The sequence below is a fragment of the Tenrec ecaudatus genome, chromosome 4 (genome assembly GCF_050624435.1).
Source record: "Tenrec ecaudatus isolate mTenEca1 chromosome 4, mTenEca1.hap1, whole genome shotgun sequence".
NCBI lineage: Eukaryota > Metazoa > Chordata > Mammalia > Afrosoricida > Tenrecidae > Tenrec > Tenrec ecaudatus.
Window position 1 is genome coordinate 16,359,591 of NC_134533.1, and position 72,089 is coordinate 16,431,679.

General features: G+C 39.1%; 2 protein-coding genes and 3 pseudogenes across 2 annotated transcripts; all 5 read left to right on the top strand.

The window, feature by feature from the left end:
• Positions 1-7,441: 7,441 nt before the first annotated feature.
• LOC142446339 (ferritin light chain-like) lies at positions 7,442-8,157 on the top strand (annotated as a pseudogene).
• A 10,255-nt stretch (positions 8,158-18,412) lies between these two features.
• On the top strand, positions 18,413-19,282 carry LOC142446341 (olfactory receptor 5B2-like). The gene has a single exon (XM_075548100.1). The coding sequence runs from the start codon at positions 18,413-18,415 to the stop codon at positions 19,280-19,282; it is 870 nt and encodes a 289-aa protein (XP_075404215.1).
• Positions 19,283-38,038: 18,756 nt separating this feature from the next.
• On the top strand, positions 38,039-39,004 carry LOC142446342 (olfactory receptor 5B2-like). Its single transcript, XM_075548101.1, has one exon. It carries the CDS (start codon positions 38,060-38,062, stop codon positions 39,002-39,004), a length of 945 nt encoding a protein of 314 aa, XP_075404216.1. The 5' UTR covers positions 38,039-38,059.
• A 14,874-nt stretch (positions 39,005-53,878) lies between these two features.
• Positions 53,879-54,809, top strand: LOC142445653 (olfactory receptor 5B3-like; annotated as a pseudogene).
• Positions 54,810-71,664: 16,855 nt separating this feature from the next.
• The window catches only part of LOC142445654 (olfactory receptor 5B12-like), a 1,004-nt pseudogene continuing 579 nt past the window's right edge, over positions 71,665-72,089 (top strand).

Below are 72,089 nucleotides of genomic sequence, written 5' to 3' on the forward strand. Positions count from 1 at the left end.
TACATTTTGATACCAGGAGTGCTTCTAGTGAAATAAAATCATAAATATGGATTTCTTAAATTGGCTCTCCAGACTGATTATTCTTAATAATGGTAAAGCTACTTCAACACCCCTAAGCATGGATAATTCTGCTTACTAATCCATGGTGTGAAATAGCAAAGATAATAACCATAGTAGCACCACCGATAGATGGGGTGCTGGTTAAAGGAGAGGCTCTGAGTGTTTGATATTTTCCAGGAGTTCTGTAGGAATGGGAATTATAGGGAAACTGGTTAGCTGATCCGTCTTAAAATGGAAAATGTGATTAAGGAGAGGGATGGTCTCAAAGCCTCGAAACCATGCCTCGGGTATAGACTAGCAGATTTGAGATGATTACCCAAGAAGAAGCACGCTATACTCATAAAGATCTACTTGAGTTTTCAAATATGTGAAAGTGGAAGCCTGGGGAATATCCCTGGGATGGTTACTAAGCCTGTGGGATACTGGTGCACGGAATGTAATATTAGACTGGTCTGAGTTTCTGGATATGGGACCCATAAGTACAGACTCTTCTTTCAATGTCTCTGCCAGAGAGGCTAAGAGAGGTTCTAATTCTTTATTTGGTTGGTTCAATGAACCATGGACTGCAAGATGACCTAAATTTGACCAACTTGAAGTACCTGACCTACCTTGGTACACTGTTAAAGAAGGCATCCAAAAGCTTAGAGAAATGGTATGTTGGAATGGATGTATCAGGATATTCCCATAGACCCAAAACGGGGGTGTCCTGAGGACATACCCTTTACCACAACCACAATGAACAAGTTTGTAAAGTGGGCCCAAGCATCTCTTAAGACTACTGTAATTGCTATTTTATGTGCAACAAGATTAACAGTGGGCAGTGCCCTAAGCGAACTCTGACATTTGCCCACTTTGGGACTGATAGGGCATCGTCATAATAGACAACAAGGTTTCTGTAGTGATTACAACATGTCTTGTATGGAATTATGGCATTGACTACTTGGCCACGGTGTGCCTAGGAATGAAATAGCTGGGAAACCTATTAAATATTTACATGATCTATACAAGCGGAAGCATGGTAGATCAGGTGAACAGCAGAATAGACAGTCATGATCGCTCAATCAGTTCCCAGACCTGAGCCAGTTTACAGACCTACAACCCCTTGAATGAGGGGGAGGTCAGGTCCTTTTGAAAGAGGATCCTGATACATCACCGAAAAGTCTATACTGTTAGTCTTTCTTCTACCCTTCCCCTAAGGAACCTGCGGCCTTTCACAAGAATGACTGTTCTTTGGGGGAAAGGAAATAATCAAACTTTTCAGGGATTACTGGGCACTGGCTCAGAAATGACACTAGTTCCATGAGACCCAAAGTGTTTCATAGGCCCACCAGTCAGAGTGGGGGCTTATGGAGGTCAATTTATCTTTGGAGTTGTAGCTCAGGTATGCCTCACTATGAGTCTAGTGGGCTCCCTGACCCATCCTGTGGTTATTTCCCCAGGTCCAGAATGCATTTCTAGGGGTCAAGTGGTGTCGGGCATGTCAAGATACACCTACTAAGTGAAGGATAAGCTATTTCATTTGGCGCCCACATCGACTAAAAAGGAGGCACAATGCCTAGTGGGCCTCTTCGGATTTTGGAGGCAACATATCCCTCACTTGGGTGTTCTACTTCGACCTATTTATCAAGTGACATGAAAAGCCTCCAGTGTTGAGTGGGGTCCAGAACAAGAAAAGGTTCTTCAACAAGTTCAGGCTGTTGTGCAAGCTGTTTGCCCCTGGAACCATATGATCCAGCTGACTCAATGATGCTAGAGGTGTCAGTTGTAGATAAAGATACAGTGTGGAGTCTTTGGCAGACCCCTATTGGTGAATCAATGTGTAGACCGTTGGGATTTTGGAGTAAAGTCCTGCCATTCTCTGCAGATAACTACTCCCACTTTGAAAAACAGCTGTTGGCCTGTTACTGGGCCTTGGTGGACACTGAACGCCTCACCATGGGCCTCCAAGTCAGGCCTGAACTACCTATCACGAACTGGGTATTGACTGACGCACGGAATCATAAAGTTGGATGTGCGCAGCAACACTCCATTGTTAAATTAAAGTGGTATATACGAGATTGGGCCAAAGCAGGACATGAAGGGACAAGTAAGCTGCATGAAGGAGTAGCCCAAATGCCCACAGTCTCCACTCCTGTCACATTACCTTCTTTCTCCCAGTCTGTACCTATAGCCTCCTGGGGAATTCCTTGCCATACTTTAACTGAAGACCAAAAAACGGCATGCTTGGTTTATAGATGTCTCTGAATGATATGCAGGTGCCACTCATAAGTGGACAGCAGCAGCACTACAGCCCCTTTCTGGGATCTCCCTGATGGACAGCGGAGAAGGGAAATCTTCCCAATGGGCAGAACTTTGAGCAGTGCACCTGGCCGTTCAGTTTGCATATAAGGAAAAATGGCCAGATGTGAGACTGTATACTGATTCATAGGCTGTGTCTAATGGCTTGACTGGATGGTTAGGGAATTGGAAGGACCATGATTGGAAAATTGGTGACAAGGAGATGTGGGGAAGAGGTATGTGGATAGACCTCTCTGAATGGGCCAAGAAAGTAAAGGTAATTGCATTTCACACGAACGCTCACCAATGGATTACCTCTGCAGAGGAGGACTTTAATATTCAAGTGGATAAGATGACACGTGCTGTGGAAACTGGTCCTCTCTTTGCTCTGCTACTCCTGTTATCGCCCAATGGGCACATAAACAAAGTGGACATGGTGGCAGGGATGGAGGTTATGCATGGGCACAGCAACATGGACTTCCACTCACCAAGGCTGACTTGTCAACTGCCACTGCTGAGTGTCCCATTTCCAGCAACAGAAACCAACATTAAGTTCACGATATGGGACCATTCCTTGGGGAGATCAACCAGCAACTTGGTGGCAGGTTGATTACATAGGACCACTTCCATCATGGAGGGAACAGCATTTTGTTCTTACTGGAATAGACACCTACTCTGGATATGGATTTGCCTTCCCTGCACGTGATGCTTCTGCCAAAACTACTATTCGTGGACTTACAGAATGCCTCACCCACCGGCATGGCATCCCACATAGCATTGCTTCAGATCAAGGAACTCACTTTACAGCAAATACAGTGCGGCAATGGGCCCATTCCCATGGAATCCACTGGTCATATCATGTTCCTCATCATCCTGAAGCTGCCGGCTTGATAGAGCAATGGAATGGGCTCCCAAAGACACAATTATTGTGCCAATTAGGTGGCAACAACTTGCAGGGCTGTGGCAATGTTCTTCAGAAAGCTGTATATGCTCTCAATCAGTGGCCAATATACGGTGCTGTGTCTCGAATAGCCAGAATTAATGGGTCCAGGAACCGAGGGGTGGAAGCTGGAGTGGCACCACTCACTATTACTCCTAGTGATCCCCTTGCAGCATTTTTGCTTCCTGTCCCAGAAACCCTGTGTTCCTCAGGCCTGGAAGTCCTGGTCCCAAAGGAAGAACTCTCCCACCTGGAAACACAGCACGGATTCCACTGAACTGGCAGCTGAGAATGCCCCCTGGCTACTTTGGGCTTCTCATGCCTTTGGATCAACAGGTCAGGAAGAGTGTCACTGTACTAAGTGGTGTGACTGATCCTGATTACCAAGGAGAAATTGGACTGGTGTTACATAATGGAGGTAAAGAAGAATATGTCTGGAATCCAGGAGATCCCAAGGGCCGACTCTTAGTGCTACCATGCCCTGTGATGGTAAATGGTAAATGGTAAATTACAGTAACCCAATCCTGACAGGACTTATAATGGCCCAGACCCCTCAGGAATGAAGGTCTGGGTCACCCCACCATGCAAAAATCCACAGACAGCTGAGTTTCTTGCTGAGGGCAAAGGTAATTCAGAATGGATAGTAGAAGAAGGTACGTCTATCTATCAATTACGACCATGTGATCAATTGCAAAAGTGAGGTTTGTAATTGTCAATGTATTTTCTTTTTATGTGCTTATTGCATATCTTTCCTTTGTTCAAGTATGATATATCAGATACAATTGGACTCGGTGCATTTTCATTTATATGTATGATAAATGATTGATGATACAGATAAGTGTGATTTCATCAATGTCTGGAAATCATATAATTATATATGGCTAAATAATTGTTTACAGGTGCCAGGTTGGCAAGGGGTGGATTGAGATAATTTATTGTGCAGCCTGGCTGATAAACACATGTAGGATTAATTGAAGGGTTGGAGAGATAAGTGGCTTGGCGAACCTCACCTTCTTGTCTCTCACTCTTTAATCATTGGACCAGTGTGCGGCTCCTTGCTTGTTCTTTGCCTCAATTTGCAACCTACACTGCCTGTGGGACACCTAACCTGTGGACTGTGTCACTGTACTTTGAGGTTCCTTTAAGACCTGCTTCGCCACACAATTTGAATTTACATCTCTTGAGCTAGGGACTGACTGTTGGTGACCTGGCTGACTGTTGATCACCCGCCTTGCTGTTAGCTGCCTGTAATCGGATAGCTGGAATTCTCTACAGAGGACTATCTGGCGGCTCTCAAGACTTCAGGGACTTCCAGTATCTCACAACTGTCTAACACATTTGAATTGTACTGAGCCATTTGTACTGATTTATTATTTAACTGTTGATTTCTTGTGTTTTTTATCTATCTATACAACTGCTTTATAATTTAACTGTTGATTTCTTGTGTTTTATATCTATATAAATATATATATATAATTATTGATATAATTACTAGCAATCTGGTTTTGTCTCTCTAGAGAACCCTGTCTTACATAGTGTTGTTGTTGTTGAGATTGTTCCTGTATGCTGCTGCTACTGTGGCAATTTTATAGAGATGGGGGCCACGTTTCTGGGAGCCCAAGGGGCCTTGAGCTCCTTCTTGGTGTTACTGTTTTCCAGGGTTGCCTGTGGTCTACTATGGTGTTGGGTCCTACTGCTGTCTAGGCAGGGTTCCACAGTGACTCAGTGGCCAAGGGCGGTGAAGATCCTCAGTGACAAGAGTGAGGCTGGATGCTCTATATGACCCTGGGCTGAGTTGGTCTGGACTCTCAGGCTACGATTTGCAGCCTTTTCTTTTTCTTTTAAGGCACCTAATGGAAGACAACTGTTGGGGAGGCCTCACTGCCATGGGAGTGGTGCTAAGCTAAGGCAGAAACAACCTCACTGCCCCTGGTACAAGTGCCAGAGGAAAGCCTCCACAGTGTCGAGGTGCCGGACACTGGTGGGAGCAGCTGCCGCTGCTGCAGGTGGGCGCGCTGTGCTGATGTGAGACAGACCACTGCTCCTGTGGGAGGCAGTAGGGGTGGAGCTCTGGGTGCAGGCTGAGGGGGCCAATCAGTGGGTTGTGGCCTTGTTGGGGTCTGAGGTGATTTGGCTGGCATGGGCCAGGGACACCCAGGGTCTGACTCTCTTATGCCCTGTGTTCTGGAGCTAGGCTAGATGTGGGGGAGAGATGCTTCTGGCACATTGATCTACTCTCTGATGCTCCTTGCAGACTGGGAAGGCTGGGGAAATGTTGAGATGTGCTGTCGGCGGCCTCTACACCCGGTGGACACTATAGACATGGCTGTTGTAGGGGTCTCACTCAATAGTGTGGAAGGCCTCCGCAGGCGCTGTGGACCCAACTTGATGCAGGTGGACTGTAGGTCAGTTCCTGGTGCCCTGGGTGGATGGAGGAGGGACCAGAGCTTGGCAGTGGGACTTCCACCACATGGAGAGAGGGGAACCACGGGAGAAGCGAGTAGTTCCCTTAGGGGAGTGCTGTGGGTGAACAGCTGCTATTTGGGGGTCCAGACATAGCTGTGGGGGTTCTCGGCAGGGCAGCTGTCCAACTCTTTTGTGGTTACCAGGCTGTGCAGTGTTAGTGGAGGGGTCAGTGGGTGGCGACCATGGCAGTAGAAGCAGTATGGTGGCTCAGGCTGGAAAATCCCAGGGATCAGGTAGCAGATCTCTGGGGGCCCTGGAGAAAGGCAGACATGGAGGAGGAATCCCTCCTGCAAGCGCTCTGGGCTGTCGTGGAGGTCTTTTCACTTACCAGATTCCTCCCACTAGTCCTCCTGGACACCAGACTCACTGTTCACCATAGAGCTTCCAGTATGGGCTGCTTACCTGAGCGCCAACTTTCCTCTCCTCTGAATATTTCTCAGAACCCTGATATTTTTAGAGTGAGCAATTTAGTTTGTCTCTTGGTGTTTATTAATTTAAATTGATCATCATATCCCTGATGCTTTTGAGTCACCAGTCACCATTTTAAACCTACTTCAGCTTGTCCGTAGATTAAAGGCTATCAAATGGATGTGTAAAGAAGGCAAAACATGCACTGGCATAAATGGCACTGAACAGTGTCCAATTGGAACCTCAACATAATCTGCATTGACATATAATCATAGCCATCTACAAACCCTAGATGTTAATTAGAGTAATAAACAAAACAAAGCTGCAGTAAGATTATTCTTGGCTCAAAAGTTGAAAGGCAAACATATTATCAGTTCATCTGTGTGAAAACAATTAAGCCATGGTACATCTGCTTGCTTCATAATTTAATTGTAATTTATTAGCAAAAATCTCTTTGATCAATGATCATGAAGCATTTTAGTCCTGTAATTCTGAGTATATAAAATTAGCCTCTGCTCTTGAATACCTCATATTGTAATTTTGCAATCTCTTTAGAGTTACCACATATATTGGGCATGTTTTCAGCTTACAAAACAAAACCGTAGAACTCTTTAGAATCATGTCAGGAATTAAACACAATTTCTACCATTTCAAATTGCAAGGCATTGCTAGGGCTATACACACTAGTAACAGGAAGGCACTGAGAAAATCCAGGCTGGAAAGTTGTCCATTTATGACTAGAGAAGGGGAAAAGGGAGATGAGGAAATGAATCTGACACTGTGTACATCGTGATCCAAAGCGAAATGATCAGATTTGGAAAACGACTTCAACAAAATGAGTATTTTGCTGAAGTGGGAGGAAAAATAATCAAGCTCTCTCCACAGTGTCAATGAAATCAAACAAATCTTCTGGCAAAGAAAAGAGGAATCCCAGATTTCAAATTGTGCTTCACCTGGATTTCTAAAATTATGAAAAATAAAGACCTTTTCTAAGAATGAGAGTTACATTGACCAGCAATTTCCAGATGGCTGCAAACAAAAACACTGTGAAATTCCACAACTTCATCATTGAAGACGTTTATGAACTTGATATATCTGCAATGGATGTAATTTACATAACAAGGTTATGCGGCTCTTTGATACTCTGGACACAAGGGCTGTAGCTCTTTAGGTATAAACATTGTAGCCATTACCACCACTGAGCATACGGTTTGCTTCACAGTTGCCTTTGGTTACACTGTGAGTGTTGTGAAATTAAAGACAATGGGCTAAGCTCGCCCCGTGGTCCCGTGGATCTGTGTCTTGCTTCAACAGTGTTTGAACGGAACAGATCCGGGGACTCCCTGCCGCCAACCCTCCGCCACGCAACAGGTTTCTTTCCGGAAGTAACTTGGGGACCATCTTCTCGGCCAGCCCCTCCTCTTGGGACCAGCGGACACTTTTATTTGGCGTGTGGTGACCTCCATACCGACGCATCATGAGCTCTCAGGTCCGTCAGAATTATTCCGCCGACGCGGAGGCCAGCGTCCACCGTCTGGTCAACCTGCACCTGCAGGCCTCTTACACCTACCTTTCTCTGGGCTTCTTTTTGGACCGCGACGACGTGGCCTTGGAAGGCGGGGGGGCACGTCTTCCGCAAGCTGGCGAAGGAGAAGCGGGAAGGGGCCGAGCGTCTCTGGAAGCTGCAGAACCAGCGCGGTGGCCGCGCCCTCTTCCAGGATGTGCAGAAGCCTTCTCAAGATGAGTGGGGTCGAACCCTGGACGCCATGGAAGCTGCCCTAGCCCTGGAGAAAAAACTCAACCAGGCTCTTCTGGACCTGCATGCCGTGGGGTCCACTCACGCCGACCCTCATCTCTGTGACTTTCTGGAGAACCACTTCCTGGACAAGGAGGTGAAACTCCTCAAGAAGTTGGGCGACCACCTGACCAACCTCCGCAGGGTGGCCAGCCCCCAGGCCGGCCTGGGCGAGTATCTCTTCCAGAGGCTCACTCGCAAAGACGACTAGGAACCTGCGGCGCCGAGCCACCTGCCAGGGGCCCTCTGCCTCCCAACGGCCGGCCTAAGCCCCTCTGCCTGAACCCGTCCTCAGCGCCCCTGTCCTGGAGCCCTTCCCCCCAGCTGGGGACCAAATGGAAACAATAAAGCTTCCTTTTGCAGCAAAAAAAAGAAAAATTAAAGACAATGTTGATTGTCAAAAGAGTGCCCATGCCCATTTAAAAGTACACATTGTGGTTGTTCATTTTAATAAGAAGGGATAGATGTGCTGTGATGTTTTGAAAATATGGGTAAATATACGATATGCTATACAGCTAGGCAAGATTTTTTTTCAGGGAATTTTTTTACTAATTTTATAGTCAGAACTTCTCCCTCTTATGGATTGCTATCTCCCCCTTCACTCAGTTTCATGTCTATCAATCCCTTCTAGTCTCCTGCCTCAGCTTTTCTCCCTTACCCACCTAAGAGTAGTAACCTCCAAAGTCTGTTTCCTTTCATATGAAAGACTTTTCTTCTTCTTTATAGCAGGGAAATCATACAATATTTTGCTTTTTGATTGACTTATTTCATTCATTCTAAATGTTCTCCAGGATGATTTATGCCACAAGAGACTTCTTGGTTTAATCTTTTCTTCTTTTTTCTTTGTTTCTTCCTTCTTCTACTGCTACATCTGCTTCTTCTTCTTCTGCTTCTGCTTCTTCTTTTGAGATGCATAAAAACCTGTATACTATTCTGTGTTTGCACCATTCCTCTACCGACAGACATTTAGGTTGCTTCCATCTTCTTGCTTTGTGAACAGTGCTGTGGGGAACATGGGTGCATTTATGTGTTTTTGTTCTGTGGATCTTACATGTACAGGTCACATACCCAGCAGTTGGATTGCTAGGTCATAAAGAATTTCTGTTCCAACCTATGTAAGATAGTAGCTAAAATGGCCTGTTTTGAGATGAAAGCATCATTTCTTCCAGTGACTTTTATTTGTCCATTTCAAAGATATTGCTTATTAAACTTATGCCTAATTTTTAAGATTTATGAAGGCAATAAAACTAAAAACAACATCTTATTCTTGTAGGTTCCTGCCTAGGGTCATTTCATACTCACAAACTTCAAAGTTTACACGCATTCACACTCTGGTGGTGACGCGACATTCCGTTACCATCATTAGTCCATGCAGTTCACCCTTGGTGGTCCTTGGTTTAGGAATTTACTTACCTTAAAAGAAATTTCCATGAGATCAGTTTATCCTAGTAACATTACTTCCTATGAACAGTAAAATAAATTGAAGTTGGCAACATGTAACAATATGGGTATGACATGCTTATTAAATCAACATGTGAGGGATTCACAGATAGCCAAATTGCCTGACACGTGTTATTTGCTTTAAAAGTATTTTTGATGGAACATAATAAAGGAAGTAATATTTGTACCTTCACTACATCTTTTGATAGAAGCTGTATGGTCACATGATGATTTTATAAAGAAAAAGGTTGAGGTACAATAAAATGAAATGTATAACAAGAGCATTTTTTAACTTACCCATGCTTCACTACTAACTCTTCACATATCATTTAAAAAACAAAAATATTGAGACTAGTGATAAAAGTAACCATATTCATTATATGAAATGATGTAAACCAGCTAGTGTCACCCATTGATGGAGACTGTAGTTCTGGGTGAGATATACCTGTATCATGCCTCCTCACTCTGTTGCTCATTCATCTCATTCAATTCACACTCATTCTCTTGTTTTTCCTGGACAATTTTAAAATGTTACTATCTCAGAGATTTTCCCTGCTGATTCTTCTGCTCATAAATTTCCCTCACACCCTTAAGTTTTCTGCTTAATTGTTTCACCCAATAAAAACCCTCAAAAATATTCATCAAACGTTTATAGAGTTGCCAAAAGAAAAAGATAATACTACAATAATACAAGGAGACATCAAAAGCCACTCTGAAGGCAGGACTATATATTGGGAAGAAATGCATTACAGAAAGAAAAGATATCCTGCAAAAGTAACCTACTTAATTCTTAAACATGCACAAAACACTCCACCTAACACTATAATATACATTCTCTTCCAGTGTTCATGGAACATTGTCTAGAATATAGCACATCTTAGATCACAAAAGAAGTTTTCAAAAATTCCAAAACATCATGATATCGTATATCGATTTATCCTACGACAGCCCTGCAAAATTATAAATCAACATTGAAAGATCAAGGCACGGAAACCAAATCCATGAAAACTGGACAACACTTTCCTTCAAAACTACTGATTAATTGAAGAAATATGGAATGAAACAAACAAGAATGAAAATACAACATACTCAAGTCAATGGGAAATAGAAAAAGCAATACTTAAAGGGCAAAAAAAAATGCATACATCCAAAAAGGGGAAAGCAAATCAACACCTTAATCCAACATCTTCAGTAACTAGAAAAATAAATATATAAAATCAACCTTCAGCCACCAGCATAAAATAAATGATTCTGAAAAAAAGTTGAGACAAGAATGTGGCTCTTTAAAAGGATTAACAAAATTCATAAAGCACTTGAAAATTTAACAAGAAAATGAAGAATCTGCAGATATGAAAAATAAAAGATGAAAGGGGTGCTATCACAACAAAACCAAGCTAAATTTAAAAGATAAAAGCCATACTTTGAACAATTGTATGACAGCAAATATATAAACTTAGATGAAATGAATGAAACCTTAGAAAAACACTACCTATCTAAATTAATACCAACTGATGTAGAAAATGTGAAAAGACTCATAACTAAAGAGTAAATAGACCAGGCCAACAAAACCCCCGAGGAGCCCCCAAAGTAGACTTCAGGCTAGGAGGGGCACCTCCCGGAATGCCCCCCCAAACCAGTGAGAAGACAGTCATCAAGGTAAGCCGACAGATGTAGAATTTTGTATGCCTCTTGTTTATTTGGTTGTTTTTTTTTTGCTAGTTCTTATTATCTCTTTTTTTTCCTTTTCTCTTTTTATTCAATCTTTTGTTTCTTGTTTGTTTGGTCTGTGCTACTTTTAGTTCGCCTTCTTATATAAGCTAAACTTGGGAAACAAACTCAAGAAGAAAGCCACTGGAACGATGGTAATGGAGGGACTTGGGAGGAGAAGAAGGTAAGGGAAGGGAGTGGTGAGCAAACAACACCATAGACAGGGTAAATACCTAGGCAATGAAAATCATCAATCATGAGGACATAGAGATACTGGAAGTGTTGGAGCAACAACAATCTAGCTGAGAGAAATTGCTAAGAGAAGGAAGAGGGCAAGCTTGATGGTGGGGTAGGAGGAACGTAAAAGGAAACAGAGGAAAGATCTAGGAAGCAAAGCTATGGATAGAGGCATGAGCATAGGTGTGTACATATGTAAATTCATTCATTCATAAAAGTAGAGGTATTGGCGTATCTCCATATACTTATATGACAGTACACAGAGGTAGTGGATGGGCTTCGAGCTTCTGCTCATACCCTCCCTCAATTCAAGAATATTTTGTTCTAAGAACCTGGAATTCTGAGAAACTCACCCTCCCAGCACAGTCGCTGAATACAAAATGGGTGCATGTGCAAATGTGGTTGAAAAGCTGATGGTGGCCTGCTATCCAAAAATATATCTCTGGGGCTTTAAAGACTTGATGTTGAACAAGTGGCCAACTAGCCGAGAAACAACAAGCCCTCATGGAAGAAGCACACCAGCATGAGTGTTGAAACGATTGGGTGACAGACATAAGAAGGTCCCAAACAAACAAACAAAAACATTGTTGAGAATGAGGAGGGTTGAAGCAGAGACCCAAAACTCATCTGTAAACAATGGGACATACCCCCACAGAAGTGTCCCAAGGAAGGGATAAGCCAACCAGGGCGCAGTAAAGCATCGGTGATGCACATAATATTCCTCTGGTTTCTTGAGGCTTCCTCATCTGACAGTGTTATGACCCCTACCTTGCCTTTCACTGTGGGCTAGCCCAGAGCATGTGCACAGGTACAGATAAGAGATAAGAGCTCAGGACACATGGAATGGGAGTAGCAATACCAAGAGGGTAGGAGGAAAGTGGGAAGAGTAGAGGAGGGTGAAGAGGGGAGAAGAGAAAACCAATTGCAATGATCGATCGTAATCACCATCACACCACCCCCCACGAGAATGAACAACAGAAACCATGGGGGAAGGGAGGCAGTGGTCAGTGTAAGATATGAAAATAATAATCATCTATAATTTATCAAGGGGTCATGAGGAGGGGGAGGGAAGAAAGTGGAGCTGATACCAAGGGCACAATAGAAAGTAAATTTTAGAAAATAATGATGGCAACATATGTACAAATATGCTTGATACAATTGATGTATGGATTGTTATAAGAGCTGTAAGAGCCCCCCATGAAATTGTCTTTTAAATAAGAAGTTAATTATTTAAATGAAATAAATAAATAGACCAGGTCATTAAAAACCACACAGGAAAAACAAACAAATAAACAAGTCCTGTACCAGATAGCTTCACCAGAGAATCCCACCAAGCATGCAGAGAAAATCTGACACCAATCCCACACAAACTATTCCCCTAAATTGCAAAGGACACCAAACTTTTGAACTTGTTTCATGAAGATGTAGTAATTTCTTCTAAATATTTTATTCAACAACAAAATTTAAAAATTTTAATTATTTGTTTTTTCGAATTGTCCAGCTTTAAAATGGAACGAGGCAAACAAAAAACCATAGCTTGAGTCAGGCTTAGCCCTCAAAGTGATGTCTTTGCTCCTTAATATTTTAAAGAGGTCTTTTGCAGCAAATTTTCCCTATCAAGTACATTGACTTAAGAATTGCTCCTTCCATGAGCATTGGTTGTGGACACAACTAAATTAAAACTTTAACAACTTCAATACTTTCTCAATCATGCTGTTGCTTATTATAATCATTAAATTTAATGAAACACAATAAACCAGCTTGGGAGTGTGTGCTCAGTTACAATGGTGCAGGTAAATAAGTGGATGGCTCCCTTCTAGTAAAATCTATTAAAATGCCATATATTTTGTGCTAAGGCAAATGGCTTTGTTTGGTTTGTTTGAGTTTTTTGCAAGGGGATTTATTGAAACATTTTAGAGAAAGAACAAAAATAATAATAATTTAAAAATCATATTAAAATACTATAACAAATGTTAGCAAGAATATGGTATAATTTAAATAAATTCTTGTCTAAAATAAAAATAATAGAGCCACTTAAAAAAAAGTTTAGTAAATACATCTTCAATTAAACATATGACCAAGCATCCCAAATCCAAGTCTTTTACACAAAGGTCAATGAATGTTTAACAACTTTATTTATATTGAAATTTACAAAACTGTCCTTCAATTGGTGATTTAATAAACAAAATGTGGTGTTCAAAATGAAATCTAACGCAGAAATTCAAAAGATCCCATTACCAATAAGGGTAACAATATGGATAAACATCAAATGTGCTAAGCCAACTCAAAGAAACTAGCCTCAAAGTTTTTGCACTGTAAGATTCTATTTACGTGACATTCTTATGAAGGAAATCCTATGTAGACACAATATAGCTTAAGGGTTGCTAGAAAAAGTGATTGAGAAAGAAGTCCATCACAAAAAAATGAAGGGAATCTGTAAAGATGATGAAAGTGTATTACATTGTGATTATGAAAGTATTGTATGACTATAGACATTTGACTAACATCTTATATTGCATATTTTGGATATTACCATATGTAAATTACATTTTGAGTAGAAAGTGAAAAACAGTTACAATAAAAGAAATGCACAAACGTGCGCACACACATCATATTCCCTTATTTCCCAGGGGAAGCATAATTGCTTCTTCTCTGGGTGAGTGAAATGTAGAGTTGCAGATAGCCTCAAAGGGGACAGCCCCTGAGAGCTGCAGGTTTTGATTACTCCATATTTGTTCCCATATATTATCCTTTGAAATATAAACATGACTTCACATGACATCATTTTTGTGGGACCAGACAATATACAGAGATCTTCAGGTGACCATATATTCAAATCAATGCTGAGAGTTGCTGGCACACATGCCAACTTTCCCCAAAACTGATTATTAGCATAAGTGTTGGACCACACCAGGGAAAATAGCAAGAAAAATATTATGCTGACTAACTTGAAAATATGACTGCTTCATGAGTTTCTTTATAGACATTCCTCATTTGTTCTTTACAGCCACAATTCCGTGACTTATGTGGATGGCATGTATTTGTTATGTTTATGTAGCACATAAAGAGGAGGGTAAATGGCCTATCGAAGGGCAGAGGAAAGGCATGGTACACACCGGGCTTCGATCTAGATTCCCGACTGGCTGCTATTGTCCTCATCTTTTCCACTCTTAGAGACTGGAGCCTTTTGACCTGCCTTTGAGAAAGAACTTTAGTAACATTATTCCATGACTGCATTTCTGAATTTAAACTCATGATTTACAGTTGCCTTTCCCTTTTAATATATGACTAAGGTAAGTGTTTCATTTCATGTATAATTTTAGTAATGTAATCCATGTGAAATTATATATATTATAAGTTATTTGAGCCCAGGATTACATATTATAAACATTTTTCTAAAACTATGAGGTAAGACAATAGAAATGTTAACATTTCCATCAGTATGTGCTTTAAAGATCAGAAACATCATATTGCTTGGAGAAAAAAAAAAGCACTATGTCATATTCTAACTGAGTAGGTCAGAACTTCATCCTGTGCACTATTTGTTAGTCTCTAATTGAAAATGAAACTTCAAAAGAAAGGATTGAAGGATATGTTTTTAGCTATTGAGTGGTCTTAATTGATCTACTCTGATTGGTCTTTTCAGTAGTCATACTCTATTTTGGAGCCCTGGTGTCAGAGAGGGTTAGGTCAACAGTTCCAACCCACTAGCACCTTGGGAGAAATATCTACAACCTTGGGAACACATAGAGACAGTTCTTCCCGAGGTCTCTATGAGTGGACGGCAGTGAGTGAGTGAGTGAGTGAGTGAGTGAGTGAGTGAGTGAGTGAGTGAGTGAGTGAGTGAGTCTCTATTTTAAGGATCCCTACTGCTGTCTGAGATAAGTGCTAGACTTTCAACAATAGGAGGATCCCTGGTAGTGTAGTGATCACGCACTAGGCACAGGTTGGAAACCATCAGCAGCTCTGTGGGAGAACGACTGGGCCTTCCACTCCCGTGAACAATTTAGTCTCAGAAACCCACAGGGAGTCACTATGAGTCAGCATTGACTTGATGGCAGTAAGTTTGATTTTGGGTTTGTAGGCAGTCCAACCCCATCATCTACTTTGTGAGAGAGTTGAGGCTCTCTATCTTCTTAAATATTTACCTCAAAGAAAAACTATGAGTCAGAACTGATTCAATGACACCTAACAACACCAAGCTCTACAGAGGGTCACTGTATCTCAGAATTGACCCATGACATGGTTTTTGAATTATAGTCTCTATTGACCATTCTACATAATTGCACACTTCCTGCTGCTCGTGAATCTCCAACACTGACAGTGCTGAAAGTACAGGACTTTTCATTTGTCAGACCTGGGTTTAAGCCTTGTATCTTAAAACTTCTTCATACTATATATGTAATTATAGAGTACCATACAAACTTATGAATCTTTGGTAGTAAACAGAACTTAATAATGTTATATAACTTTCAAGAGTATTCTAAGATTTCATTGAAAAGGTGAGGCTATAAATACTAATATTATCATTGCCTGGTGGGCATAGCATAGGCTCCAAATGCTCATGTGTCTCTACCAAAGTTGGGAAAATCTAAGACCTTAATAATCCAGTCTGATAAAATGAAGTTTGAGGAGAATTATTGATGAATAATGGTTAGTAGAGAATCAATGTCCTGCCAAAGATTTTACATTCAAATAGAAGGTGTAAAGTGTTGTATTTGAACACTAGCTGATTCAAAGATGAAAAATATAAAACACGGAACTTTTCCTAATATAGGTCTCATAAAAAATGTCCCCTTGGTCTATGAAATTAAAACCTTGATCTCTGCAAATCAGCTATGGGATAACAAGAAAGAGAGACAAAAAGGAGTTTAAATATATGTATTCTTTCAACCCAAGTTGAATATGGACTTCAAAGAATAAAGGAAGCATAAGAAGGCCTCATATGAACCTGGTTGGGATAGCTTCTCATATGGGATGGGGATGCTGAGAAAGAAAGGGACGAAGAATGTTTCAATGAAGCAAGTCTGTAATGAAAACCAAGAATGAGGATAACAGATGTAAATACTCATATTCAGCCACACTTTAAATCACTACCTACCTTCCTCAACACCAAAGTAAGGTCACTTTTTTCCCTAATATCATCCCTAATGTTATACCTAACACTAATTTATCCTAATGTCATACCTTATACGAATCAGTTATTGTAGACCCATTTCCTCTCAGTTTGATTCTATTGTCTTATTTAATTTTCATACCAATACCTTGAAGCGGGTCTTATGACCACCTTTATTTTGGGGATGGAGAAAACAAGGCTCAGATGAGTTAGGTTTGGATCAATCACTCCTATGTAATAAATAATAGAGCTGAAATTTGTATCCATTTCAACCTAATGCATATGAGGGGGTACCCACTAAAAAAAACAAGCAATATTTTGCTTGGCTCAGTGGAGCATTCGTAGTATGCATTTTTTCCCACTATGTGAGCATCATGCACCTTGATCTGAGTTAGTGAACCCAGTGGTGCTACCTTGGAAGGTTCTCTCTGGTCACAGTGAATTTTTTTGTAAAAGCATTTTCTATCAAACCTCGTTTTTTGTATAAAGGCCAATTTAAAAGAATAGCTTTGGCTGTGAAATTTTGTTCCCTATTCACGGAAAAAAGTTTGCAGAAACTGTTGTGATTTTGAACACAGCTTACAAAAACAGTATTATGGGGGGGGTGTACAAGTGGTTTTCTCATTTCAAAAAAGTGAAAATTCGATTATTGACAAACCTCAATTTGAACATCTGCCAACTTCCCAAACAGACACAAATGTCGACTGGTAGTGCATTTAGACTTCATGCCACCAGGTCAGACTGTCAATGATGCTTTCGATTTAGGGATTCTGAAAAGATAGCTCTCAGTGTGCAACAAAAAAGACCTGCTTTGTTGCAGACAGGAGACTGGTTTTGTTACAATGCACCTGCTCACACAGCCATCTCAGTGCACCAGTTTTTGGCAAAAACCAGCATGCCTCTTACCCCATGCACTTTACTTACCTGACCTCGCTCTGTGCAACTTCCTTTTGTTTCCACAAATGAGGAGGCGCCTGAAAGGACAGTGATTAGATGACATAGAAGAGAAAAACCGAGGGAGGTGCTATCGGGCATCCACACAGATGAGTTTGAAAAATGTTATCAGGAATAGAATCGCAGATTTGGCACCAAAAAAAGTATTAAGTGTAATGGAGAGTATTTTGAAGATGATAAGGTTGTTTTGTAAAGAAATTGAAATACATAGTTTTGAAAAAGAAACTCCGTTATTGTTTTTACGGGGATACGTTTCAGTTACCTTTGTTAGTTGTGCATGTCCTTACTGCTGAAGTTGTACCATCACATCTATTATACGTATAATTTTTTAATTACTTTGATGTTTATCTCCAAATACTGAGTTTAGAACTATGGAGATAATGAATAATTTTAAATTGAGTTAGATTTTACTTTATTTTAATTCCAATTAAGATCATTGGACTTGGGTGCCTGGATTTGCCTGGATTCTAAGCTTGGTTTGTCAGTGAATACTTCTGCAAACCTGAATAAATTCCTGTTCCTTATACATCATAAAACAAATAGAGATGTGAAATAATCCACCTCATATTGTTTCTGTGAAGAACAAATATACATATAAAATGTCCATAGCAGCATCTGACTCATAAGCAGTACATGTAAAATAGTGATACTTTTCATTGGACCCAGGAAAAATGATTTGACAATTCATGTCAATTTTGTTCTGTCATGTTGACCAAGAAATCCCTGTTCCAAATTATTTATAAAATTTAAACATTGGATAGATAATCCAAGAAGTTCCATCATTCATATTCAGTTGTTAAAAATAGTACAGATAATTTGTGCACTCAGTTTTATTTTCAAGGCCATGCTTTATGTATGGAGAGTCTTGAAGTACAATTAAGTTATTTCTTTAGTGAAGTCATGCATGCAATATTTATATAATTCCATTTCTCCTGAAGATCTATTCTCTGCAACAATCTCTTCTGTTATTCTTCATTGACACAGGACATTTCTTGATTCCCAAATAATATCTATGGAGAACAGCACTGAAGTCACTCAGTTCATCCTTCTAGGACTAACCAATGTCCCTGAGCTGCAGGTCCCCTTCTTTATAATGTTCACTCTAGTTTACCTAAGCAATCTGTTTGGGAACCTGGGAATGATTGTGCTGATTGTATTGGAATCTCGTCTCCACATGCCCATGTACTTTTTCCTCAGTCACTTGTCTCTGGAGGACCTTTGTTACTCCTCGGCTGTCACTCCCACATTGTTGGCTGGGCTTCTTAGAGGAGACAATATCATCTCCTACAACGCATGTGCTGCTCAGATGTTCTTTTTTGCAGCATTTGCAACTGTGGAAAATTTCCTTTTGGCATCCATGGCCTATGATCGTTATGCAGCAGTATGCAAACCCCTACATTACACCACCACCATGATAGCAAATGTGAGTGCTTGTTTGGCCATGTGTTCCTACACCTGTGGCTTCATAAATGCCTCCATCCACACTTGGGGTGCCTTCAGCTTGTCTTTCTGCATGTCCAATGTGGTCCATCATTTTTTCTGTGATGTTCCAGCAGTCATGGTTCTCTCTTGCTCTGATAGACGTGTTTCTGAGTTGGTTCTTATTTTTGTGCCTTCCTTTATTATAATTTTTGCTCTACTAGTTATCTTGGTTTCCTACCTATTCATATTTGCCACTATCCTAAAAATATGCTCAGCAGCAGGTTATCAGAAGGCTTTATCCACCTGTGCTTCTCACTTCACTGCAGTCTCCATCTTCTATGGGACAGTCATCTTCATGTACCTATGGCCCAGCTCCAGTCATTCCATGGATACAGATAGAATGGCATCTGTGTTCTACACGACAGTCAACCGCATGCTGAATCCCCCCGTTTATAGTTGAGGAACAAGGAAGTCAAGAATGCATTCAAAGAAGTAGTCGAAAAGGCGAAATTGCCTGCTGGTGTAAGTTCTTAATATTATAGATTCCCTGGAGTGGCAAGGTCCCCAGGGAATGCTGAAAGTGGACTTCAGGGCCAGGGCGTGTTGCCCCAACAGACTGGACTGGAAAACGCTCCTAAGGGCCAGCAAACGATCCCTGAACTAACTACAAGCTTTTCTCTTGTGAACTGTTTTATTCTGTTCTTTGTCAGTGGTTTGTTTTTGTTGTTTTGTTGTCTGGTTGTATACTGTTGCTTTGTTTTCCTCTGTCTAGTTTTCGTGCATGTTAATGACTCCACAGGTCTGTCTGAATAGGACAGGCTGGATGAACTATCTGGAGGAAAAACAACGGGACCGACAGTTTTGGGGGGACTTGGGGTGGGGGGGTAGGGGGGTAAGGAAGTGGTGTTAACAAACCCAGGGACAAGGGAAAAACATGGGACCCCAAATGGTAGAGAAGTGGGAGTGGCAGGCCTGGTGGGAAATGATCAAGGGTAAGGTTGCTTAGAGAAGAGGTATACTCTAGCCCAGGTGGCGATGAAGCATGGTAGTAGGGCAGGAGGAAAGTCAAGGGAGATGGAGGAAAGAGCTAGGAATCAAAGGGCATTCATGGAGGTCTAGACAAAGACATGTGCATGCAAATATATATAGGAGGATGGGGAAATAGATCTATGTGTCTATATTTATAGGTCAAGTATTAAGGTGGCGGAAGGACCTTGGGCCTCTACTCAAACACACCCTCAATGCATGAATACCTTCTTTTATTAAATTGGAACTCTATGATGCTCACTCTCCCGACACAACGACTGGAGCCAAAGTGTGTGAACAAGTAAATGTGGTGAAGAAAGCTGATGGTGCCCGGCTATCAAAAGAGATAGTGACTGGGGTCTTAAAGGCTTGAAGATAAACAAGCGGCCATCTAGCTCAGAAGCAACAAAGTCCACATGGAAGAACACCAGCCTGAGTGAGCGAGTGGTCCCAAAGGGATCAGTTACCAGGCATCAAAGAACAAAAAATCATATCATTGACTGCACACCTCCATGATAGGATCTCTGAAGACAAATGGGTGCATAAGCAAATGTGGTGAAGAAAGCTGATGGTGCCCGGCTATCAAAAGAGATAGTGTCTGGGGTCTTAAAGGCTTGAAGGTGAACAAGCGGCCATCTAGCTCAGAAGCAAAAAAGCCCACATGGAAGAAGCACACCGGCCAGTGCGATCACGAGGTGCCCAAGGGACCAGGTATAAGGCATCATGCAAAAAAAAAAAAAAAGATGTAAGTGTGTGTATGTATGTGTATATATGTGTATATGTATATATGTATGTATATATATGTATATATATATCATATTAAATGAAGGGGGAAGTGCAGAGTGGAGACCCAAGGCCCAAGTGTGGGCCAATGGAGATCCCCTCATAGAGGGGTTTAGGAGAGGAGATGGGTTAATTAGGGTGTGAGGTAGTATCGATGAAGAACACAGCTTTCCCCCGGATCCTGGATGCTTCCTCCCCCCAACTACCATGATCCGTATTCTACCTTGCAGGGCTGGATAGGACAGAGGCTGTACACTGGTGCATAAGAGGGTTGGAGGTACAGGGAATCCAGGGTGGATGATACCTTCAGAACCAAGGGTGTGAGGGACGATGCTGGGAGAGTGGAGGGTGAGTGGGTTGGAAAGGGGGAACTGATTACAAGGATCCACATGTGACCTCTTCCCTGGGAGAGGGACAGCAGAGAAGGGGGGAAGGGAGACTCCGGATAGGGCAAGATATGACAAAACAACGATGTATAAATTACCAAGGGCATATGAGGGAGGGGGGAATGGGGAGGGAGGAGGGGAAAAAAAAGAGGACCTGATGCAAGGGGCTTAAGTGGAGAGCAAATGCCTTGAGAATGATTGGGGCAGGGAATGTATGGATGTGCTTTATACAATTGATGTATGTATATGTATGGATTGTGGTAAGAGTTGTATGAGTCCCTAATAAAATGTAAAAGAAGAAAAGAGAAAAAAAAATTATAGATTCCCAGCAATCAAGTTTGTTTCTTTTCAAGTTTCATCTTTTCTGTGCAGTGGTTTCCATTTCAAAGCCCATGCTTCACTTAATTCCTAGGGTGGTCTTCTTACTTTCTCAAGTCTGCTCTCCAGAAAAAAAGAAAGCATCATACTCTGAAGTGTAAAACATACATGAGACTCGCTCAGTAGACACTTAAGAATTTTCAGATTTTGATTTCCCAAAACCCTTTTCATAGCTTTGTCTATTCATATATTTTCTAAATATGGTAATGTAAGCATATATGTTAATCCAGGTACATAAACTCCAGGAAAGAAGCATATTCAACGACCCTATGTGTACACATATGCACTGTAGTGGAAATTTGTTAAATAATGTGAGTAGAATGCAAGATTTTAATAAAAGAATAGCAAATATATGCCTCAGAATACAAAAGAAAATCTATTCTTTTTTCTTGGCTAGTCAAAATAACTGTCTTGAATCTAAAACTAAAAAGGTATGAATTGTCAAATGAAAGTATTTTCTTTCTGTTACTATGTTTTATTTAGAAATATGTAAGTATAGTGTTTTAAGAGAATTCATTTTTGTCCTCAAGAAATTAGTGATTAACACAGTATGGTCATGTGATAATTTTCCGAAAGAAATGATAGATTACTAAAACCAAGGGATAAAATAATAGTTTTTTTCTTGGTTTATCGATATAAGTCCACCAACTCTTCCCCTTTTGTTTAGTTTTCATTTTAATGCTGAGACTAACAATTATGAAAAATAATACTAACCATTTTTCTTACTGGAAATGCTGCTAAGTGACTAATCACTAATTCATCAATACCTTAGTTCTGGTTGACCTAGGGCATCTCTCATCATTCTCATGCTTATTGATCTCTCTGCATTCATACTGATTTCCTTCTTATTTCTAAACAAGTCTTTGGCATGCCTCTTATCTTATGGCTCTTGACCTACTATTCCTGCTGTTTGAAATTACTCTCTTCCTTCAAGTCTCTCCTTCCAAGTAACCATATTTTAGTCACTTCACCTCTTAGAAGATATCATTACCCTTTCTGATTGATTCCTTATAGTCCTGATGATTACTAAACTATTAATAGTTTACTCTTTGATCACCTGTAGTCTATCTTACAGGTCCACAAACTAATTTGGCCAACCAACCCTGTTTCAGAAAAACAAAACAACAAACTACTCAAGGTTGTTGGTTTTTTAACCATTGATCAAAGTGCAGGGTAAAGCAGAGATATCTGCACTTGGATGCCCCTGGGTCATCCTTGAGCTCCGCAGGGGGTTGTATCATCCATTTTGGGAAACACTGATCAAACTCCTCTCCCCAAGATCAAGGGCTTTGCCTGTTTTATCAACAATTTTTCCTAATAATTGATTCGAGTCACTACATGCTGCCTCTAATTTTTACACTTCCATTGGAAAATTTATTCCAAAGCATTTGACTCTATTTGATGTTATTTTAAACACAGTTGTTTATTTCATTTTGGATTATTCTTTGTTAGTGGATGAAGTCAAAGGATTTTCTCACCTGCAGTCCTTTGTTTAAATTTTTTATTGTGGTTAACTTTTACATCTTTCTATTCAACCAATTTATACTCATAGTGCTTTCTGACATTAGTTAGTTACATTCTTAGTACTTTTTTTTTTTACTGTTTCTGGTTTCATAAGTCTTCCTTGCCTGCCCTTTGTCACTTCTGAAATTCGTTTTTGACTGTTTAGTCTTTCTGATTTATTTGGTGACGTAATAGCTTATTCACCAGTGTTATTGTTCACTTTATAAACCTATTTATTATTTAGCTGAAAGGCAATTCCCTGAGTGGGTTCAGCCCCAGGCAAAAGGTATCCAAGTTGACAATATCCAGGGTTCCACCAGTCTCTAACAGACTAGTTTATCTGCTCATTGTAATTGTTGTTTTGAATTCTGTTCTACATGTTTCTCCCATTCTGTCCAAGACCTTTGGTTGTACATTGATCAGACAGTCAGGCACCATTCATGTTTCTGAGTAATGGAGGTTATGGTTTCTGACAAGGACAGAACAAGGGCTTCTTCCCAGCCTGTTAAGAGAACGAACAAAGAAACCTGTAAAATAAATTATGAACAGAGGACTCTGTGAGGACTGACTTGGAAGACACCTGAACCTTGAAGCCAGGCCCTAGTGAAAATCCCGATGCAGGACTGTACTCTGAGATAGCCCTGAAACATTCTGAGACAGGCTGACCCAGAGCAGCAGTCCAGATAAAACAGGGAAAAAGGAGTCATGAGATCCAAGGACAGACGGACTAACTAATTAGACGGTTGCAGAGGGCAGCCCCCTCCCATTTGAAAGTGACATGTAAAAACTAGACGTCTTCCCCTAGACATCCTTCCTTCTCGCCTCTCCAGGGGAACCGTCTTTGCCTCAGAGTGAAGTGTATTTTATCTAGGCTTAAGGGGGTCCTTCTCAATTCCCCAGAGGGACTGACTCATATCTTTTGAAGTGACTCAATGCTTTAATAAAATGGTCACTCAACTCTTCACTGCTGTGTGCATGGGAAGTAGGGAGGGGAGCGGCAGGAGGGTGGCTTATTTCTGGACCCCAGTAAACCACATCCATTTGGAGCTGGCTAGTTCTCTTGTTGGCGACAACCCAGGAACTGAACTTCACAGTTTCCGTGGTCCATTCGTCATTTGGTCTCAATATTTCCTTGATTCTTTGATTTTCCTCACTCTTTTGCTCCAGAAGGAGAGAGACCAACAGTTGCCTCTTAGATGGCTGCTTGCAAGTTTTTAAAACATTTTATTTTGAATTGGCTGAAGGCTGACAAAGAAGATCATGTGCCTGGAGTTTCCCTGAGACAAATATTTTTATTGTTCTTACAACAGTTCACAACGTATTAAATAGTCTTCTCTAACACTATAATTCAAATGGATTCATTGAATACTAAGAGTATTGGGCCTTGATAGAAGGAGGGCAAACTTTCAAAACATTATGATAAGAAGCTACTCACAATGAGCAGATATGGCATAAATAGTCTAGTCATACGGAATGCCCACACTACAAGACAACTGATCGAGGTAAAGGGTAAATTAGACTTCCAGGAAGATGACAGACTAAGAAGACCTGTTACACAGACCGACAACTAAGACATAGAGGTCAAATGAAATCAGTATGATGATTGCCTTGGAAATCTGAGCTTCAGATGAAATAACAAAGAAGTGGATTAAATACTGACTAGGAGAAGATGAACAATAGCGTTGACACAGGACATAAATAGCTGGGGCAAATTTTCAGCTGTCCAGACATATTTAGAACTTGGGCAAGCAGCGTTTGATTGGGGCAGCAAACTGATCATCTCATCCACTCAACTCTACACAACAGAAGTGAAAACACCAGAAGCTGGCCATCAAAAGGATATGATCCTCACCTTGTTCTCCTGGTAACCAGAAGCTTGACAGTCCCCCCAACCTCATACACCCAGCTGCCAATGACATACCCTCAGGTGCATACCTCCACCTCCACTGGAAGCGTGGGAACTCTACTTCTACACTCTAGAAGATGCAAAGTGCCTGAATGGGCAGACGGTCCATCCATAAACTGTCACCGTGCCCCCAGCTTCCCTCTGGACCAGGAGAAAACTACTTCCAGATCAGGCACCATGGCCTCGGGCACCTTCTAGACCTCAGGGGTTCTCTAAGCCACATCCTCACACCTGTCCTAGTCCTCCACCTCATACTGAGCTCACGTCCTACTACTTCTCCTCTCTGGAGACTGTCACCCTCAACCCCCGTTTCCTATTTTCTTTGTGTTTTTTTTTCCTTTTATATTTTGGTTGCTCTTTCTCTCTTACTTCTATTTTTTCGGCTTCTGCTTTACTATTCCATTGTCACCACCACTCTCTTTATGCTCTTTGCTTTTTCTCCTCCCATTTAAACATTTTCTTCCTTTTCCTTCTCACTGATTAAAGTATTTTCACTCTCTTCTGCTTCCTGTTATTTACTTGCTTTCTCCACTTGTAGATTTTCTTCATTTATTACTATGTTCTTTTGGCTGTGCTTTGTCTCTATTCTTTTTTTCCAAGTCCCACCAGCAAGAGACAGCAATCTTGCGCACAGCTCTGCCACACTCACACTACCCACAGCCTCATCCAGTGGGCAAGAGCCACCACCCACACCTATTATCAATGAAACCCAAAGGCCAGAATGAGCCAAACTCACCCGCAACTGTGCAACATGAACAAATAACTATGTGTGCCTTCATTCTCTATTATATTCTTATGGAAACAGGTGGTGATTGACTAAGAAACACAAATATAAGTACAAATACAACACCACAGTGGCTTATTAACAACAGAATATTTCTTTTTTCCCTTTTTAAAATCATTTTATTGGGGGCTCTTACAACTCTTATCACAATCCATACATACCTCCATTGTGTCAAGCATATTTGTACACTTTTCATCATTATTCTCAAAACATTTTCTTTTTACGTGAGCCCTTGGTATCAGCTCCTCATTTTTCCCCTCCCTCCATGCACCCCCTTCTTCATGAACCTTTGATAGTTTATAAATTATTATTGTTTTGACATGTCTTCCACTGGACAACATCTCCCTTCACCCACTTTTCTGTTGTCCATACCCCAGGGAAGGGGTTATATTCTTGTGATCGGTTCCCCCTTTCCAACCCACCTTCTCCTTACCCTCCTGGTATCACTACTCTCATTATTGGTCCTGAGGGGTTTATCTGTCCTGGGTTTGCTGTGTCTCCAACTCTGATCTGTACCAGTGTACATCCCCCGGTCTAGCCAGATTTGTAGACTTGGGATCATAACAATGGGGGGTGGGGTGGGGAGGAAGCATTAAAGAACTAGAGGAAAGTTGTATGTTCCATTGTTCCTATACTGAACTCTGGCTGGCTCATCTCCTCCCCGCGATCCTTCAGTAAGGGGATGTCCAGTTGCCAAAGATGGACTTTGGGTCTCCACTCTGTACTCCCCTCATTCACAATGATATGATTTTTTGTTCTTTGATCCCTGATACCTGATCCTATCGACACCTCGTGATCACACAGGCTGGGATGCTTCTTCCATGTGAACTTTGTTGCTTCTAAACTAGATGGCTGCTTGTTTATCTTCAAGCCTTTAAGAGCACCATCAGTTTTTTTCACTGCATTTGCTTATGCATCTGCTCTGTCTTCAGCAATTGTGTTGGGGAGGTGAGTATCATGGAATGCCAGTTTAATAGAACAACGTGTTCTTGCATTGAAGAAGTACTTGAGTAGAGGCCCAATGTCCATCTGCTACATTAATACTGTACCTAGGTCTATTTCCCCATCATCGTATATAAATATTTTACATATGCATATCCATGTATTTAGACCTCTATAAATGCCTTTTGCTTCCTAGTTCTTTCCTCTATTTCCTTTTACTTTCCCCTTGTCCCACTATCATGCTCAGGCTTCATTAGGGTTTCAGTAATTCTTCTTGGTTACATTGCCCTTGATCACGTCCTACCAGGCCTCCTACACCCTCCTCACCATCGATTTTGGATCACTTGTTGTTCCCTTGTCCCTGAGGTTGTTAACACCTACTTCCTTTCCCTCATCTCCCCCTCACCTATGTCCCCCTAGAACCATTGGTCCATTGTTTTCTCTTCCAGATTGTTTATCCTGCCCATGTTATCTAGATGGACCTGCAGAGACAATAATATGCACAAAAACAAGACAGAGCAAAGCAAAGCAACAAATAAAGCAAACAACAACATAAAACAATGACAAAAAAAGAGAAAAGCCTGTGAATACTGAAAGGTCTGTTTGTTGGCCTTTAGGAGTGTTTTCGGTTGAATCTGATGGGGTGCCACGCCCTGGCCCCAAAGTCTATTTTTGGTATTCCCTTGGGACTTCCTTGCTCTGTTCCCCTTGTTGTTCTGTTGCACACACTTTGTGTTTTGCCTTGATGTGGTGGGGTCAGATTGGGTGCAATTCCCACAGTGTCTCCAGTGACCAACAGAATATTTCATTCCACACAAGGAAACATTATATTGTTACTCAAACAACTTACTAAAATACAGTGTTACCAACCCTTTATGAAAAAGAATTAGCACTGGAACTATCTGACAAGGAATTCGAAAGATCGATATTTATGTTCTTTTAACAGCTTGAAAGAGAATGAAGAAGATGTAGACAAAAGAAAAACACAAACAAAAGTTTAACATAATCAGGAACACAGTAGATGAACAAACTGAAAAATGAATGAAAAATTAGAATACATGCAAAAATCAGCAAATAGAAACCGAGATAATTAGTACTAAGCTTTCAGAAATAGGTAAAGTATTGAGAGGAAAAAGAGATAGAATGAAGTTAGTAGAAGATTGAGACAATTTTCTTAACATTAATCTGGTAGTGGAAAAATCATAAAAAAAAGAATGATAAAATCTGAATAAAACCAAAACCCACTGACATCCATTTGCTCATTTAATTGGCACTATATAATAGGTAAATATTTACTAGCACACACAGCCTCATCTTTCTCCCTTGGAGTGGCTGGTGGGTTTGAACCATCAACCTTTCAATTAGCTGCCCAACATCTAGTCCATGTTGATACCAGGGCTCCTTAATGATTATGATGATGATGGTATGAGTTCTGAAGACAGAGAAAAGTGTCTACCCATAGCTCTGAAATATTTCCATGCTTTTCGGGACAATTTTAAACTTTGAAGGTTTCCAGAACTTATATGAAGAGGAGGTTGGCTGGGAAAATGGGGAGCTAATAACAATGAGTACAAGAATGAAGGAAATGTTCTAAAACTGATTTTGGTGATGATTGTACAATTATTTTTATGATTTGTATGATGTGTGAATTATACATTGTGTGAATTTTATGCCAATAAACCTATTTAAAATTGAACAAGGGAAAATAAAAGGAGTATGAGGGTAACGAATATTTAAAGTACCATGGGGGGTCAACGAACAAATCTGTCTTGGAAAAAATGCAGCAAGAATGCTTTATGGACTTGAAAATGAAGAGATTTTGTCTCAAATGCTTTGGATAGGTTATCAGAAGAGGCTAGTCCCTGGGAATAGACGTTATGCTTATTAAAGTCAGCAAAAAAGTGGGAGGCCTTTCCAGAAAACAATGACGGAGTGACTGCCACAATGGACACAAACATCACGATTGAAAGGATGGCAAAGCACTAGGCAGTGTCTCTGTCTGCTGTCCCTAGGATCACTCGGAGTCAAAATTGACCACCAACAACAGCATGATGATGATAAGGTATTCCCACAATAGAATGGCCTGTTTTAATACAAATGACATTTCATCTAGGAAATAAACTTGATGATATCAAAGTATTGCTTATCAAAAATATGTTTCAGCTTAAGAATTATGAAAGTAATAAATTAATGACATCTTATTCTTATAGGGTTAGGCCTAAGATCACTTCTTGGTTGATAATTTTGAACTCTTCATGAATCCATACACCCATTGAGAAATAGCCCTGGGTTTCTAGCACATGCCAACTCACTTCACTGCTGGTTACACTTGGTTTAGGAAAATACCTACTTTAAGTGAACTTTCTCTCTCTCTCTCTCTCTCTCTCTCTCTCTCTCTCTCTCTCTCTCTCTCTTTCTCTCTCTTAGATTTTTCTTTTTTATTTTTACATGGGAGCTCTTACATTTCTTGTTCCAATCCAATATTCATCCATGTGTCAAGCACATTTGTTCATATGTTGCCACCATCATTTTCAAAGCATTTTCTTTTTACTTGAGCCCTTGATATCAGCTCCTCATTTTTTCCCTCCCTCCCCTGACTGCCCTCCCTCATAAAACCTTGGTAAATTATAATTATGTTCATATCTTACATCATCCTCTGTCACCCTGCAGCCAATTTTCTGTTTGTTCCTCTGGGATGGGGTTATATGTTGATCCTTGTGATTGATTCCCCTTTTCTCCCCACATCTTCACCTTACCCTCCTGGTATTTTTATTTTCATTGTTGACCCTGAGGGACTTATCTATCCTGAGTTCCCTGTCTTGTGGGCTCTCATCTGTAACAGTGTGCATGTTCTAGTCTAACGCGTTTTGTAAGGTAGAATTTAGGTCATAATGGGGGTGAGGGGTAGGAAACACTAAAGAAATAGAGGAAAGCTGCATGTATCATCGGTGCTATACTGCACCCTGACTAGCTCATCTGTTCCTTGTGACTCTTCTTTAAGCAGATGTCCAATTGTCTACAAATGGGTTTTGGTCTCCACTCCACGCCTCTCCTCACCTCCGCCATTCACATTGATATAACATCGACACTGCATGATCACACAGACTGGGAGTGCTTCTTCCATGTGACCTTTGTTGCTTCTCAGCTAAATGGCTGCTTGTTTATCTTTAAGCCTTTACGACCCCAGACTCTTTATCTTTTAATAGTTGGGTACCATCAGCTTTCTTCACCGCCTTTGCTTATGCACTGGCTTTGTCTTCAATGATCTTGTCAGGAAGGCGAGCATCACAGAATGCTGGATTATTAGAACAAAGAGTTCTTGTGTTGAGGGCGTACTTGAGTAGAGGCCCAATGTTCATCTGCTACCTCAATTCTTAATGAAATATATAAGTACATAGATCTATTTCCCTATTGTTATATATAAATATACTTAAATTAATTTTCTATGAGATCAACTTTATCCTTGTAGCATTAAATCCTTTGGTCAGAGAAAAAATTAAAATATTGGCATAAGATTATGAAAATAGCACATGGGGGATACACAATCTGCAAAAATGTAAGCATGCAAGCAAATGTGGTGAAGAAAGCTGATGGTGCCCGGCTATCAAAAGAGATAGCGTCTGGGGTCTTAAAGGCTTGAAGGTGAACAAGCGGCCATCTAGCTCAGAAGCAAATAAGCCCACATGGAAGAAGCACACCGGCCAGTGCGATCACGAGGTGCCCAAGGGACCAGGTATAAGGCATCATGCAAAAAAAAAGATATAAGTGTGTGTATGTATGTGTATATATGTGTATATGTATATATGTATGTGTATATATGTATATATATATATATACCATATTAAATGAAGGGGGAAGTGCAGAGTGGAGACCCAAGGCCCAAGTGTCGGCCAATGAATATCCCCTCATAGAGGGGTTTAGGAGAGGAGATGGGTTAATTAGGGTGTGAGGTAGTATCGATGAAGAACACAGCTTTCCCCCAGATCCTGGATGCTTCCTCCCCCCAACTACCATCATCCGAATTCTACCTTGCAGGGCTGGATAGGACAGAGGCTGTACACTGGTGCATATGAGGGTTGGAGGTACAGGGAATCCAGGGTGGATGATACCTTCAGGACCAAGGGTGTGAGGGACGATGCTGGGAGAGTGGAGGGTGAGTGGGTTGGAAAGGGGGAACTGATTACAAGGATCCACATGTGACCTCTTCCTTGGGAGAGGGACAGCAGAGAAGGGGGGAAGGGAGACTCCGGATAGGGCAAGATATGACAAAATAACAATGTATAAATTACCAAGGGCATATGAGGGAGGGGGGAATGGGGAGGGAGGAGGGGAAAAAAAAAGAGGACCTGATGCAAGGGGCTTAAGTGGAGAGCAAATGCCTTGAGAATGATTGGGGCAGGGAATGTATGGATGTGCTTTATACAATTGATGTATGTATATGTATGGATTGTGGTAAGAGTTGTATGAATCCCTAATAAAATGTGAAAGAAGAAAAGAGAAAAAAATGATTAGGGCAAAGACTGTACAGATGTGCTTTATACAATTGATGTATGTATATGTATGAACTGTGAAAAGAATTGTATGAGCCCCAATAAATTGTTTAAAAAAAAAAGAAAATATGATTTTTTTAACACTTCTAGCATCAGTGCTGGGAATTCTTGTTGCTTCTAAATTATTTGAGTGAAATAATAAATAAAAAGGTATTGTTTTATAAATAAATAAATAAATAATGTAAGCATGTATGATACATTAAAATGCAGTAAATATAGTATGTTAAAGGATGAATTTTTCCATCTTCACTAAAACTTTTGACAGCAACATTATGGTCACATGATTATTTTGTAAAGGAAAAAAGTTCACAGTAAAAAGAAAGGAAATTCAGAATAAGAGCAATTTATAGCTTACTTCTATCTGACTAACAACTCTACATTTTGAAAAAATATTGATAATAATATAAGATTGATAATAATAGTAACCAGGAAAACAGTACTGAAAATCATGTGGAATGGCTAATGCCAATTGTTCATAGATAATTCTGGTCTTGCTGAGCTATTTCATCTGTAACACACTCTTGCTTATTAAGTTCACTTAGTTCGAGTGATTCCTTTACTATTATTGGAGTTCTACACATGCTCCTGCCTCAGGGATTGTTACTCTGCTCAGAATGTTCTCTCATTCTTTTCAGGTCTCCATTTAAATGTCATATTACATCCACCCCCACTCCCTTATGGACACTGTCCCCTTACCAGTTTAAACATTCACAGTTGTGATTATGCCTCAATTATTATAACATATGTATTCATCTGTTCCCTTTAAGCCTAAAATACAATGTACACTTCACAAGAGCTGTGACTTTGTCTGCTTTACTAACAACTTCACCTTCAAAACCTTAAGTATAACCAGGTTCGTGCTAACATTTTGTGTTAGTCTGGGTAGACTAGAGAAGCAAATTCATAGGCACTAATATGTATACAAGAAAGAGGTTTATATACAATAGCAATTTAATATTGAGAAAATGTCCCAGCCAAGTCCAGATCAACTCCATAAGTCCAATATTAGTCCTTATGTCCAATACCAATCTGTAAAGTCCTCTTCACACACATGAAATATATGCAATGATGCCAAATACAGGAAGATCACAGGCCAGTGGGTAGGAAGTCCTGTGGATCCAGTGGTGTTGTAAGCATCTCAGCACTATGTGGGGTCTCCATGTGGCTTATCCAACACCCAGGGCTGCTTCAGCGTTGGTCCATTAGGCCTCTCCTGCAGGGATGTCTCTGAGAATGTATGTCTCCCGCCTCCAAAGGGGAAATCCAGTCGTTCCTAGAATTCCCAGGAGAAGGCCATGCCCACACAGAGGCCTCAATGGTTATATCTTGATGGCAGGACAGACTCCACACCGTCACGTGTAATCCTTTCAAACTGACTCTAGATTATGCAATTATCACACATTTCAATATACATGTCAGATTAGTAAATCAATGAATTAAGCTTTGAGTCTGTCAAGTCTGTCAATCCAAGTAATCCACTGATACTTATAGTTCAATATTCATAATATAGTTCTTTAGAAAGAACTTTAGAGCATTTCATAAAACAATGCTGTTTAATTTTCATTTTGTTTTCATCTAAGGTCCACTCAGTTCTTGCAGTTTCCACTTTGGGGGCATTGAAGCTTTTGGAAACCACGCCATAATATGAGTCATCGCCTTACTTTCTTTCATTAAGATGATTTCTCACAGAGCAATCCATGAGGGAACTTTTATTCAGTAATTCATATATAGGCAAAGTATGATACTAATAGATATATTTCACCAGATTCACATTCCAAACTTTCTGGAAACATTCTGGTGTTTTGTTTAGCTCCAGTAACTCTAAACATTCATAGAGAATGTTAAGATTGACAATATTTATCAGTATTAAGCATAAAACTAACAACCACCTGCCAGTATCATACTCAGATTGCTTATTTGATTTTGAATCTCAGATAAGCTTAATTCTGTACTAAAACTATTCAAAGGCCTTTGCACCCATGTACTTTTTCTACTTTTCTCAAGCAAATTACATCTGCTAAAGCTACAGGGGAGGATTCCTAACATAAGGAGTATAGTAACCAATTCCATAGATGGTTGGTATTGAGCTCATCGGAGAGACATGACTCACAGAGTTCTGTGGTGAAACAAAGATTTAATTATAGAGACAAGAGAAAGCTAAGCTTCACTAATAGGCATTAGTCGCCCATGATAAACAGGTCTCACTCCATAGCTAACACAGGCAGAGGGAACACAAACAGTCTGGTATACATTATTAAGCAGGTGTCCTCAAACACCTTGCTTTTTAACGCGTTGAAGAATTCCTTTTCATTAAACTTGACTTATACAATGCATGACTTGATTTCTTCACTGCTGCTTCCATGAGTACTGATTGTGGATACAAGTAAAATGAAATACTTGATAACTTTAATCTTAACTCCCCGTATAAGGATGCTGATTTTCAGTCCAGGTGTGAGGATTTTTTATTTCTTTATGTTGAAATGATATCCATACCAAAGACTGTAGTCCTGGATTGTCATTCATATTTGATTGAAGTCCCCTTCATGTTCTACAAGGAAAGTTGAGTCATCTGCATATTGAAGGTTGTTGATGAGGTTTCTTCCAATCCTGTTGCTTCTTCATATGGACCAGATTCTTAAGTTACTTGCTCAGCATACAGACTGAATGTGTATGGCATATGTTTGGTGGATACCCGGAACAGTTGTTGGGAAAAGAGGAAAGAAATTTGTTTAGTTAAGGAAACTGTTCCATATTTTAACGGTCAGAATAGTTACTTGATCATAGAAATTTGATCAAATTATTACAACTATACACAATAAGTTGTAGAATTTGCTGTTATACTTTTAAAAATCATTTTATTGGGGGCTCGTAATGCTCTTTATTTTATTTTCATTTGGATACTTAAAATAAGACATGCATAAAATGATGAGCACAAACATTTCAAGTGGTCACCAGCAGCAATTTAATTGGTTTTTCCCGAGGAAAAGGAGTTGAGAAGCTGTAGATGTTCTCATAGCGGCCTCCTTTGAGAGTTCTAGGTCTTTCTGGTTCCCTTCTGATTTCTTCTCATTAGCTTATGGAACTGAAGCATCACTCCATGGGACATCACCTGGAGGGAGCAAACTACATGCACTTATTTAACGTCATGCCACAATTGTTAGCCCACATGTCAGCCTTCGCCAACTGAGCATTAGCAGTGAGTTTTCAACCACATCCAGGGAAGCAACCCCGAGGAAAAACTACATTGAATGACTTAGAAATAGCACCTCCTTCATGAGTTCTTTATCTGTGCTTCAAAATCGTGACTCTGTGAGTTATGTAGGAAACCTATTTATTTATGTTGATCTTACAAAGAAGTAGAAGGTAAGTGAGTACTCTAAAGGTATAACACGAGTGCATGGCTCATGCAGGGCTTAAAGCACCATTTCACACCTGCATGTTCTTTCCTCCATCACGCTCTTTAGAGACTCTGTAACCTTTGACAAGCCCCAAGAAACGCCAATTTAATTAGCATTTAATTATTGTTCTGTAGCTGCATTTCTAATTTGAACTCACAACTAAGACTGGTCTCTCACATTTTCACAGGAATCAAGGTAAGCTTTTCATTTCAAGTCCAATCTTAGTAGGTAAGGTAATTCAGGCAGAAGTGTTGGGAGGTTAGATTAAATAGAAATGAATCGATCCATGATAATATGTTTGAAACATCTAACGAGGCAAATTTGGGTGACAAATGTCAAAACTTCTATAAGTAGGCAGTTGGGTGATACTTATGAAACATCGTGCAGATTTATAAAGGAGACAAACAAAAAGACAAAAATAGAAGAGCTGATGCTCTGACTGAATAGATGGCAATATCATCTTGCTCACTCTTGTTGGTCTGCAAGTGAAGATAAACCAAAAATAACAACACATTTTCATCGAGTCCGTGCTGACTCATAGTGATCCCCGTGGGCTTCCAAGACTGTACCTGTTTAGAAGCGTAGAAAGTCCCGTTTCTCTCCTGCAGAAGTGCTGGTGGTTTTGAACTGCTAACAATGGTGACTATAGCCCAATGCAGAACCACTACCCTACTAGGGCTCCTTCAGTGAAGATCAGAGAACCTCTAAATGAAAGCTTTAAAAACAAATGAACCAAAAGAGCTGGAGAGAGTGAAATGCAACCTCCTTAAGCAATGGAAGAGTCCCAATTGAACTAACATGATTCATACACCATTTTAACCTTTTTTATCCCCATAATCTCACCCCTTTTTCTTACCCCTACATCTACAAGTGGTGACTGTGAAGTAGCCTACTTATAGCACTGAGTTTGATATCTCCAGACCTGGTTTTAAATTTTGAATCTTCCTTGGAATTACTGTAATTTCAGATTATGACATAACTAAAATCTTTAGTGGTAAAATGGGCATAATAACATCAGAGACTTTTTTTCTTACTTTCTTTTTAACCCCCCCCCTCAAAAAACCCAAAAACGTTTTATTGGGGCTCTTACAACATTCCATACAACAATTGTATTAAGCATATTTTTAAGACGTAGCCATCATCATTTCCAAAACAGTTTCTTTCTATTTGAGTCCTTGGTATCAGCTCCTCCTCTTTCCCTCCGTCCCCCTCCCACCCCCTTGATAAATTATAAAGTATTATTGTTTTCATATTTTACACTGACTTAGAGCTCCCTTTGCCCACTTTCTGTTGTTTATGTCCCTGAGGGGTGGATTTTGCATCGAGCATTGCAATAATTTTCCACTTGCTTGCCTCCTCCCCTTCTCCCTGGTCTCCTGGTATCACTACGTCCAATTCTCTTCCTGAAGGGTTTATCTGACCTGGATTCCGTAAGTCATGTGCTCTTATCTGTACCAGTGTACATGCTCTTGTCTAGCCAGAATTGAAAGGCAGGACAGGGGTCATGATTGGGGGGGGGGGGTGAGGAAGCCTCAAAAAAACAGAGGAGTATTGTGCATTTCATCGGTGCTGTACTGCACCCTGGTTGACTCTTTTCCTTCCGTGTGACCCTTTTCTGAAGGGATGTCCTATTATCTACAGATGGGTTTGGGTCTCTGTTCTGACCCCCCTCATTCTCAACAACATGTTTTTGTTTGTTTGTTTGGGGTCTTCTGGCACCTGATAGCTAATCCTTTCATCACCCCTTGAAGGCACAGGCTGGTGTGCTTCTTCCATGTGGGTTTGTTGCTTCTTTGCTAGATGGTTGCTTGTTTACCTTCAAGCCTTTAAGAGCACAGACACTATATCTTTTGATAGCCGGCCCCTTCAACTTTCTTCCCCATATTTGCTTATGCACTCATTTTGTCTTCAGTGATTGTGTTGGGAGGGTGAACATCACAGAATGCCAGGTTGTTAGAACAAGTGTTCTTGCATTGAGGGAGGGCTTGAGCAGAGGCCCAAAATCTGTCCACTTCCTCAATATATTTCCATATAAATGCATGTACATAAGCTAATACCTCTATTTTTAGTTAGTATATTTACATGAGCACACACCTATTTTTATACCTCTATCCATAGCTTTGCTTCCTAGATCTGTCCTGTTTCCTTTTTTTTTTTTTACCTTCCTCCTGCCCCACGATTACACTCACCCATCTGCCTCTTAGTAATTCCTCTCAGCTGGATTGCTTTACTTCCAACACCACTGGGGTCTCTACATCCTCCTCATGATTGTGTTTACTTCCCTGGTTGTTAACCTGTTTATGGTGTTGTTTGACCACCAGTCCTTTCCCCGCCTCCTCCTCCCCCAAGTTCCTTCCAGAACATTCATTCCCATTGCTTTCTCCTCAGACTTGCTTCCCATGCCTATCTTATATTGGTATGAAAAAGCACAATAACAGAGACAAAAACAAAATGAAACAAAATATTGAATAAAAAGAGGGGAGTAAAAGATGAAAAGCAAAAGTATACATAATTCCAGGTCTGCTGCTGACCCAAGTATCTCCTCACTGGTCCTGGGGGGCGGTTCTGAGAACTTCCCCTTCTAGCCTGAAGTCTATTTTGGGGGCTCCTCAGAGATTTTGTGGGTTTGCTTTGCTCCTGTTGCTGGTCTGTTATGTTCCCCTCTTGATTCACCCCACAGTGAGGGTGCGTCATCAGAATTGTCCTCTGTCACAGTATGCTCCAGCAAGGGGACATGAACATCACAGACTTCTTAAGGTTGTTATGAGAGCTAATTGAAAAGTTATGTCTCCACACACATACATTTCCATTGTTAAACATGCATGTTAATAAGTGGTTAGGTGCTAAACATTGTGCAAGCATGAGACCTTTCTAAGCCAGGCATGTCAAGTAAAGGTGTAGTGGGAAAAGAAAAGAGAGCAATGGTTAATCACATGCCATTCAAATAAAAGGCATACAATTATTGTGCATACAGCATATCAGTGAGGTTATCTCTTCAAATCTGTAGCTTATCAGAACAGATGTGCATTAAAATTAATCCATAATTTATGACCTTTCTGTGAATCTGTTATGAATTTTTTTAAAAAACGGAATCATGGGTATTGATTTGATTTTTGTTGTTCTGATTCTAGATAGCTCTAGAGTGATTCTGTTTTCCTATAGTGACCTTACAGGACAGGATAGAACTGCCTCTGTGGGTTTCCATGGCTATAAAAATGTTTTATTATATTTTATTGGAGTGTTCTTTCTATATCACACAATATAACTAAGAAGACTTGTGCGATCATCACCGCAATCAATTTCAGAGTATTGCCTTGTACTTGTTGTGAACTCCCCAGCCTCCTGTCTCTTTGAAAGGCTCACCTGTCCCTGCTGGTGGATTTGGACTGCTGAGCTTGCAGTAAGAAGTCCAAAGCAGAACCATTATGACATCAAGGCTCCCTTTTAATTCAATGACAGGGTGGTCAGAATGAGATAAAATGTGTCTGTTTGCTTTTTAAATAGGACTTTTCAACTCAATCTCTTTTCTGTATAATAGTCTGCACTGCTCCAGAGCATCTCCTGACTCCCAAATATCACCGATGGAGAATAGTTCAGAAGTGACTCAGTTCATCCTACTAGGATTAACCAATGCCCCGGAATTGCAAATTCCTCTCTTCATCTTATTCACCTTCATTTATCTCATCACTTTGTTTGGGAATCTGGGGATGATCCTGCTGATTCTGCTGGACTCTCAGCTCCATACACCCATGTACCTTTTCCTCAGTAATCTCTCTCTGGTGGATTTGGGCTATTCCTCGGCCATCATTCCTACGGCCATTTCTGGGTTCCTCATGGAAGATCAAGCTATCTCCTACAACGCGTGTGCAGCACAAATGTTCTTCTTTGTAGGCTTTGCTTCTGCAGAAAGTTACCTCTTGGCTGCCATGGCCTATGACCGCTGTGTGGCAGTGTGTAAACCCCTACATTACGCCACCACCATGACGACAAGTGTATGTGCTTGTCTGGTCATAGGACCCTATATTGGTGGTTTCCTAAATGCCTCCATAAACACTGGAAACACATTCAGTCTCTCCTTCTGCATGTCCAATGTGGTCCATCACTTTTTCTGTGATGTTCCAGCAGTGATGGTTCTTTCTTGCTCTGATATGCATGTTGATGAGATGGTGGTGGTTGGTATATCAATTTTCACTATATTTTTTGCACTTCTGGTTATATGTACATCCTATATATTCATATTTATCACCATCTCAAAGATGCGCTCAGCTGAAGGATTTGGGAAGGCTTTATCCACCTGTGTTTCTCACTTCACTGCCGTCTCCATCTTCTACGGGACACTCATCTTCATGTACCTACAGCCCAGCTCCAGCCATTCCCTGGACACAGACAAAGTGGCATCCGTGTTCTACACTATGATCATCCCCATGCTGAACCCTTTGGTTTACAGCCTGAGGAACAAGGAAGTTCACAATGCTTTCAAGAAGGTGGTTGACAAGATAAAATTGTCTCTGGGTTTAATTTTATAGCATTGTGGGATTCAGAGAATCCTTGTTTCATTTATCTCAGATTTTCTCTGTGTAATAGTCCACACTATATGGTCAAATATAAAATTTAAAGTTTGTTGTCTCAAAGAAAATAAAATTTTTGCTCAAGAGTTTAATACCAGAATGTGAATAGAATTCTGAATATGTTATTCTATTTTGTTTTCAAACATTTGCTACTAACATTTGATATAGTCATATGTTCCATGCACACGTTCTTTACCACATGCTAGTGTGAATATTATATAAATGTACTTAAGTTATATAAAATTATTTATTTCAAAACCATTTTGGAGTTAATACAGATACCCTATCATTCCATTGTTCAATCACATCAAGTAGTGCTGTACAACTGCTACCACAATCCCTTTCAAAACTTGCTTTTTCCTTCCTGAACTCTTTGGCATTGTCTCCTCTTTTCTCTCCCTGCCCACTGTGCCTCCCACGCCCCAAGAAACCCTTATTATACTTCCTGTCCCTACAGATTCATCAATCCTGATTTCATACATTGAAAAACAGAAAAACATATAACACAAATTAAAGAGGGTGACTCCAATGATAATCCATCTGCTATACACCCCAATGTGAACAAACAGAAAATGTTAGAAAACCACATCAGGCTTCATGCGCATCAGAAGAGGGATCAACTAACTTCATCTTGGGAACCCAGACCAGGCACCATGGAATGCTGGGACATTGACACAGTGTCTGCATCAGTGGGCTCCAACATAAGAACAATCATGAGATGACCCAGGGATGGGCTGGGCTTTGTTCTGTTGTGCAGAGTTTTGCTGTGAGTCAGACCAACTCAGCAGCACCTATGACAATTTCCAAAGTCAGGGCTGCTCACAAAGAAAAACTGTTCAAAATTACATAAGCTACATTGTCACCCATCAATCATCTCTACCTGGTGGCAAGCTATAGCCACTAAATATAGATAAAGAGGCAAATTGCTTACTTGTGAGAAGAGAAGGGGGTGAATGGGTTTGGTCTGAAAATAATGAGTTCATATTACCAGGGTGAATGAAGCTGGCAACATTTACAAAAATCTGAAATCAGGTGGCTTCTGCTGATGTGCTAGCAGAATGTCAATGAGAAGGTGAAGCTGTCCAAAGTATTGATGAGACCGACAATGGTTCAGAAGTCACAGACGCATCTACAGTGTGTTGTCAGATAACTCAATGATGATAGTGCTGAGAGATGATAGTGCTGAGAGATCCAACTTTGAAGGGGTGTGGGAACTGGATGACAGTCATGATGATGCTCCTGTATGAAAACGAAAATGGGCTAATTTAAAGTGAGCACACCATTTCTTCTGTTGTTCAGGTTTTCAATTTCAAAGACATTAATTATCAAAATTTAGGTTTCAGTTTTAGATTTATGAAACCAATAAAATATAAACAATGGATCCATACTCCATGTGTCTTGTAAGTTTAGGCCTGGGATTAAGCCTTACTAATTTCTAGCTCTTCGAACCTTCACACACTGGCTGTGAGACATCATTCATTCTGTTTCCAACAACAATTGAAGCCAGCAACAAGTAAAAATATTAATGTGCCCTGATTTTTAAAATGTGTGGAGCACATGTATTAAGCCTCCAGTCAGTTCCCTCCAATCATAGTTTAGGGATGTGAATAGCCTTCTTATCTGACAGAGAGCATTATAAAGTTGATTATGGTAGATGTAGCTAGGTCAAAATGTAATATCTTATCATTCGATCTGCATTTTGACCCATTCTAAAGTTGTTTCAGGGTTGTTGTTGTTTTCAGCACACTATCATTTGATCCATGTAAACTTGTTCTAGCTTTTTTACTAAATCATGTTATTGGGACCTCTTACAGATATAACAATCCACAATTCAATTAGATCAAGCATGATTGTACAACTGCTGCCACCATCATTTTCAATACATTTTCTTTCCTCTTGAACTCTATGATAGCAGTTTCCCTAAATCCCCTCCCTAACCATTCACTAACAATTCTGTTATTCATTTCCCTGCAGCAGATTATACATTCATCATTACTATCTGTTATGCCTCCCCTCGCCCCCTACCCCCTCTCTTCTGGTACTCCCATTACTCTTTCTGAAGGGTTTATCTAGCTTTAATTTCATGTATCAGACTATGTTAATTATACAAATGAACATATGCAGGTCTAACGAGATTAACAAGGTAAAGCTAAGACCATAATTGTAAGGGGAGGAAATGTTAAAGAACTAGAGGATATTTGTGTGTTTCATCAGTACTACACTGCACCCTGGATATGTCATCCCTTCCCTGTGATGATTTTGTGAGGGATTGTCCAATTATCTTACAGATAGGTTTTGGGTCTTCACATTGTCCACATTCCTTCACATCAATGTTCTTGTTTGTTTTTGAAATTCTGATACCTATCCCTTTAGACATCTCATGATCACACAGGCTGCTGTGCTTCTTCCATTTGGGCTTTGTTGCTTCTCAGCTAGATGGCCTTCTTGTTTAACTTCAAGCCTTTAATAGCCCAGACACTATGTAATATCCAGGCGCCATCAGCTTTCTTCACCACAGTTGCTTATGCACCCATTTTGTCCTTAGTGATCATGTTGGAAAGGTGAGTTTCATACATTGCCTCATTGTTAGAACAAACCATTTTTGTACTGAGGTAAGATTTAAGTAGATGCCCAAAGTCCATCTACTTCCTAAATGTATTTACATATATATATATAAATAGGCAAAAACACTCATCTTGATATGTTTACATATCTATATACCTATATATATTTTTATTTATTGCTTTTTCCTCTTCTTTTTTCTTTCCTCCTGCCACACTCATGTTTATTCACCTTTCAGTAATTCCTCTCAGATACATTTCAATTGGTCAAACACAACCAGGAGCGCTCCACCCTCCTCGCTGTCAATTTTAGAGCCCCTCCTCTTCTGTCCCTGCCATTATTTGCTCAATGCTCCCCCCCCCCCGCCTCCTACTCTTCTACAGGTAGACGCCAAAAGAAAAGAAAAAGGAGCCCATGCAAGTAGTTCCAAGCCTAACTGTTGTCCGGACCCAGAGTAGATGAGTTAAATAGCAAGCAGGCCCTGCTATAATCTAGCAGTCCTCTTTTCCTTCAGGGAGCCATATTCCAGGACGCACCTAACAGCACTTATGACCCAGTGTTTTCCACTTTCAAAACCTTTCCGAAGGTTTTGTCTCTTTTATTTTGTTATCTTTAAAAAAAACATTTTCTGTATAAGAAATCTAGGATAGGGAAATCCATAGGGACAATAAATGGATTAATGGCTCCTTCGGGAGTTTGAGAGGAGAGGTTGGTGGGCAAATGGGGAGCTAATGATGATGAGTACCTGAATGAACAAAATGTTTTAAAACTGACTGAGGTGATGATTGTACAACTAACGCTTCTTGATGTGATTGAACTATTGAATGGTATGGGATGTGAACTATATGCCAGTAAAACTGTTGTGTAAAAGGAATACAGAAAAAATTGCAGGAGGATGCACAGATAGGCAAAATGCTTGCCTTGTGTGTTATTTGCTTTAAAACTTATGATTACTGTAATATGTTAAAGGAATCGATTTTTATATCTTCATTAATTTTTGGTAGAAATAATATGGTCACATAGTGATTTTCTAATGAAACAGCTGGGGTACAAGAAAAGGAGACTAATAAGCAGAACAGTTTTTAACTTACCCGTGCTAAACTACCAGCTCTTCATATATCACTTAAGAAACAAAACTTTGAAAGTAATGATAGTAGTAACCATATTCCTTGATGATATAAATGTGTCGTTCATTCATTCATGTACACTCTAGCTCTGAGTGTGGGACACCTGTATCATCCCTTATCATCCCTTTCACACTCATCTCTTTCTTTTCATACTGATTCCCTAGCATTTCCTACACAAATCTAAGCATGTTACTGCCTCAGGCTTGGTTGGTTGGTTGGTTGGTTGGTTGGTTGGTTGGTTTTTCAACCTGTTGATCCCTCTGCTTAGAATGTTCCCTCACTCTTTCAGGGAACTGCTAAAGTGTTCCCATAGTCCTTGATGGATACTGTGCCCTTACGAATATAGCCCTGAGTAGTGTTGCACAGTTTCAATTACTATGATTTATGTGCTCATCTGTTGCCCTACATAGAATGTACACTTCACAAGGCCAATGGCTTTGTCAACTTTACTAATGACCTCACCCCTAATACATGAGTTGCAGCTGGGTTCATGCTAACATCTAAGCAAATAATATTTGTTAAACTAAGGAATGCATGAGTGAATTAAACTTTGAGTTTGTCAAAACACTTGATTTACAGATATTTATATTTGATTGTCCATAATATACTGTTTTAGCAAAGAACATTTTATGCAGATGCTTATTTTCTTATTTAGTTTTAATCTACATCATTATTTTCTTCTTGCAGTTTCCTCTTTTGGATGAACCAGTCTTTTGAAACCACATAATCAAATCATCATCACAATGATTGTTATTGCTAGATACTGTTGAGTAGATTCCTCCTCATAGCGAATCTGTACAATGTAATAAAAATACTGCCCAATCCTGAACCATTTTTACAATTGTTGGCACACTGAGCCTGTAATTGCCATTAGTGAATCAGTCTATTGATCTGGTGAGGGTCCCCTTTCCGGCTGACTCACTACTTTTCAACAAAAAATGGAGCTGTGATTTTAGGATAGTTTATCACAAAGTAGAAAGCAATGAATGAAATAAATTATATACGGTAAATCATAAATAGAGAAAGTATGCCATTGTCAGAAGTTTCCTACCTGATTCAGGAATTGTGTGCAAAATCTCTTTGTACATGAGAAATTTGCTTAGATCCAATGATTCTTAACATTCATAGAAATGTAATGCTGACCATACTTATCAATAGTAGACATCAATAATTATAATATTTTAAAACATGATTTAATACTAATAAGTTAATAAAATTATTGATTTTATTCTTATACTACCACAAACACTTCACATTTCCAAATTCATTGAGACTAATGACGTTGGCTATTTTTTGCCTAAAAATATGTAGAAAAAGAGTCTTCGTGGTGCAATTGCTAAACTCTCAGCAGCTGAAATGTTGGTGGCTAGAACCCACCAGCCAAGTAATTGACATGGAAGCACCTGGCATTCTTACTGTGTAAAGAGTACAGCTGAGGAGTCCCATGGGACAGTTATACTGTCACTTGGAGTGACTATGATCTGGAATTGACAATGACACTGAACAACATCAATAATATTTACAAATGATTCGTGTTAATTATTCATTCGTGCTTAATTTGAAGTACATCCTCTCTTATCTCTCTCTCCTACCACATCATGTCCTTTGATTTTCACTTATTGATTGAGATACCCCTGCCTCAGGACCTTGGGGCTTGCTGTTCTTTCTGCTTGTTCATAAAAACCTCACCTGACCTGTTATGAAATAGACACTCCCTGTCATGGACCTCCTTTCCTCAATCTCCTTTCTTTTCCATAATCCACGTAAACACTCAGCTATTTTGCATAATTATGTTTGTGTTAGTCTGGGTAGCGTAGAGAAACAAATCCACAGAAACTCATATGTATTTAAAAGAGAATTTTATATAACAGATAAAGTGTACATTAAGAAAGCATCCCAACCTAGTCCAGTCCAAGTCCATGAGTCCGACATTAGCCTATATATCCAACACCTATCTACAAAGTCCTCCTCAGACTCACAAAACACAATGATGCCAAATGCAGGAGGAAAGCCGAATTAATGAGCATGTAAGCATCTCAGCACAGGCAGGGGTCTCCATGAGGCTTCTCCAGCATGCAGGGCTGCACCAAGATAGATCCTGTGGCTTCTCCTCAGGGATGTCTTGTAGAAGTGAGCCTTGTCAACTGAAGCAGGGAACTGGCTAAGGCAGCGGCACCCTGGTCTGACTGTTGGAGAGCAAGAGACCAGAGAAAAACAACAAAGATGAGGCTCACTGAGCCATTTATTCACTCCACCCTTCAATTAATCCCACATGTGTATCGACCAGGTTGGCACAATAAACCTTAAATATCACAATGTTCATCCAGGTCTCTCCACTGGACTAGAAACTCGCTGAAAGCACCAACCCAAACCCACCAATGCTCATATTGCCATAGCAACAGAACTTCACATTCCCATCCAAGCCATGCCCTCTTTTTTTTCTTACCTTCTCTGCCTCTTTACTTTGGCCTTCTTTTTTTACCCACTACTCCTCAGGTCTTTCTTCTACCTTCTCACTTTTTTTTCATTTTCTATTTCATTCTTCAATTCTGCTTCTTCTAAACATAACAAATGAACCTACTTCCATCAAGCTAATGTTTACTCATAAAGAACTTCCCCTGTGTGTTTCCAAGACTATAACTCTTCATGGGAGTAGAACCTCCTCTTTCTTCTTATTTTAAATATATGTACATGCATAAATCTTTTTCCTCTAATCTGACTGTTTGCTTATGATTTTCCTCTGCCCTCACTACTCTTTGTACTTTCTCTTTTTTCCTCTTATGAAATATATTTCCATGATACTTATTTATTCTTAAAATATCACTACTCTTACTAAACATTGTACTGGAAATACTACCCAGAACCATTAGACAACAACAAAAGAAACCTGTGGAATATAACTTGGCAAAGAAAAAGAGAAATTAACCTCTTTATCTTAGTATATATGGCATTTGAAGACTAAAAGATTTTACATGCTAAAGAAAAACCCAAAGATTTCACAAAAAGATCTTTGCGACCAACTGAGAAACCGGGGAACGTGGCAGGAAACAGGGTTAGCAAACATAGAGAGTTCTGATAAAGACATCAAGAAAACAATACCATTTTCAATAGCCACAAAAAAAGATGAAATACTTAGGAATAAACCTCACCAAAGAAATCAAAGCGCTGTACCAAGAAAATTACAGACCATTGCTACAAAAAAACCAAAAGAGACACACACAAGGGAAGAATATCCCACGTCCATGGATGTTGTCCTTGATGTTAGGTGCCATCGAATCATTTCCTACCCATAGAGACTTTATGCATAAATGAGTGAAACACTGCTTGGTCCTTCACCACCCTCACAATCGTTTCTATGCATGAGCTCATTATAGTCACAGTGTCAATCCATCACGTTGAGGGCCTTCCTATTTTCACTGCCCCTCTACTTGATCAGACATGATGTCCTTCTCCGGGGACTGTTCTCTCCTGACAACACTTACAAGTATATAAGACAAAGTCTTGTCATCTTTGCCTCTAAGGAGCACTCTGGCTGTACTTGCACAAGACAGATTGGTTCATCCATTTAGTACTCCACAGTACTTCCATTGTTTCTCTCCAGCACCACAATTCAAATACATTGACTGTTCGTTAGTCTTCTTTATTCAATGTTCGTCTTTTACATGGATATGAGGCAATTGAAAATACCAGGGCTTAGGTCAGGCGCACCTTCCTCCTCAAGGCAGCATTCTTGGTTTTCAATACTCTAAAGAAATCATGTGCAGTAAGTTTGCACAATGCAACACGTCTTTTCATCTCTTGAGTACTGCTCCCATGAGAATTGATTGTGAAGCCAAGGAAGACAAAATTCTTGACAAATTCAAACTTTTCTCCATTTATCATGATGCTGCCTATTGGTCTATTTGGGAGAATTTTGCTCTTCTTTACAGTGAATTGTTGGCTATGCTTAAGGCTGCAGTCCTTGACCTTCATCAGCAAATGTTTCAAGTCCTTCTCACTTTCAGCCAGCAAGGCTGTGTCATCTGTGTCCTAGGTTGTTAATAAGCCTTCTTCCAATCTTGATACCATATTCTTTCTCACATAAACCAGATTCTCTGATGATTTGCTCAGAATACAGATTTAATAAGTATCATAAGAGGGAACAGCCCTTTCACAGACATATCCTGATTTTAAACCATTTAGTTTTACCTTGTTCTGCTTGCACAAGTGTCTCTTGATCCCGGTTCCAGTTCCACATGAGTACAATGAAGTGTTCAAGAATCCTCATTCTTCTCAAGGTTATCCATAGTTTGTTATGATCCAGAGTTTGACATAATCAATAAACATAAGTAAACATCTTACTGGTATTCTCTGTTTTCAGACAAGAGCCATCTGAAATCAACACCTCCTTTTCTGAATCCGGAACCCAGGGAAGCTCTCTGTCAAAGTAATGCTGCCATTGTTGGATGATCTTCAGCAAAATTTTACTTGCATGTGATATCAATCATGTTGTTCTATAATTTGTACATTCTCTTGTGTCACCTTTCTTTGAGATGGGCATAGATATAGATCTCTTCCAGTCAGTTAGCCAAGTGGCTGTCTTGGCCAATTTTCCTGGCATAGACAAGTGAGTGCTTCCAATGCTTCATTAGCTTGTTCACACATACCAGTTGGTATTCTACCAATTTCTGGAGTTTTGTGTTTGGCTAATGCTTTCCATGAAGCTTGAACTTCTTCATTCAGAACCATTGGTTCTTGTTCTCATAAAATGGCAGAATGTCAACCAGTTCTTTTCGTTACAATGACTGTGCATTCTTCATATTTTCTTTTGATGTTTTCTACATTAGTCAATGTCTTGCCCAAGAATTTTTTTTAAATCCAGCTTAAGGTTTGAATGCTCTTCAGTTCTCTTAAGTTTATAATATGTCGAGACCGTTCTTCCTTTTGGTGTTCTAATTCTTGATCTTCACGAATTTCATTAAAATATTTAACTTTATTTTCTTGAACTGCCCTTTGTAATTTTATTTTTAGCTCTTTGACTTCATAATTTTCATGACGAAGAAATGGAGATGAGGAAACAGATCAGGCACAGAGATTGAAGGTAATGAAGATGCCAATTAAGTGTGTGTATCTTTTATAACCATGTACTTCTGCTGACTGCACAGTTTGAAATATTTTTATCAAGTTTTATAAAAATGTAGGATTTTGTTTTATGCTTTTTTTAAGCTATGTTGTCAGCACACAGAGCATTTCATTACCGTTTGGAGGTGGGAGGAAGAGCAAATGTCGCTAAGGGTGTCTCCATAGCTAGACTGATGTGGAAGAAAACACCTTGCCCTTCTAGTTTTGAGACACTTTCTTTTGTTTCCCAGGAGAAAGGATTCCCTGATGTTGACACACATTAGCCACGTGGCACAAACATCATGTGATAGGGAAAAAGTAAAATTGTTCTTTACAGCCTCACGCCCTCTTCTACACTTGACCCCCTTAAGCATGTTGAGACCTGACCTCGAAACATTGGTTGTTAGCATGTCAGAAGATCTGGGCTTTCCAGTGATGGGATCCGATGGCATCCCTCAAAAGAACAGTGGTTTCTTTTTTTCAGATTGTGGATCTTCAGATTGGTATATACCATGTCTGTTTCATTTTCTGAAAGCCAGGGTCTACTTGTGAAAAACGGTTAAAACGGCTTGCTTAATGTGAAATGTCAGTCCTCACTCTAAATGTTCCCTGTTCAGAGCATCAGAAGAAGACTTCCGAGCATTTTAGAGTGACTTTTTGATTTGCGTAGTCCAGCGTAGTGTAGTAGCTCTAGGAAAAGCTTAAACAGCCTTGACAAGAGTGAAGCCATTTTGAGCTGTCAGAAGCCATTATGAACTGTAAGTGAACTAGCTGAGAATAGGGAGGCAGGCTGTGCTGAAAAGCGCAACAGTGTGTTCCAAAGGAAATGTATGTTCAGGAGGCTTGGAAGAACAATCAGAGCACTTATTGTCCAACTGAGAGCAGTTATTGTTTGACTACGAGTGGCTAACCGCAATATCCTGCTTCTGCACTCGGCTTGCTTGCGAACCTGCACATTGCAACAGTATAAAAACTTTTGGAAAAGTAAACAGTCTCCTCACACAAGGGCTGACAGTTCCTGCGCAAGTAATAAAACCTTTTCTTTTGAACTTGTAGGTTGTCTGGATTGTTTTCTTTCTGGGAACGGACAGTAGGCTACAACAGTAGAATGGAATTTCAAAGTTGTTTTAAATTGTTAAAACTTGCCTACCTATATCCTGCCTGGAGACTGATTGTTAATGAAAAGTATCTTTAATAAAACTGGATGCAATTTAACTTGGGTGGAATAAAAAAAAACAAAATATTATTTACACAAAAGCTATTTGGGGAAAATGTTTGGATAAGTTTTACTTTTACTACTAAACATTGCAACCAACATACATGATCCCCAGGTAGTGAAAGGATAAACAGTATGTGGTACCCAGTAATAGAATAAAAATTAACATTAAATAGGCTTCCACTACTGAACCAAGTAGCAAAATGAATGAATCTCAAATGCTTAATGAACGATGACACAAATAAAAGGTCTTCGTTTATATGACAATCTTGGCACAACTGTAGGAATTCAATATCCTTTAGTGGTTGCCAGGAGCAGTAGGTAGAAGAAGATGTTGGCCAGTGAAGTTGGGGTAATTGATGTAGTTGGTTAAGCTCTCCTATGTTGTGGGTGCACTAGTGGTGATATGACGGCCATTGACATCAGACCAAATCTCAGAATCCTACACCCATAACTGCGGCTATTACTTTATGTAAGTTGTACATAATTAGAAAGTAGTGTAAAGGAGCAAAAGTGACAAAAATAATTTGTGATTGTGTGCGCATTGCCTTAAGAACAACTACCTATGTCCCCATGAGAAGTATAATTGCTTATTCCGTAAACACTTGAGATAAGAAACTGCACGTGCCCTCATGGAGCGCACTCCTGAGAGATCTGTCTGTGTCTTTCCAATTCCATCCTGGCTTCCATGTATTGGCCTCTGAAATCACAACAACAGCCCATGTGGCAACAATTCGAAGGACCAAACTGTATCTAAGACCTCTTTGGTAATTATCACTTCTTAAGATTGAGGCTAACCTTTGTTAGCACATAGGCAACCTTGCCCCAAACTGAGTAATAAACCTTTAACGCCAGCCAGGGAAACACCCCAAAAGAAAATGACATTGAATGACTCGAAAATAATATTTATTTCATGAGTAGTTGTATATTATTCAAGGCAATCTCTCTAAAGATGTTTAATATCTAGAAAGTCCATGTGTTAGCACCTGATCTCTTTGAAGGCCTTTTTTAAGACATGGCAGCATGGCAGGTTTTGTGTATATATATATATATATATATATATATATATATATATATATATATATATATATATATATATATCACAGATTGTTTGGGAGGAGTGACCTCATCACATTTGTTGACTCAAATTAAAGGTTACCAAAAGTTTCATTAGAAGTAGCTGCACCTGCTGGAGCCTGATTCCTCCTAAGCTACCACAGCAAAAGACTAGAGATATTTGTTCTGGAGATTTGTTCATATGCTTTAACCCACCCAGAAATGACATATATTTTCTCTTCATCATGAAAATCATGTGAATTACATGGGATGTGTTTTTTAAATATATTTATTTTCAAATAAGGTGGACGTACATGACCTCTCCCAGGGCTGTGAAAGAAAACTGGTAGCTGTTGGACTTCAACCAAAATTTCGAGACCGAATGCCAATGTTCTTTATTCCATTCATCCATGCCTTAAAGATGTTGAAATTTTTGACCCATCTCTGAGAGACAGGGCTTCTCTAATAATATCAGTGCATTGCCCCATGGCTGAATTTCTGATTTTAAACTCATATTTCAGGATTGCTTTTCTCTTTTGAATTGGAATCAAGGTAAGTGTTAAATTTCATGTAAAAATTTGTGAGTACTAAAAAATGGAAAATAAGTGAGGAACATAATATGTTATTTGATTGCAGGAAACGAGGTTTTAAACACCTCTCTAAAACAATGAGAATACGATATAAATGGCAACATTTCCATCAATATAGAATTAAGTGATACTTCTGAAACATCACGTTGCTTTAAAAACAGAGATGAACAAGAATACAAAGTAGGATAAAAGATCCTCTCATTGAGTAGGTAGCATTTCATCGTGTTCACTGGTTGATGGTGAATGATGAAATATAAACACCTCTAATTGAAGATTAAAAACAAACTTACACACAAGGGGGGGGTTAAAAGTACAATGAGGTTCGTTTAAACAATAGAAGGATCTTAAGTGATTAGGAAGACAGTAGAATTGGTACCTTTGAATATGGTGTTGGTGACAAATATTGCAGAATCACAGGAAGAATGAATAAAACTGCCTTTGAAGAAATGCAGCTAGAATGCTCCTCAGAAGGGAGAGTGCATAGAGTCTGTCCCATGTACTTGGGGCATGCTATATGGAGAGACTAGTCGCTGGAAAAGACTACATCCTTGGTAAAGTAGGAGGCCATCATCACCAAAGAAGAACACTCTCATTCAGTGACATGTATTGACACAGAGGCAGCAAAAATGTGCTCGCACAACTAACGATTGTGAGAAGCATGAAGGACCAAGCAGTGCTCCGTGTGCTGCCTTCTCTTGTACAGATGGCACTGATTCCATGCCACCCAACAACAGTTGAACACCAAGGTCCGTAATTAATTTTTATTTTTATTCCATAACCTCACCTTTATTATGACTAAGACAGCTACCCATACTGAGAGTGGGGTGGGACACCGGGCAGAATTGGGTTTAAACCTCAAATCTTCACTCCTCCTTATGTTAACTCTGTAATTGCTAAGTACAGTGTAGCTTCTAAAATCCTTAATGATACAATAGGGATATTATCACTTCATAACTTTCATGGTTATTTGTGAGAATCAGTAGATAATATGTGTGTTTGTATTCATATATTGTCACTGGTTGTTGAACACAATGAATGCTTAGGATGATTGTGTATTAAAAGCGACAAACATAAAATATTTATAAGCCAGGTTTGTAAAATATAGCTGTGGAATAATTAGGATAACTATGGTAAATAATAGTGGTTAGCAAAAAAATGTCCAAAAACTCTTGAATGGGGTAAGATATGACAAAAATTATTATTATTATTATATGTAATAATAAGGGTAGGGAAGGGAAGGAAAAGGGGGAATTGATATCAAAAAGTTCAAGAAGAAATAAAATGTTGTGAAAATGATGGTGCCATCAATTATACAATTTTACTTGATCTAATTGAATTATGGATTGTGAAAATACTTTTGAGTTCCCAATAAAATGATTTTTAATGATGAAAATTTAATAGAACTTTTAAAAGCATTTTTAAGTTTGAGATATGAAACAGAAAATTGAGTATAGTCAATGATGCATGCCTTCCATTTGGCTTGCTGAATTTTTCTGAGGTATTTTTCAATTTAGGAAATATAACCAAACATTAAAATGAACCAAAACAAAAAAAACTTTAAATTTAATATAAAGTTTCTTAACTAGTGTGCTTGTGCAAGAACAGATTCATAACAGATAAATAATTTGAAAACATGAAACTTACCAGCAAAGCAAGTATGCAGGCAAAATGTGAACTAAGAACTACACACTTGTAAACTGTGGTCTCTGTGAGTCTGTTGTGAGAAGGCAATAATGAAAGAATGAGGCTAATCCATGCTAAAATACAGATGTCAACTAAAGAATTAGTGAAAAAGAATTGCTTCCAGAGAAGCCTTCACAGTCCTCATGAGCTGAAGGGTGCTCAGAAACATTAAGGAAGGTAGAATATCTCTGGAGATGTACAGTGTGAGAAATGGCAAGTTGGTAAGTGAGATTGCCAGGTCTTAAAAACATAGACACAGTTTAGAATCTTCTTTGCCATCACTTCCCTTGTGCAAGATAAGTATAAAGGTCGTGTTTACAATCGAAAATTATAACGAACACTATTGGTAACTGAAACAGCGCATTGGGGAAATGTGTTGCCAACGTGTCTTTAAATTTTTAAAAGCAGAGATGTAGCTTTCATGAGTAAGGTGCCCCTGACTCAAGCCTTGGTATTGTCAATACCATTATATTGCATGTAGAATTTGGAAAAGGAAAAAGGAAACCCAAAGAGTCGATGCATTTGAACTGTTGTGTAGATGCAGGCTATCGGATATGCCATGCACTGCCTGCAGATGAACAAATATCTTTTGAAGAAAGTACAGCCAGAATATTCTCCAAAAGTGAGCGTGAACACAGCTCAAATTGTTTACTTTGGACAACTCCAATCACTAAAGGAAGACTCGTGTCTGATAAAGAACAGGATTCCTAAAATGAAAAATTGTGATTATTTACAACAGCCTTAGATCACACAGGCTGGTGTGTTTCCTCCATGTAAACATAACTGGCTCCTCGATTCGATGGCTGCTCGTTTTGAGATACGCCTTTAACACAGAGATACTATTTTGCCTGATAACACACACCATCTGATTTCTTAACCACATTTTCGATGGCATCCATATTTTCAGTGATTTCCTCACAGGCCATGTGACAAGAACGAACTGTTCTTATATTAGAGCTGCAAGCAAGTGACGATTCAAAATCCGCTCAAATAATAGTTTCTATACGTCTCTGGTTTATTTTAGAGACGTCATTGTTATTTTATTGCAGTACAACATACATCCTCCGCACATGTGGAGGTATCATCTAATGAGCCTCAAAGAGTTGTTGGAAGAAATAGATGAATATTTATATAAAAGGTCTAGAGACGTGAGGGCATGTGACTGAAGTAATGTTTTTGTTAAGCTCAGGAAAACTGAGTTGGCATTTCACGCCACTCCAGACCTGTCATTGCGGCCTTCTTATTACATTGTGCATAGTCCATCAAAGACAGAGATGTACCAAGAAGATACTTGACTTTCAATATGCAGTGACCGGGTAGGTAATTTATTTACTAAATGTATTGTCAAGCCCATGCCTTATGTGTGAAGAGTCTTGAAATACAATGATCGCCGGAATTAAGAAAGTGTATTCAATTGCACTGCCATCTCTGTTTCGTTTAACACTACTCTTTTATTCCTGATTGATACAGGACCTCTCTTGACTCCCAAATAACATCAATGGAGAACAGCACTAACGCCACTCAGTTCGTCCTGCTAGGACTAACAAGTGTCCCTGAGCTGCAGATCCCCTTCTTTATAGCGCTCACTCTCACCTACCTCATCAATATGCTTGGGAACCTGGGAATGATTGTGCTGATTGTGTTGGACTCTCGTCTCCACACGCCCATGCACTTTTTCCTCCGTCACTTGTCTCTAGTGGACCATTGTTACTCCTCGGCTGTCACTCCCACATTGTTGGCTGGGCTTCTGATAAGAGACAATATCATCTCCTACAACGCATGTGCTGCTCAGATGTTCTTTTTTGAGAGTGTTTGCTAGTGTGGACAATTTTCTCCTGGCACCAATGGCCTATGATCGCTATGTAGCAGTGTGCAAGCCCCTCCATGACACCTCCACCCTGACACCAGGTGTATGCACATATCCGACAATATGTTCCTATATCTGAGGTTTACTGAATGGCTTCGTCCACTTTCAGTCTCTCCTTTTGTATGTCCAATGTGCTACATCACTTTCTCTGTGATGTCCCAGCACTCGTGTTTCTTTCTTGTTCTGATAGACAGGCCAATGAGATAGTTCTTGTTTGTGCAGCAGCCTTCTGTCCCTTTTCTGCTCTTCTGGTTATCTTGATATCCTACCTGTTCATATTTACCACCATCCTAAAAATGCACTCAGCTGATGGATATCAGAAGGCTTTGCCCACCTGTGCCTTTACTTCACTGCAGTCTCCATCTTCTATGGGACATTCATTTTCATGTACTTATAACCCAGCTCCAGTCATTTCATGGACAGACAAAATGTCATCTGTGTTTTACACCATGGTCATCCCCCTGCTGAACCCTCTGGTCTAGAGCCTGAGAAGCAAGGAATCAAGAGTGCGTTAAACAGAGTTGTTGAGAAGGCAAAATTATCTCTAGGCTTAACTGTATGATATTTTAGGATATACAGGAACCTATTAATTCCCACAAATCTCTGTGAAAAAGGTCAAACACTTAATTCTTAAAATTATACACTTACCACCTCATAAATCTATCATCCAGAAAATAAAAAGAGTTTATTTTAAAAAACGTATTGCATGAGTGAAATCACTTAATGGCTATTTAGTAATATTTGAGGGAAATGAAGGGAAAAATGAATAAAGTAAATAAGGAACTAATAAATGAAAAAAGAAATGGATAGAGACATACAGATATATGGATGGAGGCAGTGGAAACCTCGTGAGATTGCAAAACTGACCTATCCCCTCTTTGTGGTTCTATACACCTTATCTGCATGATCCTACACCCACAAAGGTGTCATAATTAGCAAGCTATCAATCACCTAGATCCAGACCCCTGAAAATTAAATATAAAAAAGCAGTGCTTCTCAAGGCTGGCTACTTATTAGACTCCTATGGGAAAGGTCTGTAAATTTTAGACTTCCAGGATTCAGCCTTCAGAGATTTTGATCCATTGTGTGGATAACAGAGCCTGGGAATTAATTAAATAATGTTTAAATGATGGTGACCAAAGCAAAAAAGGACATCAGGGTTAGTGAAGTTGGAGGTCAATGAAAAAGAAGAGAAACCCAGCGATTGTAAATGTGGACACTTACCATCAACATGAATCAGCGCAAACTCAATGGTAGTCAACAACAAAAGCAAGGAAAGGGCCTTCTGAGTCTTAACTCAAGGGAGAGTCTCTACAGCTTCCATGTTCACTTCTCTCACACAGAGAAGAGGAAATATACATATATATATTGTTCTTCAAAGCCCTTTCTAATCACATATGATCTACTCACATGTTCAACATATGCCAGTCCAATAATATATATCCAATACTACACACAAGTCTGCAAATGGAAACATATTCAAAGACCCTATGTGCAGATATTAGGTCGTCAGGGTATCTTACAATCTACATGCTTAGCTAATGGTTCCTAACCATGTTGACATGTGCTCAGAAGTGGAGTGAAGGCCCACGGACCACTGTTTGCTATCGGGTGTGTTGTTATTCCACTACCACAGAAAAGGAGTCAGTTCATCCTCATATTCCATCTAAGGAACTAGGCCAACATGCCTGTTCTTTAAGCATCAGGTTCATTCATGGGTCACAGAGAAGAGTGATAGACAGCACTCTTACACAATCTTTATAAAATTAGAGGAATTCGACTTCATGAAATGTATAAAATGCTTGAACAGCATGAGAGGCATATGTTATTATGAGGGCAGTGTGTTAGAACACAAATGTCCCCCTCTCACTCTAAAGACAAGGAACTCTTGGTTCACTCTAAAAGCACTGGGCTGCAAACTGAAATGTCAGTGGCTCAAATGCACTAGTTGTTCGACAGGAACATGATGAGATGGTTTGCTTCTGTAAAGACTTAACAGCCTGAGAAATTTTGGGGAGCAGTATTACTCTGTCTAGAAGGTCACTATATGTCAGAATCCACTCAATGGCAGTCGGTTTGATTTGGGGCTGCCTCTACAGGCTAGAAATTGGTGATGTTTCTCCTTAAACCATTTTAATTATTATTTTAATTGTCATTTTACATTTTAGAATCATTTTATATATTCAAAATATTGTCATTATAATCCTGGGAGTGATATGTGTCACCTTGAGTTTCCCCTATTGTTGACATCTTTTATTACCAATGCACATTTAGTAAAATAAACGAACATGGGTACATTACTATGAGCTGAACTCCAAAATTAATTTGGATGTTTTCAATTTTGTTCATTAATGTCTTTTTACTCTTCCAGAATCCAACCCAGGATACAATATTTCATATAATTGTTATATTTCCTTACTCTCCACTGACCTGTGACAAATACTCATCCTTGATAATTTTGAAGCTCTCATAGGATGCCTTTTAATGTCCACTTGTGAAGTATCAGATTTCCCTCCTCCTTTCTTCTTCCTCCTTTTCTTTCTTCTTCTCTTCCTTCACCTCCTCTTCCTTATTCTTCTCTTCTTCCTCTTTCTCCTTCTTCTTCTCCTAGTTAGACTGGGATTATAGGTTTGGGATAAAAATAAAAGATACCTTTCTCATCATGTCATATCAGAAGATACATATCAATAACATGACCTGTTGCTAAGAATGTTAATCCTCATCAGTTGGTCAAAGTATTTTTGTCAGGTCCTCCGCTGTAGAGTTACTTTATGTTCTCATTTTCTATATTTTATTATATAGAAATAAGTCATGGTCTAGCTCACACTCAAGATGGCTAAGGATCATAGAATACCTACTGGGGAATGAATGTAGTTCTAAATTAATTAGAATTATGGAAAGAATAATTTGCCTCTTATTTATTTATTTGTATTGGTATGAAACCATATATATATATATATATATAAAACTCTTGGCTATAACTTGATACTATTTAATTCATTTCATTACTCAAATCATTTTATGTATTCAGTTTCACTTCTGTGTTCTTTTGACATGGCTAAGAGCTTTTGCTTGTGTTGCTGTTACTGTTGTTGTTAGTTCTTCCTTATTTTCCATAACAGTACTCATTGTTTTCACTTTCTCAGCCCTCAATTCAGTTACTCCTCAAAAAAATCCTTCATCTTTTTATTAGGGCATGATAATTTTGATGATGTATCACTTTTATTAATTTATATTGTTTTGTATATTGTTATGATTTTTAATTTACAATCTATTTTTCCTCCTACTAGGACTCCAGACAGCTTTGTGGAGCTACTAGCTGTATTGAATATCCTTTTTCATATGCTTACTTCCAGTCTTCTAGTATCTTTGGATTTACACAGGCTCTTGTTGATAGCATATAACTGATGTTTTTAAAATCCATTTTGCCGATCTCTCTCTTTACTTGAAGATTTTAATCCATGTACCATTAAAGTATATGCAGGGTTGATATGAGTCGGAATCCACTTGAGTGCAGGACACACGCGCACTCAATAACAATTGATAAGGAAAAAATTTTTTGTCAATTTTACTATGTTTAAAAAACTCTGAATTGTGATTTGAGTGAACATTTGTAGAACTACTCAGCGGGTTTTCCACTCAATAATTTATACACATTTGTTTTGTGACCCTGTTTGCAAATCATTGATGTAGCAACACTCTCACCACTCTCTTCCAGGTTCCCGATTTCTGTTCTTCCTTCTAGTCTTTCCTGCTTTATGAGCTTTAGTTTTGGGAATATGCCCTTTTGGTCACATCTCACACTGTTGTTATTATTCACTTGATAGGTCTCTCTACTGTTTGGGCTGAAAGTTGACTCTGGAGGTAGGTTCAATTTGAGGGCTGAAATTTACATGCATGTGATATTAATGGAATTGTTCTATAATTTGAACATTCTGCTTGGGCACCTTTCTTATGAATTGGTACAAATATGGATCGATTCCTGTCAGTTAGCCAAGTAGCTATTTTCCCAATTTTTTGGCATAGACGAGTGAGTACTTCATGAGCTTATTGGAACATTTCCATTGGTATCTCATCAATTTCCAGAGCCTTGTTTTTGAATAATGCTTTCAGTCCAGCTTGAACTTCTTCCTTCAGTACCATTATCCTTGCTCATGTGATACATCTAGAAGATGTTGAATGGCAGCTACTCCTTTATATTTCAGTGATTATTGTATTTTTCTATCTTTTTATGGTGCTTCCTGCATCATCACTATTTTCCTCATAGAATCTTCCAATATTGTATCTCAAGGCTTGAATTTTTTTCTTGAATTCTCTCAATTTAAGATATGCTAGCAGTCTTCCTATTTGGTTATCTAACTCTAGGTCTTTGTACATTTCATTATATTTTACTTTGTCTTGAACTGCCTGTTAAATGTTTCAGTTCAAGTCTTTGATTTCATCATTGCTTCCATGTGCCTTAGCTATTCTATAATTAAGAGCAAATTTCAGAATCTCCTTACATCCACACCAGTCTTTTCTTTCATTCCTGCCTTTTTAATGACCTTTTGCTTTCTTCATGTATGATGTTCTTGATATCATCCAATAACTCTTCAGGTCATCTGTAATTAGTATTTATTTCATCAGATCTATTCTTGAGATGTTCTCAAAATTCAGGGGGATAGACTCAAGGTCATATTTTGTTGTTCATGGGCTTATTTTAATTTTTTTCAGCTTCAACCTGAACTTAATATGAGCAATTGATGGTCTCTTCCACAGTCAGACCCTGGCCTGGTTTCAGCTACTAATATATATTTTAATATATATTAAATATATTTAATTGGGGGCTCGTACAACTCTTATCACAACCCCTACATCCATCCATTGTGCCAAGCACATTTGTACATTTGTTGCCATCGTGATTCTCAATTGTGCTTCTCCACAGTCTTTTCTCACAAATGGAGCCCGTTGGGATTTATGTATTCCATCTGGAGAAGACCATGTGTATAGTCCCATTATGTGTTGTTGAAAAACATATTTATGATGAAGCTGTTGATCTTGCAAATTTCTATCGTGAAATCTCCTGGCTTCGTTTCTATCACCAAGATCATGCTTTCCAGCTAATGTTCCTTCCTCTTCATTTCAACCTTTTGCATTCCAATGGCCAGTAATTAGCAATACATCTGGATTGTACGTTTGATCGATTCCAGACTGAAGACATTGGTAGAATTCTTCAATGTCTTCATCACTTTGTTTGGTGGTTCGTGCTTACAGTTGAATAATAGTTATATCAATGAAATTTCCTTCAATGTGCACACATGTAATCCCTTCAAAGTAGATCTTAAAATGTACTTTTCCACAATGAATGCAAAGCACTTTTTCTTGATTGTTTTATTCTATCCTAGTAAATTACAAATGCTTCAAAATGGCAAATACCAGTCCATTTCAGCTTACTAATGCTTAGAATGTTCATTTTTCTGCATTTTATTTCATCTTTTACAACTTCCAATTCCCCTAAATTCATACTTCACACATTCCAAGTTCTGATTATTAACTGATGTTTATGGATGATCCTTTTCATTTTGAGTCATGCCCCATCAGGAAATGAGGGTCTCAAAGGCCTTCCTCCAACCATGTCACTATGGTTGACTCTACTTGGAGTTTGACTCCTCAGTCATATTTTGATGGCCTTTCCACCTGAGGATTCAAATTCTGGCATCATCCTTTACAAAGTTCTTTTTCTTTTCATGAGATTTTCAATATCTAACAATGTTTTAATTCTCTCCATAAGGTTTTCAATGGCTAATTCCTCTGAAATGGATAACTTATTCCTTCTTCATAGTCTGCTATTAGTCTGGAAGCTGTGATGGCATTTGAAATACCAATGACATAGGTTCCAGCATCACAGCACACACAAGCCATCACAGTATGACAAACTGGCACACAATTTGCAAATGTTAGTGATATTATGGATAAATAGAAATTCTAGTACTGGTAAAATTGTGTATCCACTGTGGAAAGCAATTTCATAGTTCTTTTAAAAGTTAACAATAGATTTATCATATTTGTCCTCAATTCCAATCTGAGGGTAATATCCAAGAGTCATACATTTTGTGTGCACATTTTATGTTTATACAAAAATTTGTGCAGAAGATGTATAATTCATAATAAAAAAACTGAGCAAACAAATATACATCAACTGATTAAGGTGTAAATTAAATATGGTATATAGTATCTTTACAATTGAATAGTGTTGTTGATGCATGTTGGTTGGTGTTAGACTAGTTCCTACTATAGTGACACTTTGCACAACAGAATTAAATACTATCTGACCTGGTGCCCCATCCTAGCAATCATTGCTATATTTGAACTCATTGCTGCAACTAATGTGCCAGTTCATCCTAAGGGCCTTCCTTTGTTTTCCCTGACCCTTTACTCTTTTAAGCATGATTCCCTTCTCTGGGGACTGGTAGCTCCTGATAACATGTGCAAAATAAGTGAGATGAATACTATTTTAAATATTATCTCTTTTGTTAGTTTAATGATACTCTTCCTAAAAGTTCCGTGAAGGTTACCTATATAATCTTTCAAAACACTGATAATGATGTCACTAGAGTTGAACAGGGAACCATAGATATGTGAATGGATTTTGAGGTGAGAATTAACTAAGCCCTAACCTAAGAACAATCAGTTCTTATGATGCAGCCGTGCTTGGTACTTGCCCTCAAGAAAGAATTACTAAAGATACAGCAATGTGTGATGACTTATAGCAAGGTCCTATAGCAAAGTGTGATAAACAAAATGAATGCAAACCAGCCTATCAGAAAGAATAGGATGTGGAGTATTGAAAGCTTGTCTTTTTAAAAGCAGCCATTTTGAAACAAGCCAGCCATGCCCATACAGAAAAAGCACAATAGCCTATCTGATCGAAAGATTGTAAATAATAAAATCCAGGATCTGAGGAAGGGATTTTGTTAGAGCTTAAATTCTTAGCACCCAGTTTGCAGAAATCTTGGAGAACAGTGAAAGCCAAAAAATCCATTTACAGATATCCCACAGGATTAAGCTTCCATTGAATTCCCTCATGCCACGGACCAGGGATGTGAATAACCTTACCATAGACAGATGCATCAGAAAGTGAATTCGTGAAATTATAGTGGGGATAAATTTTAACATTTTTTGGATTGCAGCCTATTTCTTAACCACTATGCCACCAAGGTAAACTTAAATAGTACGAGATGGCAGCAACCAATCTACATTTAAATTTAATTACACTGAATGTTCATGGTTTAAATGCATATATTAAAAGACAAAGGGAAGCAGACTGGATTAGACAACAAAATCCAGCAATCTGCTGCCTTCAAGAGACACATCTCAAATTCAAAAATAGAAAAGGTCAAAGAATGGCAAAAATTTTACCAAGAAAATGGCAAAGAAAACAAAAAGAAGGGGTGGCAATACTAATCTTGGACAATATAGACCTCAAGGTGCAAGACACAACTAGAGATTAGAATGGGCATTACATATCAAAGACACTTGAAATTCATCAACCAAATTCTCAAATAGATGAAAAGAGAATTCACTGGATCTACAATTTAATATGATCACTGAATGTAAGGATACGACAGCTAAGTGTGGTGAAATAATAGATGGTGCCCAGCTATCAACTAGAATAGTGCCTGGTGTCGCAAAGTCTTGTTTTCAAGCAAGCAACCATCTAAGTGAGGAGTTAACTAAATCCACATGGAAGAAGCACACCAATTTTTGTGATCCAAAGATGACAATTAAAAAACTCGAGAAAAGTATCAGAGCAAAAATTATGAACACCCAATTTGTGGAGGGCTATGGGGGCAGGTGGGAGCCCATCAGCTCTAGCCACAGGCAAGAGTCCAAATCAACCTTACAATCTGGCAAAGACCATTGTAATCTTGATTATATTGTATTGAACTCCAGACTTGGCTATTTCACCACCCTATAGACACTACTTGAATTTGTTCTGAGTACAAGTATCTCCTACTGGTTCCATGATGGAAATTTCTTCCCTGACTTATTGATTATTGTTGGGGGTCTTTTCCTTCTTATGCATTATTAGTATTTTTGTCTGTATACTATTATGTGTTTCTTTTACCACCTTTGTGCGATGTTATTGTTTTCTGCTTAGTCTCTCAGCTGTGAAGCACAGGAGGAGTGGATGCACAATGATAACAATAATACTGGGGAATACAGGGAATACAGGAATTGGAGCAGGTGGGCAGGGAAGAAAGGGAGGGAAAGGGGATTTGGGGAGGGAGTAACTAATGAGGACAGGAGAGAGGAGGGAGCACTAGAATGGGCTATTGCTGCATAAATCATCTTAAAGGAGATTTAACCATGGTGGGGGGAATCCTCTAAAATTTATGGGGGGGTGATTGTATAAATTCTCCATGATATGATTGAACAATCAACTTGTATGATATGTAAATTATTTGCCAATAAAACTGTCAGAAAATTTTTTAACATCTTATAATTTTTTTTCTTTTTGGCCTCCTTTATTTGGGGTTGAGGTTGAGGCTTTCCTGTGTTTATTTTTTTATTGTGTTTAGGGGCAGGGTTTGATGTGATTTTCATTATGTGAAATTTAAATCTATAGAGACAAACACTATAATCATAATTTCTCAGGATTATGATAAGAGAGGCTAGAGTGAAATGGAGAACTAATAACAAGTACAAAAATTAGGAAAATGTTCTCAAATTGATTGTTGTGATGATTGCATAGCTCTTTTTAATACAATAAAATAATTGAATTACATCATACATGCCATCAAAAGCATTAAAAAACAACAATAAACAAAATAAACAATAAAAAATATGACTCTCCTCTTATCTAAGGAGCACTGTAGCTGTGCCTCTTCCAAGAAAAATACTTCTTTCTCTTCTGGCAGTTCATAGTGCAAACATTAAAAACTCTTCAACACTAATATTCTAATACATTGATGGAGTATTATTTGACAATAAAAATAAGTTATTAATAGAAGCTGTAATACATGAACTTTGAAAACATTGTACTAAATAAAATAAGTCACTCACAGATGATGAGATAGTGTACAAATATTCCATTCATATTAAGTGCCCAAACTAGGATCATCTATAGCTCTGAGAAGTGAACCAACTGACTTTGAGCAAGGTAGAAGAATGAGCAGATACACTGCTCTTCCACAAAGACACAATAATCCACAGGAAAAATATAAAATGATACTCTAAAAGCCCTGTGCTTCAGAGAAAAGCACAGAGATGTGAGCTGAACACTAACTAGGAGAAGAGGCTGAACAAAAGCTTCAAGACTAGAGACAAAGTCATGGGGTAATTTGTCAGCTGAGTAAGACCATGTGCCCATTTGTACTTTGCAACACACCTGCTGGACAACATAAGCAAGAACACCAGTGACAGGCAGCCAGAAAGGAACCATCCTCCCTTTGTTCTTCACTCTGTTGTGGCGACCAGAAGCCTGGCCAACTCCCACCCTCATCGACCCAGAATCCTGTGATACACCCTCAGGTACGTGTCACCACCACACATGGAGGCATTTGAACTCCACTTTATCAGTCAGAAGATAGTAACACTCAGCTGGTAAATTTAGCCTTCTTCCATACCAGCCACTTTCTTTCCAGGTTCCCTCTGGGTCTGAAAAACTATTTCCAGATTAGGCACCACGGCCTCAGATGCCTCTTAGAGTATCAGGAACTCCATCTAGGACTAGGTTTCTCTATGTTTCATCTTCCCCTAATCCTCTCGCCCGACACTGACCTCCTTGGCTGGTCAAGGATACTGACTAGTACCAGCTGCACTTCTTTCACTTTTTTCATTTCCCTGGGCCCTGCCCTGCTCTTTGGCCCACAATTTTATCATGTTTGTTTTCCTTATTTTTCTGTTCTCTTTTTCCCTTTCTGGTTTTCCTTTCTGTTCCACTTCCATTGTTCATTCTTTTCTCTTAATTTCATTACTATTCTCATTTTCTCCTTTAGTTTCTCCTTTCCAGATTTTGATTGTTCCCTTTTCTTTTCCTCTTCCCTTTTTCATTTCTTTATATTTACTATTATCTTTTCCCTGTGCTTTGTTTTCTTTTTTTTAAATTTTCTGTTTTTATTTTTACAAGTCTCACCCGACTGAAGACAGCAACTATGTACACAAGGCACACACATACACACACACACACACACACACAACACCTCCTGCACCCTCACCCACTGGACAAAGAACCACTACTTGCTCTTGTACCAACTGATCAATGATAGATAGCAGCCAACACCAACACATCAACCCTCAAATGTGCGACATGAACAGTGAACAGAAAGCTACACACACTTTCATTCTCTAACATACCCATGTTGAAATAGATGATGATTAAGTACACATGAATATAAAATCACCAATTATATTGAAATAAAGCGACCAGCGGGTCTTGGATACAACAAATGATTTCAGTTCATACACATAAGCAATCAATTAATCAAAATACAGAGTCAGAGATCTATTGGGGGAAAATGGCATTGAGATAACTTGAAAAAGAATTCAAAAGAATGAATCTAAGTACTGTCAATAGATTGAGAGAGGGATTGAGGAAGCTTCAGACTAAATCAAGAAAAACACAAATATAGGTTTTAAAGAATTCAGGGCAACAATTTAGAAATAAACTGATGAGATAAATGAAAAGTTAGAAACCATACAAAAACAAAATAGAAATCTAGAAGATATCTAAGATTTCAAATGTATAATGAATTCATTCAAAGGACAAAGGAGCAGAGCTTTATCCATAGAGGACTGCATTAGTGAAATTGAAAACAATTTTCTCAATACTAATCTGGTAGACGTGTGTATTAGTCTAGGTAGATTAGAGAACCAAATCCAGGAGGAAAGAACTTTATATACAAGAACAGTTGAATATTGAGAAAACATCCCTGCCCAGTCCAGATCAAGTCCATAGGTCCAATACCAATCTACAAAGTTCTCTTCAGACAGCTAAAACACATGCAATGAAGCCGAATGCAGGAAGATCACAGGTCAGTGTGTGCAAAGTCCTGTGGATCCAGTAGCAGTAGAAGCATCCCAGCACAGGGGTTTCCACATGCCTCCTCCAGTTCCGGGGGCATGGACTCTATCAGCATAGTGTCATGTGTCTTGTCAATAGAGCATCTCTCAGAGAGTGAACAAAGAGAAAGAGTGTCTCCTGCTTCCAAGGAGGAAATTCAGAGTTCCAAGAATCCTCAGGAGAAGTTCATGCCCACACAGAGACCTCATTAGCTATGAGCTGCTTGACAGATTTGACTTCACTTTTCACTCTTAATCCTCACAAGTCCCAAATTGATACCAGATTATGTAACTACCACATGGAGTGCAATTTTAAAAAATGTAATGATAAAATCAGAAGAAAGCCTAACGATCATATAGGAGATAATCAAAGGAACAATTTACATATGCATGAAATTTCAGAACTGGAAGAGACAAAAAATAAACTAGAGAAAATTGCTGAAAAGTTATTGGATAAAAACTTAACTAACAATATGAAAGAGAATATATGGACTCAGAAAGCTGAACAAACCCAAACAGGACAGACGCCAACAAAAATCACTAAGATATATCATAATCAATCTTTCCAAAATCAAAAACAAGGAAAGAATCATGAAAGCAGCTTGAGAAAAAGACAAAAATTATATAAAAAGGATAACCAATAAGACTAAGCTCTGGCTTGTCAGCAGCAATCATGCAGGCAGGAAGGCAATGGAATGCCATATATAAAACTCTAGGGGAAAAGGTTAGAAAACAATGATTAATTTCCAAATAAAAAGAAATGAAAGAAACTTATGACAATTATACCAGCCTTATAAAAAATGCTAAACAAGCTCTTTGAACAGAGAACCAACAATGACAACCAACAACCTGAGATTAACATCCGTGACACCACACCAAAGTGAACCAAGATAAAATGCAAAAGAAATCTGCAACACTGAAAACAGTAAATCAATGATAATCAATTTGGTGTGAAGATAATTACAAATCAAAACCAGGTAATAAATAGTGTAGCTACAGAATTTTCAAATGGAGAGGAAGTCAAGTCAATTTCAAGATCAAACTGACAGTTTTAAAATTGGGAGGAAATTAATAAATTACAGGGTAACCTCAAAGAGAATGAATAAACCTCATAAAAAATAACAAAAATCATGACGATTTAATGAACACTGATAAAATATAAAGTAACAAGAAATTGTTTCCTTCATATGGGTACACTAGTGTGTATTTACAGCAATAATAAAAATTAAATTTAAAAGAAGAAATAGTGGTAAACACCTGTTAAGGAAGTGATGACTACGGAACATTAATTTATTAATATAAAAGAGGTGGCTACAGAAAAATGAATCCATCGCTTGTAGAACAAAAGAAATGTATCACGTGTAGAATAAAAGAAACAAGAAACGCATCCAAACATCAGTTCTGCCTCAAGAAGATCATTAAGTCATAAATAAATAAGTGAATAAGAAAGATTGTAATTCTGAAGATACCCTGTAGTCTTGTGAGGAAGAACTAGCTATAAAGGAACTTACATGAGCTATTGACATTACATAAGCGATCGATTTCAGTGAAAGTTTTACTCCTGGTGCTCAAATTGTAATGCTGCTGCCTATGTGAAGCTTTCGCTCCCTCCCGTCTTCATAAGGAAGCACTGCCAGAGAAAATGCAGACATTACTCTCTGATGTATCCAGCTGAGGTCAAGGGAGGAGGGCCAACCTGGGATCAGGAGTCTCCTGAGATGTTTACCCTCTCGACACCAAATATTTCCCTGAAGATTTGTGTAAGAGGCTGCTGAATTTGCCTTGATATTTGCAAGAACGCAAGGCGATATGCAGCTCTATAACCTAGAAGGTAAACACTTTCTCCAGCATGATGTGTTCCTGGAGGTGGATTTCAGATCAACAGCTTGCACATGAAAGTGTTCTGTGCTCACGTCTTTGGAAGACCATTAAACTGTTCCCAAGGAAACAAGTAAGTATTGGGAGGGGGGGGGATAAAATCACAGCCAGTTAGAGTGTAAGAGGTTCTAGGAGATCCCATTATTTTATGTTATAAATGAGGGAAAGGAAACTTAGGTGACAGGGTCAAGGGAAGCCTGTTGTCCTGCCAATCCTAGTCATTGTTTTTTCTACTCTGCCACCAGATTGACATGCTAATTACTATCACATGCCCTCACAGAAATGACTAGATTGAAGGGGGATTTAATTCAAAGTCAGGCTGATAGTGCCTCTGAACTGCATTACAGTTTAGAAAATGATATAAAAGTAGTGTGGCCATACTTTCCTTTGTGAATTTCAGAAGTTTGATACTGCCGACATCTTTTTAAGGACCTCGATTTCTGAGCCATTTTCTTTGTAACATCAAAGTTCGGATTTTTGGGTTGACTGACTGTGTATCCTGCAGTAACCATGAAGAGATGGCTCAGATTTCCTAATTTAAAAAATTATGCTCACTTTCTACTTTTCTACCAACTTTCACATTCATTGTCACATCCCTGTCAAGAACCTGGAGGAAGTGTTTCACTTTGTGACTTTGATCAACTTTGATCAGCTTATTGGTGGACCTATAGTCAGCGTGTTATCAATGGAATGAGAATTAAAATTAGTCTTGCATTTGTAGTCTCTCCTACTCTAATCTTGACATCTTTGCATTTCTAGATTTAAAAGAGCATTTTTGTGTCCCTATACATGTGGAAGAATGGACAAAGTAGTTTATCAATATATTGACCATTGGGTATATCAGCATGATACAAAAATTAAGCTAATTTAGGAAGAAATGAACCTAGAAACACATGTTTATGTGTTTGGGTCCAAATTGGACATTTTAGCAAGCATAATTCACTAGCAATTGATGACCAGGAAGTAACGTCATAGTTGATAGGATGTCCTGGTTAATTCTTACAACCTTTTGGGGAATCATTTGAAGAATTGGCTGCCTCTACTCCTTTTAAAAAGTCAGGAAGTAGAGTATTCATTCTTAGAATACAAGGTCCTAGTAATCAACTGACATTTTATCAAAGTCATCTAGGAGACAAACAAGAGAAAGATAAAGGAAACTAACACTGGCCCTATGACAGGCATTGGGTTAAGAGGTTTACATATTTTAGATCCACCTTCCCATTTCTTCATTTATCTGCTGCAAAAAAAAAATACCTCTCTAAAAGGTTAAAAACCAAAGCTATCAAGGTACACCTGGCTCAGGTATATTATTTTCAATCACCTTATATGCATGTGAAAACTGAGCAATGATTAAGATAAACTGGTGACAAATTGTGCATTTGAGTTACAGTTTGGGTGAAAAAGATTGAAATTACCATGATTGAGAGAAGAACAAACACATCTGTCTTAGGAGAAGTACAAGCAGAATGCTCCTTAGAAGAAAGGATGGCGAGACTTCCTCTCACATACTTTGCACATGTTTTCAGGAGGGGCATGTCCCTGATAAAGGACATCATGCTTAACACAGAATAGAGTCAGTGACAAAGAGAAAAACCTAAGTGGGATGTACTGACCGCATGGCTACAACAATACATTTTAAAGTAACAACAACTGTAATGCGGGCACAGGTCCAGGCAGTGTTTGCTTTGATTGTACAAGGGATTGCTGTAAGTTTGAATTTAGCCAATGACACCTAACATCTTAATTTAATCTTCACAGACCAATGAAAAGGGTTCACAAATGTTCTACACTCATATACACTCATAGAAAATAAAACTGAAATTCAAGGACTGAACATACTATTCTTAAAGTCATATGTTGTCTAAGTTGATAACCAGCTAGTGGCACTTACTTGTACAATTGGGAAAAGTGGATCGTTTCATTATGCTTGGTCAAATGGTCATCCCAGACTCTTCTAAATGACCATGTTTTATCTATAATCAAATTACTTCCTCCGACTCTTTCTCCCCTCTCTCTTATTTCTACCTGTTACCTTGCACATTACCTCCTAAGTGAGATTTTGACTGTGCAATGAATACATAACTCCTCTCTATCTATAGATCTGACTTACATGTTTGTATTCATCAGTTCCTGTCTTTTGCATGATATCTCCTCTTACTGGTTTAACAGGCCTAATAGCAGTAGCAGCAATATTGATAATAATAACTTAGAGCATTGAGTTCTTACCTCTGTGACAGGCTATTGCATTTATCTGCTTTACATGGTTCAAGTTGCTATTCCATTTAAATGATGAGGCAACAGAAAAGTTAACTTGACACTATTTTGCTAGGAGTGTTTAAATTTGTGGATTTTAAACCAGGTTTCTTGGGTTCAAATTTCTATCAACTTGTTTTATCTATTAGGGAAATAATTTACCTTTTAAACCTCAGTGCCTCCCCATGTAAACTGGTGAGACTACTAGAACCTGCCTCAGAGTTGCCCAGTGGATTTATGAGTTAATAAATACGACAGTTTATAACTGCTTCCTAGCTCATTGTGTTATGCAAAGAATTTGCTATTGCAATAAGTAATCCATTAGGATTACTACTTTCATAGCCTCCAAGCCTAAACTCAGAAGTTAACACTGCCATAAAATAGAAAGTCCTTGTGCCCTGAAATTGAACTAAAACTGCATAGTTTCTGCTCAAAGTACCCTGGGCTTGCTTCTATTTTGGCAATACAATATGATTAACATTCCTGTTGATATATAGGTTTTCCTACTAGGCTACCCTTTAAAATAAGGGTCATATCAAATCCCGCCTGGAATGCGAAGGGTTGTAAATCAAGGAGAAGTTAAAGTGAATAAAAATTCAAGGACCAGGAGCGGCCGCTGTGTTGAGTGTCCTCTTATACGAGGATCCCAATAATGGCAATTAGCAGACCGTGGAGGCGAGTGCATGCCGTGACACAGCAGGGAACCTGTGGCTTGGTTGAGGACACTAAAAGTATGGTTGCCGATGAGTCCACTCTAAATGATGGCAACGCTGCGGGTGTCAGAGTATAATGGTGCTCCGTAGGACTCAAATGGCTAAGTTTTCCCAAGTAGAACTCCCGCATTCTGAGTGCACCCAAACCTCCAGCGTTTCAATTGGCAGCCGCATATGTTAATTGCTACCAACTGGGCATGCCTGTTAAAATAATATTAACTCTTCTGACTAACAGTAACTCTTCTTCCCCCTCCTCCCAAAGAAAGCATAGTGACAGAAAGAGGCCACCATTCCAATAAGGATGTGCAAGAGGCTTCTAAACTTACATCAAGGACCAGTGGTTGGATTGAAATACCTCATTAATGGTTATTGTGGATTAAAAGTTAAAATGTGTGTGTTCCCTATGCATCACTAAAGAATAATGAAGAAACTATGAAGTACCCCATGCCTTGGATGAACCTGGATAGCTGAATGCTGAGTAAACTTAGTTCATCACAAAAGGACAGATATTATATGTGACCACTGCTAAGGAAAACATCAAGACAAAGGTCTTCATACCAAAGGAAACAGAGCTGGATGGCTAACCAAGGGGAGGCGGGCAAGCGACAGAGATGAGACAAAAGTCTGGGAGGTAAACAAATGTTAACTTGTGTGAAGGGAAAAATAATTTCCACAAAAGAGAGAAGAGAAATCAGAGTAGGGGATTCGGGGGAGTTGATAAGTAGTTGATAAGTAGGGGATTTGGGGGAGTTGATAAGAGTTACTGTATACAAAATAGGTGATCAGGTGATCTGCAACATAAACTCCCATCTAATTCACAACATAAAATTATTTTTAAAAGCTCAAGATGTCCTGACTGCAGAGTATCTTCAGTTATTATGAACAAGTTGATGAGGGGTCCTGATAACTGAAGAATGTATATGATAGGTTTTGTTAGCAGTATATAAGAGCGACTGGCCAAATGTATTTTATTATCTGTTGATTGACTCTTCTACATATCGGTACAAAATGCAATATGTCAATGGAGAAGAATATTTTCAAGGCATGGCAATTAGTGGAAATGAGTCCCTCTAGTGTAGTATAATATAGATCCAGTGTAGTATAATACAGATCCAGTATAGTATAATATAGATCCAGTCTAGTATAATATGGATCTAATGTAGTATAATATAGATTGAGTGTAGTATAATATAGATCCAGTTTAGTATATTATAGATCTAATATAGTATAATATAGATCTAGTGTAGTATAATATGGACTCCCAAATATCTGTAACACCAAGCAAGATAGCATGTGCTCCAACGTCATAATTTAAACCTCTGGGAAAATCATCATGTGCAGAGACATTCTAGTGCCTTTGCATACCACATGTAGATGGCTGCCCTCACTCACTCTGCCTCTGACCAGTGTTTCCTCCAATGCATTACACACAGGGTCCTGTCCTGGATAGGAAACATGTGATGTGGGGGGGGGTAGGTGGGGGGAGGGCAGATAACATTCAGCTCTGTGGCAACATTCCAATAGCATATGATTGCACTTTCTCATCTTGTTATAGGCGCCTCAATGATTATTTGCCAATGACTTTGATGGAGAACACCTCAGAGGTGACTGAATTTCTTCTTTTGGGATTAACTGATGCCCTAGAGCTGCAGACCCCATTATTTATAATCTTCGCTGTCATTTACTTCATCACTGTGTTTGGGAACCTTGGGATGATTGCTTTGATTCTGTTAGACTCTCGACTCCACACTCCCATGTACTTCTTCCTCAGCAATCTCTCCCTGGTAGACTGTGTGTATGCCTGAGCAGTGGCCCCCAAGGTAATGGTGGTGCTCCTCACGGGAGATAAGATCATCTCCCACGATGCGTGCGCTGCCCAGATGTTCTTCTTCGCAGCCTTTGCCACGATTGAAAGTTTCCTCCTGGCCTCCATGGCCTTTGACCGGCACGCAGCA

Bases quoted from the DNA above. Each gene is read 5' to 3' on its own strand.
- LOC142446341 (XM_075548100.1), top strand. From the start codon at position 18,413: ATGGAGAACAGCACTGAAGTCACTCAGTTCATCCTTCTAGGACTAACC.
- LOC142446342 (XM_075548101.1), top strand. From the start codon at position 38,060: ATGGAGAATAGTTCAGAAGTGACTCAGTTCATCCTACTAGGATTAACC.